Source organism: Oncorhynchus gorbuscha, linkage group LG08, assembly GCF_021184085.1.
Source record: "Oncorhynchus gorbuscha isolate QuinsamMale2020 ecotype Even-year linkage group LG08, OgorEven_v1.0, whole genome shotgun sequence".
Lineage (NCBI taxonomy): Eukaryota > Metazoa > Chordata > Actinopteri > Salmoniformes > Salmonidae > Oncorhynchus > Oncorhynchus gorbuscha.
In genome coordinates this window covers 28,183,939-28,246,232 of record NC_060180.1, presented here as the reverse complement: position 1 = coordinate 28,246,232, position 62,294 = coordinate 28,183,939, and the positions used below count along the sequence as shown (strand labels likewise).

The window sequence follows — 62,294 nt, the reverse complement described above, 5'->3', positions numbered from 1 at the left end:
TCTATATTTATTGTCAAAAATCATTTCATTTAAACTCAATGAGTCAATTAATCTGATTAACAATGAATTATTTGCTGCTCCAGATGTGCCCTTGAACAAGGCATTTAACCCTAATTTCCTCGAGGGGCGCCGTACTACTATGGTTGACCCTGTAAAACAACACAGTTCACTGCACTTATCCTGTGTATGTGACAAAAAAATGTATTTTTTTCTTCACGGAAGCTTGTCGTTACAAATGAACCAAGCTAGTGCAAAGATGATATGATTCATTATTTCATCTCCGAGTGTATCTCACCCTCAACATACACTAAATTGTAATGAGTATGTGTATGTGGGATAAGGTAAATTACACAGATGGTCATGGTAATTCAGAAGCTTTGTGGATTGTTTGCAAACTTAATATGCTTTTTGACAGTTGGTCAAAAATGTATATGCTAATGAGGTGACCAGGGCCTATTATACTCCATGTCTTCGGGCAGGAGATCAGAGGCACACAGCAGCAGCTATATTCTGATGAATTCAGCCACAAGCATTCAACAGTTGTCAATGGATCATGTAATTGACATGTCAATTAATTTGTTTAGCAGGAGTTTGTTGGCATTGCGAATGACTGAGTGGTTAACAGGTTGTGACGTTTGGAAAAACATTTAATCTAGAATCTGCTTCCTATTTCACAACAAAGCTTCCTTCACTCATGCTGCCAAACATACCCTCGTAAAACTGACCATCCTACCGATCCTTGACTTCGGCGATGTCATCTATAAAATAGCCTCCAACACTCTACTCAGCAAACTGGATGTAGTCTATCACAGTGCCATCCGTTTTGCCACCAAAGCCCCATACACTACTCACCACTTCGACCTATACGCTCTCGTTGGCTGGCCCTCGCTTCATACTTGTCGCCAAACCCACTGGCTACAGGTTATCTACAAGTCTCTGCTGGGGAAAGCCCCGGCTCGCTGGTCACCATAGCAGCACCCACTCGTAGCATGCGCACCAGCAGGTATATCTCACTGGTCACCCCCAAAGCCTCCTTTGGTCGCCTTTCCTTCCAGTTCTCTGCTGCCACTGACTGGAACGAACTGCAAAAATCACTGAAGCTGAAGATTCCCATCTGGTTAAATAAATAAACATCTTATGGAATATGGAAATACTTGAGAGCTACACAGAAACAAACATTAAAAGTGATATATCGGCATTACGCTCACATTTTCTAAGCAATTTTTTTATGTCAGTTTGAAGTAACATCATGAAACAAATCATCCCAAAGATTTTCTCAGCACCCCTATTGCGGAAGAAAGTGAACATGAGAAAAGTGCACTATTCTAATAACTCTCTTTTAATAGAAGAATGAGCATTGTGTGTCATGTATTCAATGTTAAACTGGGCAGTTTATTGTGCACAAGAAAGCACCAGCTCCTCCCTCTTCCATGCTTATGTCATCGGCCCTTTAAAGTGATCCCACCGACAGTTGATGGTTAACAAGCTCGCTAGACTGGTCCTGCCTCACTATCATCTTGCTTGACAACCTACGGCAATATTATCCCATATTGGAGTGTAGAGAGCCAGGTGATCCCAACCAGGCACCAATGCAGCGCCTCAACAACCGGTCGGAGAGTCACCTCAGTGGACAGGTGGAGTGTGAGTTGGACAGCTTGGGGAAGGGTTCCTGGGTGAACCAGGGGTACTGTGGCTCTCCTCCACCCATACCTCGGGCTATCAGCACCGTCTACAACCCTCAGCCTCTGTACCCCCAAGGCTCCTTCGACAGCATGTGCAAACTGACCACGCCGAGCCCTTTCCCAACCGAGGTCAAGCCGCAGGAGACAGGTTCCGATAATAAAAAACGCGGTGGATGCTGCTCATTTTTTAAAGGTAGGAATTGGTTCACCACTGTTGGGTTGTTGTTGAATTTTGTATTTGCTTCATTTGAATTATTTTACCTGGCAATGTCATCAAGTTGAAATGATGTACAGACTAATGCTGTGCCGGAAATATTCCCTTCCTTGGCATGTCATGGAAGGAAATGTGTACGGCCTTAAATTAGTATATCTTTTCAGAGTTCTCTGAAATTATGGGATTTTCTTCATTTATGTAGGACTGTGGGGCACGACACTGACTGAGAACACATCGGACAACCGGGAACTGTTTGTTAGGACCACTCTGAGGGAATTACTGGTCTATTTGGTGTTCCTTGTGGACATATGTCTATGTAAGTATGTCAACAATACATGTTTCTTTTTGTTCATGGCTATGTATATTGAGTGAATACACATTTCAATGTAAGGATATGACTGTATGGTAACATGATCATTTCAAGTCTGCCGCTACTGTACATGTGTCTTAAAAACGGACATTCAAACAATAATTCATTTTTTATGACTAACAGTAATTGTGTTATTTGAGGTACTTAGTAAGTGTTCGGGTACAATTCAGGAACAATAAACGTTGTTGCAGGGATTAGCTTGGCATTTTTATGATTTTCTATATAATGCTCTGTTTTGGAAGTCTGACCTGCCCTTTTTGTTGTGTCAGAGTGTGCCAGGTCATGGGTAAGCAAAGCAAACGTACGATCTGTGCCTTGTACATAGATCTAGTAACGATGCAGACTGGTTGACAATAGGCAACACAGACAGAACGTATGCCTTATCTGAGTGTAATCGGCATCTAAATGATCACTGTGCCTTTGGCAAACTGAAACCTGTGTAATGTGTTGATTTATCATCAGCTCTTTCAATCTGCTTTAGAGCCCTATTATAAAACACCCTCCCCCTCCCTTCTGGCTGAAAGGCATTGTCCAGCGGGACATTACGACTGAAAGAAACACAGACAGAGTGCTCCTGCCTTTCACTGATAAGAGCATGGGGCTTAAGCCATTGTTGCTTTGTCTGCAGCAGATTTACATTGTTTGATACGACTATTTGCGTCGCCCCAGTGTGCCATCTCTTCAACAAATGACCTGCTCTAAATCGGTGCCACTTCGACTTCTGTGACGTGATTTGACTTCTGTGATGTGATTTTCACTAAATGACAAATCTTAAATGAGACGCTCTGGCCCGCGTGTCTGTTTCAGACGTTCCTTATCTTGGACTTTTGAGAGGACAACGTGGTCTGACTGAGCCCTGAGCAAAGTCTGATATTATGAATCCATGGCTGGATATAACAATGTCGCTACATGTTGTCTTTCAGTGACATATGGCATGACCAGCTCCAATACCTACTACTACACCAAAGTCATGACAGACCTGTTTGTGCTTACGCCCAGTGGCAGCGGAGTTACGTTTCAGTCCATTAGCAGCATGGCAGACTTCTGGACGGTACGTACCCTCCCTGCTCTAACCCTGCGGAAATATTGAACTGTCTGATATCAACTTGTACCAATACAATCACTTTGATCACGAATAGCACAAATGTGACATAAGTCCATAAGTGACATCAAGATATCAGAAGATAGTAATAATAATACAACATTAAAGGAAATACTAATGCGTTGTTATAAACCAACAAAAATCATAAATGCTTCTACCTGTTCATGCTGTGGCCTACCTACCTCTATTTGAACAGTATGCCCAGGGCCCAATGCTGGACGGCCTCTACTGGACCAAATGGTACAATGACCAGTCCCTACAGAATGGGGACCACTCCTTCATCTACTATGAGAACATGCTGCTCGGGGTACCCAGGATGAGACAGATCAAGGTGATGAACAACTCCTGTAAGGTTCACAAAGACTTCCGCAACGAGATCTCCGGATGCTTTGATGTCTATAATGAGAAGAAGGAGGATGAGGTGGACTTTGGCCTTGTTAACGGAACTGCGTGAGTTCAAATGTTCTTTTCAATGCTTGTTTGTCCTGCCATGGCTGTAGTTGACTCCTATTGCACCATACACTCTTGGAAGAAAAGGTGCCATGTAGAACCTAAAAGGGTTCTTCGGTTGTCCCCATAGCAGAACCCTTTGAAGAACCCTTTTTGGTTCCAAGTGGAACCCATTTGGTTCATGGTAGAACCCTTTTGGGTTCCATGTAGAACCCTTTTCACATAGAACCCAAAAGGGTTCTACCTGAAACCAAAAAGGATTCTCCCTGGACCTAAAAAGGGTTATCCTATGGGGACAGCCGAAGAACCCTTTTGGTTCTTTGGCTGTCTCATGGCAAAGTGTTTGTATGTTTCTTTTTTCAGAACAATTTGGGTGTCAATCAAATAGACATTAAGACAACTTTGAAAAGATTGACTGTAGATCTGAAAGGCCTATGATAAAATACATTCTCTCCTCTATGTCTGCAGCTGGCAATACCACAATGAGAAAGAGATAAAGGGTTCGGCCCACTGGGGTCTGCTGACCACGTACAGCGGTGGAGGGTACTACCAGGACCTGAACAGGACCAAGGAGGAGAGTGCTGAGATCCTGATGGAGATGAATAACAACCTGTGGTTGGACCATGGCACCAGGGCCGTGTTCATCGACTTCTCCACTTACAACGCTAACATCAATCTGTTCTGTGTCATCAGGTAGGGAGAACAGACCACTTCACGCAGTAACGCCACTGTAGACTCTCTCACAAGTTCTCATGTATATTGCCTATAGAAAGTCTACACTCCTTGAACTTTTTTTCACATTTTGTTGTGTTACAAAGTGCAAAAATGTATCCACTCACTACTTACTGCAAGTCGCTCTGGATAAGAGTGGCTGCTAAATGACTCAAATGTAAATGTAAATATATTTAAAAAAAAAAAATTTCATTGATCTACACAAAATACTCCATAATGTCAAAGTGAAAATTAATACAAAATGTAAGAACTAAATATAGTAATTGCATAAGTATTCACCCCCTTTGTTGAGGCAAAATGAAATTAAAATTTGGCTTAATAAATCAAACAAGCATTGATAATGACTCACTCTGAAATAGTAGGGGTTTACATTTAAAAAAAAGTAGAACTACCCCTTCCTCTGTCCCCCATAAAAACAACATATGTCAGGTCTCACAGTCAAGTACTGAATTTGAAGTACAGATTCATTCAACTGTAAAGACCAGGAACATTTTCAAAAACCTTATGAAGAAGGGCAGGGATTGGTAACAATAACAAATCAGACATTGAATATCTCTCTAAGCACGGTCAAGTTAATACTGATGCTGTGGATGATGTATTAAACCACCCAAACACATAAGATAGTCATCCTTCTGAACTGAGCTGCAGGACAGGAGGGAAACTGCTCGGGGATCTCACCATGAGGTCAAATCAAATTGTATTGGTCACATACATGTGTTTAGCAGATGTTATTGCGGGTGTAGCGAAATGCTTGTAAATTGGTGATTTTTAAAACAGCTACAGAGTTCAATGGCTGGGTTAGGAGAAAACTGAGAATGGATCAACAACATTGTAGTGACTTGTAGTGACCTAAATGACTGAGTGAAAAGAATACAAATATACAGAATAAAAATATTCCAAAACATGCATACAGTACCCTTGGAAAGTATTCAGACACCTTTACTTTTTGCACATTTTGTTACGTTACAGACTTATTCAAAAATGTTTTAAATATATTTTTTTTTCATCAATCCACACAATAACAAAGCAAAAGCAGGTTTATAGAAATATTTGCTAATTTAAAAAACTTTAAAAACAGAAATAGCTTATTTATATAAGTATGTAAGCACCTTTGGCAGTGATTACGGAATCGAGTCTTCTTAGGTTTGACACTACAAGCTTGTCACACCTGTATTTGGGTAGTTTCTCCCATTCTTCTCTGCAGATCCTCTCAAGCTCTGTCAAGTTGGATGGGGAGGTCTCTCCAAGTCCGGGCTCTGGCTGGGCCACTCAAGGACATTCAGAGACTTTTCCAAAATCTACTCCTGCATTATATTGGCTGTTTGCTTAGGGTTGTTGTCCTGTTGGAAGGTGAACCTTCACCCCAATCTGAGGTCCTGAGCACTCTGGAGCAGGTTTTCATCAAGGATCTCTCTGTACTTTGCTCCGTTCATCTTTGCCTCGATCCTGACTAGTCTCCCAGTCCCTGCAGCTGAAAAATATCCCCACAGCATGATGCTGCCACCACCATGCTTCACACGGTAGGGATGGTGCCAGGTTTCCTCCAGACATGACACTTGGCATTCAGGCAAAAGAGTTTCCTCCTGGTTTCATCAGACCATTGTTTCTCATGGTCTGAAAGTCTTTAAGGTGCCTTTTGGTAAACTCCAAATGGGCTGTCATGTGCCTTTTACTGAGGAGTGGCTTCTGTCTGGCCACTCTATCATAAAGGCCTGATTGGTGGGGTGCTTCAGAGATGTTTGTCCTCCTGGAAGGTTCTCCCATCTCCACAGAGGAACTCTGGAGCTCTGTCAGAGTGGCCATTGTGGTTCTTGGTCACCTCCCTGACCTGCAGCTCCACCTCCTTCCCACTCTACCATAAATGCCTGATTGGTGGAGTGCTTCAGAGATGGTTGTCCTTCTGGAAGGGTCTCCCATCTCCACATAGGAACTCTGGAGCTCTGTCAGAGTGGCCATCGAGGTTCTTGGTCACCTCCCTGATTCAGAGCTTCAGAGATGGTTGTCCTTCTGGAAGGTTCTCCCATCTCCACAGAGGAACTCTGGAGCTCTGTCAGAGTGGCCATCGGGGTTCTTGGTCACCTCCCTGATTCAGAGCTTCAGAGATGGTTGTCCTTCTGGAAGGTTCTCCCATCTCCACAGAGGAACTCTGGAGCTCTGTCAGAGTGAATCAGGGAGGTGACCTAAAAACTAAGTTATGAGGTTGAAGGAATTGTCCGTAGAGCTCCGAGACAGGATTGTTTCGAGGCACAGATCTGGGGAAGAGTAGCAGAAATTTCTGCAGCATTGAAGGTCCCCAAGAACACAGTGGCCTCCAACATTCTTAAATAGAAGAAGTTTGGAACCACCCAAACTCTTCCTAGAGCTGGCCGCCCGGGGGAGATCAGGGAGGTGACCAAGAACCCTGATAAGAACCTTGGTCAGGTGTGAAAATACAGGTTTGAAAAGCTCTTATGAGACTTACCCAAGAAGACTCACAGCGGTAATCGCTGCCAAAGGTGTTTCTAACGTGTTGACTCAGGGGAGGGAATACCTATCTACTCAATGTATATTAGTGTTTCATTTTCCATTCCAAATTTTTTTTATTACATTTTTCATCCACTTTAACTTTACAGAGTATATTGTGTAGATCATTGACAAAAAAAGACAATTAAATCCATTTTAAACCCACTTTATAACACAATAAATTGTGAACAAATCCAAAGTGAGTGTAGACTTTCTATAGACACTGTATATGGTGTCCATATAAGGACTGTGTCAGGTGACTTTGGATGTCTTCCGTGGATGTCCAAATATCGACATTATACATGTATTCTTTCAAAAATGACCAGTGGTTAAAAGTGATTCCCTTTTCTGCAGGTTATTGGTTGAATTTCCGGCCACTGGTGGAGCGATACCCTCATATCAGATTAGAACGGTGAAGCTGATTCGTTACATCACCTACTGGGACTACTTCATCATTGGCTGTGAGATGGTGTTCTGCCTGTTCATCCTCTACTACATTGTGGAGGAGATCCTTGAGCTCCCGAATCCATGGGTTCTCCTACTTCAGCAGTATCTGGAACACTCTGGATGTGGTTGTCATACTGGTGAGAGGACAGGCTGAAACATCATTCTCAATCAAAGCACTCAGTAACACAAGAATCGCATCAGTCACATATCAACCAGTGGTGGCTGGTGAGCTACATAGCTGAGGAGGATGATTGATGCTGATTTACGAGTTATGATAAACCTAACCTGAACCTCACACAAATCTGTTTTTCCACAGCTTGCCATTGTCGCAATCGTCTTCAATGTTTTTCGCACCATTAAAGTGGACAAATTACTTGGTAAACTCTTAGAACAACCTGGCATTTATGCAGACTTTGAATTTCTTGCATTCTGGCAAACACAATACAACAACATGAATGCAGTGAACTTGTTCTTCGCTTGGATCAAGGTAGATTACTTCTTTCTTCCTCAGAATGTATCAATACTTGAATGCATTTCATTTCATTGTTGACAGTGCCCAAAGTTTGACTCCTTCTGTTCTTGCCTCTAGGTTTTCAAGTACATCAGTTTCAATAAGACTATGACTCAGCTGTCTTCTACTCTGGGCCGCTGTGCCAAAGACATCATGGGATTCGCCATTATGTTCTTCATCGTGTTCTTTGCATACGCTCAGCTTGGCTACTTGCTCTTTGGTACGGAGGTGAAATCCTTCAGCACCTTCGTCAAGTGCATGTAAGAGAGCACCAAAAATAGTTATTTTTCTCATAAATAAATAACAATCCAACACCCACGCAAGAAATTGGCCAGATTTTGAAAACAGTATCGATCAATTACTCTAATTGGTTTCCTTTTTCTCTGTAGCTTTACACAGTTCCGGATTATTCTTGGAGATTTTGATTATGATGCCATTGAACGTGCCAACAGAGTCCTGGGGCCAATCTATTTCGTCACCTATGTGTTCTTTGTCTTCTTTGTGCTGCTTGTAAGTTGAACTGAACAAAATACTTTCTACTAGATTTTCGAAGTGTAAACTACACCTTGCCATCTTATGTTCATGGAATTTCTTCCCTAGAACATGTTTCTGGCTATCATCAACGACACATATTCTGAGGTCAAGGAAGAGCTGTCATCCCAGAAGGATGAGCTGCAGATTACTGACATCATCAAACAGGTAAACAGGTATATATTATACCAATGTAAGATGGCATATGATACAAATCAGAATATAAAATATACACTGAGTATACAAAATACAAAAACATTAAGAACACCTGCTCTTTCCATGACAAACTGGCCAGGGTAATCCAGGTGTGATGCCTTATTGTTGTTAAATCCACTTCAATCAGTGTAGATGAAGGGGAGGAGACAGGTCAAAGAAGGATTTTTAACCCTTCAGTCAAATGAGACATGGGTTGTGTGTGTGTGCCACTCAAGAGGGTGAATGGGCAAGACAAAAAGTTTAAGTGCCTTTGAACAAGGTATGGTAATAGTGCTAGGTGCACCAGTTTGTGTCAAGAACTGCAACGCTGCTGGGTTTTTCACGCCAAACTGTTCCCCGTGTGTTTCAAGAATGGTCCACCACCCAAAGGACATCCAGCCAACTTGACACAAATGTGGAAAACGTTGCAGTCGACATGGAATGCTTTTGACACCTTGTAGAGTCCATTCCCCTACGAATTGAAGCTGTTCTGAGGGCAAAGGGGGAGATGCAACTCAACAATGTTACTAATGTTCGCTATACTCAGTGTATATGACATGTGCAAAAAAAAACATGCATACATTTTTGTGTTTCAGAGCTACATGAAGACCTTTATGAAATTGAAATTGAAAAAGGAGAAGATATCCGATGTTCAGAAAGTACTACGATCTGGCTCAAACCAACTAGAATTCAAAGACTTTAGAGAAACTCTGAAAGAGTAGGTCACTATACTCTCTGACAGAAGAAAAATCCGTAGTCATAAATCAATAGCGTTCAGATTCTAGTCCATACTCTCCTCTCGTCTTAACCCTACAGGTTGGGACATGCCGACCATGAGATATCTGAAGCTTTCTCCAAATTCGACCATGATGGAAACCAAATTCTAGACCAAGAGGAGCAAGAAAGGATGAAGAGGGAGCTGGAGGAGAAGAGGGTTAGTGGACTTGGCTAAATGAGCAATTTAACCTAACCCTTCTGCTATTCATATGATAAAAGAAATCCATTCGTGCATTTTCTCATGTCATTATCCTCAGGATGCTCTTAGTGCCGAGCTCAACAACCTTGGAAAAAACTATGGGAATGGATCTCTGGAGAAATCCACGATGGATATAGATGAGCATGGCAAGCCAAGTAACACTCTGGTGGAGCAGGAGGACTTCCAGAGGTGTGTTGAATATTTGCATTGAGTATAACGCAGGGTAATCTCGGCTCCCAGAACAAAATCAGATAGGCTATCAAGAGAGACTAAGCTCAGGAAACTGATACCATTTACAAAGATGGACACTTTGTAAAAAAATATGTCCAAACAAACATCTACGTACGTGCACCATGAATGACTCCCAATTGGCTTGTGTCATATGAGATCCACAACCTTTTTTATAATCTTATGAAACATCAAGAGCTGGTTACATACTGAGGTCGAGATGTAAACTGTACATGCATTATAGTTGTCAGACAACAATTATCTTTAAAATGAGACTCTAGAAATACACTACATGAACGGAATAATGTGGACACCTGCTCGTCAAACATCTAATTTCAAAATCATTGGCATTAATATGGAGTTGGCCTACCTCTTTGCTGCTATAACAGCCTTCACTCTTCTGGGAAGGTTTTCCACTAGATGTTGGAACATTGCTGTGGTGTCTTGCTTCCATTCAGCCACAAGAGCTCCCCAGTAAGGTCATTCTTCTGCCAATGTCTGTCTATGGAGATTGCATGGCTGTGTGCTCAATTTTATACACCTGTCAGCAACGGGTAAGGCTGAAATAGACAAATCCACTAATTTGAATGAGTGTCCACATACTTTTGTATCTATGGTGCATCAGAGGAAGTAAATATCAAACCACACATCCATGCCGTTATGTCCAGCATTACACCATTTTTATTGTGTACCATCTACTCTAATGGCAATTATTTTTCCTCTATTCCGTCAAAGGTTGGTCAGACAGGTTCTCCAACTAGATCACTCAGTAGCTGCTATCATGACCAAGATGGATATAGTCACAGAGAAACTGGAACTGCAGGAGAGCAACAGGACTAATGGGAAGGAGACAATGGGAAAACCAAGTGTGGCCAAAAACTATGTGAGAATGTTTGGAATTCAATTAAGCTTTCTGTGTTGAGCAAGTTTGATATTCAACTAAGTTTCCTGCTCGGGTATTCGATCAGGTTTTCCGTCTCGAGCATGTTTGGTATTCAATTAGGTTTTCGGTGTTGAACAATCACATTTTCGGTCTTGAACATGTTTGGTATTCAACCAGGTTGTCTGTCATGCATTTTTGGTATTTATTCAATAAAGTTTGCAAGAGTTGACCACTTGTTTACTGTACATTTCCCCAGAACGAAAAATCAGCTTCGGATGGGAATGTTATGGTATATCTGGAAAGAGGGACTAGGGCTGAGATGGCACCCTGGAGATCAACCATTCCTGCAGGAAGTGCCCCCTATGATCGTCCTGGGACAGGCTGGACAATGGCCAACAGCCACATGTGAAGCATATTTAACTGACTTAAAGGCAATGGTGAATGGCTTAACAGGTTATTAACACTTCAATTCGTGTTCAAAATTCTGCTATATAGTGTACATGTATTCCATTTTAGTCAGAGAGAGGGAGGATAAGTTAATGTAACATGGAACTTTATATATTAATTGTACTGTCCATACATTTGTGCTGGGCTTTGTGACTGATGTGTTAATCTTGTTTGTTGTCGATGCCATTTCTAAAAACAATTTTATCTTCTGAGTTTGTGTATAAGACAAAAGTTAAATGTATATGTACAATATTCTATACTATATAAGTACTCCCTCCACCTTGCACCTGACTTAATGTGCATAATTCCTAAATATACAGGAACTTCTAAATTGAGTATAAGTGCTTTAATATTGACAAGCGTCCCTTTGAACATGCAACTAAGACTATTTATCTTTTGACTACTTTATATGTGTTTAAATCTAGAATATTCTTTAAAATGAGATAGGTGTGTATATATATATAGACCTCCTGTAAATATCTAGACTCGCCTCAATTCAAAGCTGTTGCTTGTTGTATCTGTTGTACATAACTACTCAATGAAGTGTCTCTCAATGTTTCTGAATAAAGTCAGATAGTAAGATTGCTTTTCCTTCTTAATCTTTTACCCCGTGAGGGCTAATCATAACACGTTACAACCACTGTTTGACTACTTTTCAGATTACACTATAACAATGTATAGTGTAAGTCATTATAAATGCTTATGTTGATACATGAAAATGTTGACATTTATTCATGAAACTTTACTTTATATGCTTCCTTTCTTTACAATTGCTTTTCTGTTTTCCCAACTCAAATCCATCTCTCTTGCCCAATATAGTCTTTAAAGAAAATATATATTTGTTCCTTCTTCAATTCCAAAACACTTAATTACTTAATATAGCCACATCTAAATTTACAGGCATTAAGAATATAATAGAAGAACAAAACTATTCCAGTAGGTGAAGGGATCGATGTATGTGGGCCGCAAAATCTTCCAATGAAATAAAATATACCTTTCATAGAAGTAAAAATCAGAATAAGACCCTCGATATTTGAATGAGTATCGAGCTCATCAAGTGCACTTTCACCACCCTGTGAAGTTAATCATAATTGATTTAATCTGCAGCCTGAAAAAAACAGCTTGTTTTCCCGAGTCGTAGTGGGAGGACCACAAGTTACTTCGATATGATGGTTATTGTATCAATATTTGCACATAGAGGCGTTCCCACTGCCATTTCTCGCATAATAAACTGTACCGACATTCGTTCGTTGAACGAAGGAATTGTCTGTCGGCATTTCTAACATTGTAACGGCATATCCTGTTTCCATCATCCCGGTCGTGACTTTTTTCATGCGTCATGTAATTCATGCGCATGAAATGGTTGGATGGAAACCTGGTTTCTGATTCATATGCCAGTGCTTTCTACGTTCTCTTGGAGTGCAGTTGGCACCAATAATGTATATAAACCCTGGATTGCCAATGCTATGTATTGGCCAATGAGATGTTTTGAAGCCACCCGTCAGGCATATTGGCACTCCCAAAAAAGAAGCAGTCCTCCATAGGATTTAATGGAATTCTACAATATTTCAATTAAATGTTTCAAGGACATCAAAAATTGGACATCCAGAGTGCATCAAACATGATTTAGAGCTTGTTTATGGAAAAGTGCTTATTTCTGTATTTCCATGTTGCAACTTGCTGAAAACTGTCTACAGTGTTTTCATAACATCTCGAATAAACATAAATGTTTTGTTTTGAATCCAGAGTGCATCAAACGTGATTTAGAGCTTGTTTATGGAAAAGTGCTTATTTCTGTATTTCCAGGTTGCAACTTGCTGAAAACAGTCTACAGTGTTTTCATAACATCTCAAATAAACATAAATGTTTGTTTTTTTATCCAGAGTGCATCAAACATGATTTAGAGCTTGTTTATGGAAAAGTGCTTATTTCTGTATTTCCATGTTGCAACTTGTTGAAAACTGTCCACAATGTTCATTTAATCTCAAATAGACAGCACAGCAAAAATTGGACATCCAGAGTGCATCAAACATGATTTAGAGCTTGTTTATGGAAAAGTGCTTATTTCTGCATTTCAATGTTGCAACTTGCTGAAAACAGTCTACAGTGTTTTCATAACATCTCGAATAAACATAAAATGTTTTTTTTAATCCAGAGTGCATCAAACGTGATTTAGAGCTTGTTTATGGAAAAGTGCTTATTTCTGTATTTCCATGTTGCAACTTGCTGAAAACAGTCTACAGTGTTTTCATAACATCAACATTTTTTTATCCAGAGTGCATCAAACATGATTTAGAGCTTGTTTATGGAAAAGTGCTTATTTCTGCATTTCAATGTTGCAACTTGCTGAAAACAGTCTACAGTGTTTTCATAACATCTCAAATAAACATAACAAAAAATAGTTTTATCCAGAGTGCAGCAAACATGATTTAGAGCTTGTTTATGGAAAAGTGCTTATTTCTGTATTTCCATGTTGCAACTTGCTGAAAACTGTCCACAATGTTCATTTCATCTCAAATAGACAGCACAGCAAAAATTGGACATCCAGAGTGCATCAAACATGATTTAGAGCTGGTTTATGGAAAAGTGCTTATTTATGCATTTCAATGTTGCAACTTGCTGAAAACAGTCTACAGTGTTTTCATAACATCTCGAATAAACAAAATGTTTTTTTTTAATCCAGAGTGCATCAAACCTGATTTAGAACTTGTTTATGGAAAAGTGCTTATTTCTGTATTTCCATGTAGCAACTTGCTGAAAACAGTCTACAGTGTTTTCATAACATCAACATTTTTTTATCCAGAGTGCATCAAACATGGGACTCGTCTAAAGTCAGAACGTCTATGTGCCAACTTCTGTTTGTAAAATCCAAAATCTTTGGGCTACAAACTAATGTGACCCCACTTGTCACAATGTTCTCCGATTTGCCCTACGTTCCCCACAAGTGTCACAGGACTAATCTGAAGGTAACCGGAACTGAATCAAATGATAGATTATTTAACCTGGGACCTCTCGCAACCTATTCCATAATCATACACCTATACCAACGATCCGTTTGGTCAAAGAATTTTCACTTTCCACAAAAATGACGGTCAAGATATGAGTCGATGTCTCCTTGTTGCTACTGAGCTGCATATAGCATTGATGGTATAGTGGTGAGCATAGCTGCCTTCCAAGCAGTTGACCCGGGTTTGATTCCTGGGCAATGCAGAGCATGAGGAATTCATTCCTTTTAGGGGCTGGATGTCATTTCAAGTGTATTACATTTGAATCATTATCCTTGTTCGTGGGACGTCAGAATTGCTCCAACATTCTGCAGGTTATCTAAAATAATAAATGTTGTGCGACGTTGAACCAACAAGTGCATATGAAAATTGATTTGCAGTCCATCGCCTAAACCATTCAGCCACCTTGTCCTGCGCCCAAGAGGTGATAGTTGGCGTTCCGACCAGTGACCCAAGATCTACCTGTCTGAGCTTGTTAAAGGATCTGCAAAAGGGCTCATCCAGGATCTCTCGCACCCTTAGCGAGAATCATACCCCTAGACCAACGAGCCCTATATCCCCAATTTTTTGTTGTTGCTTTCTGCAGCAATGACAGTGAAGATATCGATTGACGTGTCTACGGTGCTTGGAATGATTGAACATCATGTGAGTGTTTTGTGATATACTTTTGATCATAACAGTCTTCCAAACTGTTGACCAGGCTTCAGTTCAAATCTTCTGTAGTTCATCTGCTGTGTCGTTCACATTCTGTCTTCTTCAGTCACGACAGAAAACTGGTGACGAGTGTTGACAAATGAATAAAGAGCAAAATGAGAGATCAATTCATTTTTAAAGAGAAAATGAAAAACTAAGACATCAAAAAGAATGGAACTAATTTATTTTTGAGTCAAATGACGCAAAGGTACATGAATCAAAGTAAATGCATGGAAAAAAATACCCATTCAAATTGATCAGTTTTCAACTAGAGAGATTGTGACGCATCGTATCTGTCTCAATCCTCCATAACTGCTTAATGTTACACCTCCATATCTGCAGTGGAAGATGGTGGACCTAGAGTGGTGTTTGTCAAACCATGAGACATACCTATGATCGGTCTTCTCACAAAAACGTCTCTAGCTTCAGTACAGTTTGACCTACAAATTTGTATGACCACTCTCTGGAAAGGGGTGTGTGTGTTTGTCTGTCTCTCTCTCTCTGTCTCTCTGTCGCTGTGTCTCTGACCTTCTCTTTATCCACAGCCCTCGAAAACTTGGAAGAGTGGGTTCCGGGAGCACCCACGGGGAACCCGGCCTAGAGTGCACAGAGTGTGTCTCGGCCCCGACCTCTGACTTGCATACGACTCTGGTTTCTCTTCATTACGCACAAGCCATTCGCCTTTTACTAAAGACTTCCGTGGAGAGGAACACTTACGAATTCAACATATTTTTGGAGGGGCTTTGCTTCTTGCAGAGCCCACTATCTTGTTTCAAGAGAAATTGACAGAGGTGGGCCAGGATAGAGACTTAAAGACACATTAGCGACTTTTTCCAAAAAACACCTGCCTGTCTGCCTGTCTGTCGCCGGCCGGGGAAACGGTGGGTGGGGAGGGAGGGAGGAGCCGGCTTTTGCCAACCCGCTGAGTTATGTCGAGACCCCCGGGGGCCCGGCGGTTGCAGGGTTCCATTTGTGGGTTATCGCTTCTCGGCCTTCCGGCTAAGACCAAGCTTGACACCGAGGTGTCCCACAGCTCGCCTAGCCGGAAGCCGAAGGTCGGAGGGAAGTTTTGTTGTTTTTTAAGATTTTGATTTTGTCCTTTTCCTGTAACAGAGGCTTCTTTTTTTAAGAGAGCTTTTTTCTGAATAATGGCGGAAGATATTCCAAAAAGATCGGTCCCAGGTATTGGGTTAGCAAATACGGTGAGATTTGCGTGGAGCAACAAGGAGATGGAGCCTGTCGGGAGAGAGACTTTCGGGAGGACGATTGTGATCAGTATACTGAAACTGGAGGTAAAGGACGTACTATGTTTGCAGGGTAACCCCATAGAGAAGGCCTACGATGTAACTTTTTACACAGAAGCCATGCATGATGAGATCATGAAGAAGGCGAGAGCTGTGGGAGGGAAGAGGCCCATGAGTTTCTATGACGTCAAAAGTTTGGCAAAGAACAATTTCAGGATGGTGACGGTCAATATTTATAACCCTCACGTTAAGGACGAGGATGTAAGAGCTTTCTTGGGAAGATATATGGACAGGGTCTCCTCCCCTATGCTCCTCAGGGACTCCCTGGGGTTCTGGAATGGGAAGAGAGGATTCCAGGCCCTTCTCAGGGAGGACCCGGGGGGTCTGGGTTGATACCTTCATCTTCCGCCCATGTTCTCCCTGGGGGCTGACAGGGGGACTTTGTACTACGCACGTCAATCCCCATTCTGCAGGTGCTGTATGGCCTACGGCCATGTCCTCGCCTCGTGCAGCACAAAGAAATGTAGATTTTGCAGATCTGCTGAGCACGAGGCGAAGGACTGTGACGAGCCCAAGGCGTGCCACGGGTGTGGCTCGTCAGCACACCTGTGGCGGGAGTGCCCGGCTCGTCAAGGGTCATACGCGTCTGCAGCTGGAGGGGGAGCAGGGGTGGGGGATCGGGGACGAAGAGGAAGAGGGGGTCCAGAAACAGGATCAGGCCCAGAAGGAAAGATGACAAGGAAGGAGGAGGGGGCGAAAGAGGCACAGAAAGAAGGGAAAAGGAGCGAGAAGGATGGAGCAGAAGGAGAGGGGGGGCAGAAGGCGGAAGGAGGAAACGGAGTGGAGAGGCAGAAGAAGGCGACAGAGGAGAGAGACGAGGAGGGGGACGGCGCAGCAACAAGAACAGAGGGAGAGGTGGAACAGGGAAAAGTAGTAAGGGAATGTGGGGATAGTGACATGTCAAGTGCTCGGGTGGAGGAAATGAGGGGGATGGTCGAGGAGCTGGCGGGGAAGGGGGGCGGTGTCCCTCTTTTGTCTCCTTTGCCGCCTACACAGAAGAAGAAAGCGAAGAGGAAGGGGCCCGTTATAGAAGGAAAGAAAGGGGGGAGGCAAAGAGACAGATGGGGGAAAAGGTGGTTAAGGCGGGGGAAACATCCGGGACCTTGTTGGCCTCTTTGGATTCTGGGGCGCCAGGGGAACTGGATCCACCAAGTGGGGCACTGGAGTGGGAACCTGGGGGTTCGCAGTCCATTTGTGATGACACAAAGTCCCCTTTTTACTGCCCAGCAAGCGGGGGGGACAGGAGAAATGGAGGATTTGGGTGGCCAAGGCAGGATGCAGGGCATCGGGGTGGCGAACACCTAACCTGGATCCTGGATTGGGTTGATGGAGGGAGACAGGGGGGGCGTCACAAGAGGGAAAGACATCCCTGCTGGAGGAGATGGAGCAGGGGAGCATCGGGTGAGCCTCTTTTATTTGGGTGTTTTGGGAGAAAGAGTTTTGTATTGGTTTAATTTAAAATTAATATTTCTGTTTCCTTTCTTAGTTTAAATGTTAGGGGGTTAAGGGACTATGTTAAAAGGAGGGCAGTGTTAAGTTTTTTAGATGGGGTAGGATTTGATTTTTGTTTCTTACAGGAGGTTCACCTGAGGGATGGAGGGGATGTTGAGAGGTTTAGGAGGGAGTGGGTAAAGGGAGATTCATTGTGGGGCATAGGTGGGGTGCACTCGACGGGGGTAGGGATTTTGTTCGGGAATAAGGAGGTTAAATTAGAGGGCACTTTTTTGGTAATGCAGGGTAGAGTTTTGGGGGTTGATGTCAAGTATAGGGAGATTAGATATAGGTTATTTGGGGTGTATGGGCCACAGTTGGCGGCAGACAGGAGGGAGATGGTGGACTGTCTGGCGCCCCTGTGTGTTACTAACAGGCACTTGGTGATAGGGGGTGATTTCAACATAGATTTAGGGGTAGGGGGGGATAGTAGTGCAGGCGCCATCACCGGGCTAATGGTTTGCCATGGTCTGGTTGATGGTGGCCTGCACACTGCTCCGGCAATGGTCGGTCCTACATGGCGCAACTCCAGGGGGGTTGCGCGGAGGCTCGACTACATTTTTGTATCCAGGTCTTTGGGTCAGTTGTCTGGGCGACTGTTGCCTGTGTTCTTTTCAGATCATGACGGGGTGCTCCTGCAGGTGGGGTCGCCAGTCTGCCTCTTCGGTAGGTAGGGGGTACTGGATGAGCAAGATTTTGTTAATGCAGTTACAGGGGTGTTTCGGGGGGCTTGAAGGCCTCCGGCCCATGTGTGAGGGGGTGTTAGAATGGTGGGATTTAGTAAAGGTAAGGATTAGGGCCTTTATTATAGGATATGATAAGAGGAAAAAAAGGGAGGAAAGGAGGGAGGTGGATCATATCCAAAGGTTGCTCGAACTCAAGTACGAGGCAGGCAACCTCGGTGGGTCGATTGACTGGGAGAGAACCACAGCCCTGAAGGCGCAGCTCAGGGAGCTGCAGGAGCAGAAGGCTCGAGCTTTCCTGGAGCGTGCACATAGTGGCTTTTTAGAAAATAATGAGACTTGTTCCGCTATGTTCTTTAAGTCGGTTAGGGCAAGGCAGAGTAGGAAGGTAATGCATGGATTTAGAATAGAAGATGGTAGTGTAGTAAGTAAACCAGAGGAGATGGTCAGGGTGACAACTGATCATTTCCGAGGTTTATTTAAGGAAAGGGAAATAGATGTAGAGCAGGGAAATGTGTTTTTAGAACACTTGTCCCGGCGGTTGCCGGAGGACATTAGAGACGTGATGGAGGCCCAGATCTCACTAGAAGAGGTTGAGAGCGCTCTTAGGAGGATGGGAAAAGGGAAGGTGCCTGGGATGGATGGGCTGCCGGCTGAGTTTTACCTCAAGTTTTGGGGTATACTTGGACCGGTGGTACTCGAAGTCTTGAAGGCCATCCTCGAGACGGGTGTCCCGGGGGGTTCAATGGTAGTCGGTGTGCTGTCACTTCTTTACAAGAAGGGGGACGCAACAGACCGTGGCAACTGGCGGCCATTGACCATGCTGTGTGTAGAGTACAAGTTGCTTGCAAAGGTCTTAGCGGACCGGTTGCACACAGCTCTTCCCTACGTCGCCCACGAGGATCAGACATGCGGGGTAGAGGGACGCTCAATTAGATGGAACCTTCAGTTGATCAGGGACTCCATCGCCTGGGTTGAAGATAGAGGTCTGCCTTTAATGGTAGCAGCGCTTGATCAGGCGAAAGCCTTTGATCGCGTGTGTAGATCTTTTCTATTCAGGGTATTAGGTAGATTAGGATTTGGGGAGAAGTATATAGGATGGATAAACGGTCTCTTGGGTGACGTTTTTGACCTCTCGTCTGGGGTCAGGCAGGGGTGCCCGCTCTCGGCACTCCTCTTCGTTCTGTACATGGACCCTCTGGAGGCTGCCATTAGGGCAGACACAGGGGTGGAGTGCTTGTTGATTCCTGGGAGCGGTGGGCTGCGTGTTAAGATGACGCAGTACGCCGACGACACTTCCTTGCTGCTATGCAAGGACTCGTGCCTGACAAGGTCCCTTGCCATCATTGGGGATTTCACCCGAGCGTCGGGGGCAGTTCTGAATCATGCAGTCTTCCGTTAAGTTTTTCGGAAGATGGCGCGGTAGGACGGATGTGCCCGGGGGGTTTTCTCTCTCTGTGAAGGGGCCCTGAGGATTCTTGGGGTCCATTTTGAGACCTCCGGCTCAGCGACGCTGAACTGGAACATGGGTATCGCAGTGGTACAGAGGAAGCTAGCAATGTGGAAGGCTAGGTCTTTGTCTTTCATAGGTAAGGTCCTGGTCCTAAAGGTGGATGTATTGCCATCTCTTTTGTATTTGGCATACATCTACCCATTGCCGGCTTGTCTGAGGAGGCCTCTAGTGAGGCTTGTGTTTCAGTTCATGTGGGGTGGCAGGTACGAGTGGGTCGCCAGGGCACGCATGCTCTATCCCATCGGGGAGGGAGGTACGGGGGTACCAAATCTCCCCCTCAAGCTGGACACAATTTTTGTGTCCTTTGTATTGACTGAACTGGCTCATCCGGTGATACACCCGTCCGGTTACCTCCTGCGGGTATTCTTCTCGTACCAAGCGAGAAGCGTAATGGTGTGGTCTAACACGGGTCCTCGGGCAGAACAGCTGCCGTGGCACTTTGGCCATGCGGCCAAGTGGCTGCGTGCGCACCCCGAGGTTGAAGTTGCCCGAGTAGGTTTAGATCACAGGCACCTGTACGAGGAGGTCAGGCAGGCAGGGAGTCCTGCGCCTGAAGCGGGCATCTCGGAAGTGGTCTGGGAGGGAGTGCAGGCGCGGGGCCTGGACAACAGGCTCAAGGACCTGAATTGGTTGAGCCTCCACAAGTGCGTGCTGGTACGGTCCATCATGTCCCGGCATAGCTTGGCGCGATCCCCCACCTGCCCAAGCTCTGCTTGTGGCAGGGAGGAGACTGTGTGCCATGTTTTTTTGGGACTGTGCCTTTGCCGGAGCAGTATGGGCTAGGGCACAAGTGTTGTTAGGTAAGGTAAGAGGGGATTTTGTTGTGATGTGGGCAAGGTTAGAGAGAGGTGTAGGGAAAGCGAGAGGGACTGATAGGGATAGTTTTCTGCTCTGGCTTCTCATGAGTCTCTTTAAAAGGGGGCTGTGGGAAGCCAGGCAGAACTTGGTCAAGACAGGGAGAGATTGGGGGGTGGAAGGGATAGTGAGGAGGGTGGAAGGAGATGTAAGGGGGAGGATGAAGAGGTTGGAGAGGAAGTGGGGGCAGCATGCGGCACGGGAGAGGTGGAAAGGGGGTTTAGGGCTGGTAGTGATTTAGTTTTTTGCAAGGGAATTAGATTAGGGACGGGGAGATAGGGAAAGGTATTGGTTAGGTATGACGGGGAGGGATGATGCTCCCCTGAGTTTTTTGTTTTGGTATGTGGGTACTTTGTTAATTAAAAATGCCATTATTTCAGTTTGAAAGAAAATTATGATTTTGGTTTGTATTAATGAATGGCATTGTGAGTAATAAATTATTTTTCTAAAAAAAAAAAAAAAAATCTGTTCTTAACAGTGTAATATCCGATACGTCCCCCATCGGGGGACTACATATTAAATGGATTTTTCGAACAGGGAGTCTGAAATGGGGCTTGCTCCGCCCGCTCCACGCATCGACCCGGTATTGCAGTACCTCCAGGAACGGTGCAACACTTTTCTCCCATTGTCAAGGAAAAATACTCATTCACAAAGCTATGTAAACAGCTAGCTAGCTAGTAGAAGAAGAGAAGGAAATAAACATTCAAACTGAAAAGCGAAGCGCTCTTCGATGGGGTCCCCCGTTTCCCGCCATTTTTTTTAAATAAAAAATTGGGCCAGGATTGTGTGTGTGTGTGTGTGTGTCTCTCTCTCCTTCTCTTTATCCACAGCCCTCGAAAACGATGCGTGGAGCGGACGGAGCAAGCCCCATTTCCGACTCCCTGTTCGAAAAATCCATTTAATATGTAGTCCCCCGATGGGGGACGTATCAGATATTAAACTGATAAGAACATATATTTTTTTTAAATAAAATATATTTATTTACAATCAAAACCAAACAATAATAATCCAAAATTAATTCAACTTAAACTATACAATTCCAACAAACTGCAAATAATCATCCAAAAGTTCAACTTTTCCCCTGATGCCTTCAGATGGATGAAATCATACCTTGAAGGCAGAACTCAGTGTGTCAGAGTGAGCAATGAGCTGTCGCCCACTCGTAGCTATGATGTGGGCTTGCCCCAAGGGCCAATACTGGGGCCCCTCCTGTTCAGCCTGTACATTAATGATCTGCCTTCTGTCTGTACTGGGTCTGAAGTTCAAATGTATGCAGATGATACAGTGATATATGTGCATGCAAAGAGCAAACAACAAGCTGCACAAGAACTCACTACTGTAAGGGTCCAGGTTACAAAGTGGCTCAGTGACTCGTGTTTGCATCTCAATGTGAAAAAAACTGTTTGCATGTTCTTCACAAAGAGGGCAACAGATGCTACTGAGCCAGATGTCTATGTGTCAGGGGAGAAGCTCCAGGTGGTATCCGATTTTAAGTACCTTGGCATCATACTTGATTCCAACTTCTCTTTTAAAAAGCATGTGAAAAAGGTAATTCAAATAACTAAATTCAATCTAGCTAATTTCCGATTTATACGAAATTGTTTGACTACAGAGGTAGCAAAACTGTACTTCAAATCTATGATACTCCCCCACTTAACATACTGCTTGACTAGTTGGGCCCAAGCTTGCTGTACAACATTAAAACCTATTCAGTCTGTCTACAAACAGGCTCTCAAAGTGCTTGATAGGAAGCCCAATAGCCATCATCATTGTCACATCCTTAGAAAATATGAGCTCTTGAGTTGGGAAAATCTTGTGCAATACACCGACGCATGTCTTGTATTCAAGATCCTTAATGGCCTGGCTCCCCCTCCACATTTTTGTTAAACAGAAAACCCAGACATATGGCAGCAGATCCACAAGGTCTGCCATGAGAGGTGACTGTATAGTTCCCCTAAGGAAAAGCACCTTTAGTAAATCTGCATTCTCTGTGAGAGCTTCCCATGTCTGGAATACACTGCCATCAGACACACATAACTGCACCACATATCACACTTTCACAAAATGCTTGAAGACATGGCTAAAGGTCAATCAGATTTGTGAACATGGTCCCTAGCTGTGTGTTGCCGCTTTCCATGTTGTCTGTTGTCTGTAGCTTGTGAGGTGTGGAAACACTTTGTTGCTTTTATGAATTTTGTCTTGCTGCTTTTTGTTCTATGTTGCTCTGTCTGTATGCTATGTCTTGCTTGTCCTATGTTGCTATGTCTATGGTGCTTATTGTCTATATTGTAAATGTTTTTAACAACCTGCCCAGGGACTGCAGTTGAAAATTAGCCGGCTGGCTAAAACCGGCACTTTTACTGAAACGTTGATTAATGTGCACTGTCCCTGTAAAAATAAAATAAACTAAACTAAACTAAAACTAATAAACTATAACCAAATCCAAAACAACAATCAATAATCTTCCGTAATTTCATCAAATTAACTCTCCACCATCAATAACATACAAATGGTCATTCCAAAACTGCTAAACTATATCCATATCCAAAAACCAATTACCAATAGCCTACAAAATATCCAAACCCCCTATAATAACGACAAAATCTCACCCAGTGCTCCCCTTCTCTATCCCGTCTAACTGTGACCCTACTTTATTCCCATCTCCCACCCCCCCCTGAACACAGCAACAACACCCGGCACTTGCCCCACACTCAAGTCCATCACCCCCCTCCTCCGGACTCCTAGCCGGGGACGTTATATCCCCAAATAAGAAGTCTGTCTCCCCCTCCATCATCCATTTCTGAGCAGTGCATGGGAGGTTAAGTTCAGCGAGGGGTTTAAAGGAGGATGAAGACTGAGCCCACGAGGGCCTCGCCACCCCCCCCCCCCGTTCTGCCCCCCTTCTTTCCAACCCTCCTCCTCACCAGCCTCCTTGTCCTCTTGCTCGGAGGTACACTTAGCACAGGTTCATTATGTTGAAACTCATCCACAATGCCTTCCTTCTCCTTTCCCTTTTCCCTTTCTCTCTCTACCAAATCCCTCACCATCTTTCTCAACTCCTCCACCCTTGCCCTCGTCACTTCACTGTCCCCCGGACCCTTCATGCGCCTTTGCCCTTCCGCCTCTCCTTCTGGTTCCATCTCCACAACCTCCTCCGTCTCCTTCATCTCCCCTGTTGTCTCCTCTGGACTCTCCACTCTCACCGTCTCCTCACTCTCCTCCATCACAGTCTTCTTCTTCTCCTTTTCTCCCTCTACCTCCTTCCCAACCTCTATTCCGACTTCTTCTCCTTCCATCCCGGCCACCTCTTCTTCTGTCCCGATCCCCTCTCCTTCCATCTCGTCCTCTTTTTCTGCCCCAGCTCTCTCCTTCTCTTTTTCTTCTCCTCCCTCCGACTCCTTCTGATCAGTCCTTCCGCCACTTTGTTTCGGCTCTTCTCTTCCTCCATCCTCCGCTCTCGCTCCCCCCCCCCAGCTGCAGATGAGTATGACCCCCGCCGAGCCGGGCAATCCCGCCACAGGTGCGTTTCCGAGCCACACCCGTGGCATTTCTTTGGCTCGGCACAGTCCCTCGCCTCGTGCTCACTCGAGGAGAGTGTGTGGCCTGCAGTAAGGAGGCTGACGGGCATAGCTCAACGTCCCCCTGTCAGACCCCAGGGAGAACATCGCTGGGGGATGGAGGAAGCCGTCCGAACCCCCCGGGTCCTCCCTGAGGAGTGCCTGGAAGCACCTCTTCCCCGTCCAAAACCCAAGAGAGTCCTTTAGGAGCCTTCCTGAGGAGATACTGTCCATATACCTCCTCAGGAATGTCCTCACCTCTTCTTCCTTCACATGCGGGTTGTACATCGTGACCGTCACGACTCTAAAATTGGTCTTTGCCAAGCTTGTCACTACATAATAAGACATGGGTCTTTCCTTCTCCAATTCCTTCACCTTCCGCATCGTCTCCTCATGTTGCTTTTCCGTGTAGAACGTGACATCATATGCCCCCTCTAATGGATTCTCCTGGAGGCATAAGACATCTTGTACTCCAAGCTTGAGTGTCCCCATCAGGATAGTTCTCCCAAATGTTTCCCTCCGGAACTTCTCCACTTCCTTTTCCTTCCACGCAAATCTTATCGTGTTGGCTAATCCGACCGCTGGAACCGACCTGTTCTCCATGTTCTCCACCAAAAAATCTCTCTTCAAAAATGAAGAAACTCGATGCCAAAAACCAAAACTCAAAACTTTTCCTCCCTCCTGCCTTCCTTCGACCTTCTGGCTCAGCGGGCTCTAAGACACCTCGGTGTCGAGCTTGAATCTGAGCCAAAAGGCCGAGATATTAAACTGATAAGAACAGATTTTTTTTAAATAAAATATATTTATTACTTTCAAAAACCAAAACAATATACTTCCACAATTCCATCAACTCAAATATCTACTATCAACATAATACAAATGGTCCGGCCAAAACTGCTAAACCATATCCAAATCCAAAAACCATTAACCAGTAACCTACAATATGCCCACACCTATTTTACAACAACGTCTCACCCAGTGCTCCCCTTCTCTATCCCGACCAACTGTGACCCCACCTCCACTCTTGAGGTGTCTGTCGCCGGCTGGGGAAACGGTGGGTGGGGAGGGAGGGAGGAGCCGGCTTTTGCAAGGTTCCATTTGTGGGTTATCGCTTCTCGGCCTTTTGGCTCAGATCAAGCTTGGTACCGAGGTGCCCCAAAGCCCGCTGAGTCAGAAGGTCGAAGGCCGGAGGGAGTAAAAGAGAAATCCATTTCTAATTGTTGCGGCGGGAACTTGGATTTACCGCCATTTTTCCGTGAGGAGATGGCAAATAACAGCGCTGAGTCGGTCCCCAGGACCGGACTGAAAAACACGATCAGGTTTGCTTGGAAGAAGGAAGAGGAAACAAGAATGCCAAGGGATTCGTTTGGAAGAGCCGTGCTGATGGGAGCCCTGAAGCTTAGAGTGTCCGAAGTGATGTGTCTGCAGGGAAATGCTATGGAGGAGGCATACGACGTGACCCTTCACACAGAAGGTATGTGCGATGTGGTGATGGAGAGAGCAAAAGCGGCGGCGGGGGAGAGGCCTTTGTCATCATTTGACATAACGTGCCTGGCAAAGACAAATTTTCGGACGATCAATGTACATATGTACAATCCGCATGTGGCGGGCATTGCAATAAAAGCGTTCCTGGGCCGGTATTGTGATGTAACGTCGGGGCAAAGTACATGAAGGACTCGTTGGGGTTCTGGAATGGCCGTCGCCAGTTTCAGGTATTGCTGAGGCCAGATAAGGAAGGTTTCGACGGCTTCCTCCATCCCCCGGCGGTCTTTTCACTGGGCTCAGACCGAGGGATGCTGTTCTACACCCGTCAACCCCCGTTTTGTAAGAAATGTAGGGAGTATGGGCATGTCACGGGTGCCTGCAGTGTGGGGAAATGCCGATTTTGCAAATCGGGGGAGCATGAGGCAAAGGACTTTAGGGAGCCGAAGGAATGCCACGGGTGTGGTAGTAGGATGCACCTGTTCCGGGATTGCCCGTCCCGTCGGCAGTCACATGCCGAGGCGGCGGCAGGGAGGAAGGACCCTGGGCCTAGGGAGGAGTGCCCAGAGATGGAAGAGCAGGACAGACCTTCCCCACCAACACGCCCTCCAATTACCAACATCAGGAAGGAATTGGCATCAGGGTATCCAGCAGACAGGAGGAAGGGGCCTGTTATCCAGCAGCCAGAGGTGGAGGAGGTCGGGGGCAGAATGGAGGAGCTGGGGTCCTCACTGGATGAGGTGGAAGGGCTAGGGGCCCTAGTAGAGATGGTGGAGAATCTACCGGTATTGGGATCAAGGGGAGGGGAAGAGGCCTCCACCTCCATTATGTTGCTCCCACCCGGGCAGGATAGAGAGGAGATGTCGGGCGAGGGGGCAATCATAGAGCTGGAGATGGACCCTTATGAAGGAAAGAAGAGAAGGGAGAAGGGTGAAGCGGAAGAATGAGGAGAAGAGTGGGGAAGGGAATTTGGGGGAGGGGGCGGGAAAGCGAGCAATGGGGAAACAAGGCAGTGGCACTGAAGAGCCCCCATTGGACTTGCATGACTCATCTCAGCCACTAGAGGATATTAACAGTTCAATAGAAGCTCTGTCTATGCCCCTGTGGGAAGAGGGGCTGCAAGGGGTTTCCGGGAACCTGGAAGCATGTGTCCCAAACCCAATCCCGGTGTCATGGGCAGATGACATGGGGGCAGGGGAAGCAGGGAGAGCCTAGTGGGTGGCGAACAGGGGGCCTTTCCTGAAGAGGACCTGTATTCGTCGAACGAGATGGAGCAGGGGAGCATCGGGTGAGCCTCCTGTTTTGTTTTGGGGGATTTAGGATAATACTATTTTTGTTCCCTTATGGATACAATCACTTTTGTTAGTGTAAATGTAAGGGGGTTGAGGGATAGGGTTAAAAGAAGGGCGGTTTTTAGTTATTTAGAGGGTGTGGGGTTTGATTTTTGTTTTTTACAGGAGGTTCACCTAAGGGATAGAGGGGATGTGACGGAGAAGTCCGTCACTGGCCGCGGGCAGCATTTGGTTCTTTAACGCACACACATATTCATCACTCCTCCCTGCGCCATTATAAGATAAGTTAACAATGTGGGTCGACACACAAATTAACTTCTGTCTTGGTGCATGCATTTCACACTTGTCAATGTTCATACGAGAGATACAATAATTATTATACTTATCAATGTTGTGGATGAGTGCATTGTTTGTTTGTTCTGTTCCTCTCTCTCCATCTCTGTAGCTTCCGGGTATGCTGGAAAAGGACCCGAGCTAAGGGAATTGGGTTGGCTTTATAGTGCCTGTCCCAAATGGCTCATTAATGCATATGGGCATATTGAAAGATATTGTCAGTAGTGATGTAATGTTGTAAATGTTATGTTGTGATATTGTTTAAAACCGTGTTGCAATGTATATCCTTTAGTATGTTTAGTTCATGGAAAATGTAGGTTTGTATTGTTAATTGATTAATTAATTAGGGTTAATTGTTCTGAGGGGAGGGGCTAGCCCTAACAAAAGGAGCCTCTCTTTCAGTCATGGAAAGGTTTTTTTGGATTGAGCTGTGAATGGGGCAGCATTGTTTTTAAGCTGTCCCATAAGGTAGACGTTGATGGCAATACTGTTGTTTTTTTGTTCCGGAATCACTTGTAAATAAACACCTTTGCACAGAAGAACTTTTGCGGCTCCGCCATATTTTGATAGAGGTTAGGTTATCCAGTTTAGCCTTCTGGCCTACTCTATGTGACAGGGGATGTTGTGAGGTTTAAGAGGGAGTGGGATAAGCGGGAATCAGTTTGGGGTATAGGGGGGGGTTCACTCTTCGGAGGTAGGGATTTTGTGTGGGCATAGGGAGGTTAAGGTTGAGGATTATTTTGTTGTTATGCAAGGGAGGGTTTTGGGGGTGGATGTCACATTAAGGGATTGTAGGTATAGATTAGTTGGGGTGTACGGGCCACAGGTGGCGGCAGACAGAAGGGAGATGGTGGACTGTCTGACGCCCCTGTGTGCCACAAATAGGCAGTTGGTGATAGGGGGGGATTTTAATATAGATTTAGGGATAGGGGGGATAGCAGTGCAGGCGCCCTCACCGGGCTAATGGCTTGCCATGGTCTGGTGGATGGTGGCCTGCACACTACTCCGGCAATGGTCGGTCCTACATGGCACAACTCCAGGGGGGTTCGACTACATTTTTCTATCCAGGTCTTTGGGTCAGTTGTCTGGTCGGCTGTTGTCTGTCTTCTTTTCAGATCACGACGGGGTGCTCCTGCAGGTGAGGTCTCCAGTCTGCCTCTTCGGTAGGGGGTACTGGAAATTAGATCGGGATGTGCTGGATGAGCAAGCTTTCGTTAATGCCTTTATTGGTGTGTTTCGGGGGCTTGAAGGCCTCCGGTCCATGTGCGAGGGGGTGTTAAGAGTGGTGGGACTTAGTCAAGATAAGGATTAGGGTCTTTATTATAGGATATTGTAAGAGGAGAAAAAGGGAGGAAAGGAGGGAGGTGGATCATATCCAAAGGTTGCTCGAGCTCGAGTAAGAGGCAGGCAACCTCGGCGGGTCGGTCGACTGGGAGAGATCCACTGCCCTGAAGGCGCAAGTCAGGGTGCGCATAGTGGCTTTTTAGAACATAACGAGACTTGTTCCGCTATGTTCTTTAAGTCTGTTAGGGATAGACAGAGTAGGAAAGTAATGTACGGGGTCAGGGAAGAAAATGGTAATGTAGCTAGAGAGCCGGAGGAGATGGTCAGAGTGACCACTAACCATTTCCGAGGTTTCTTTAAGGAGAGGGAAGTAGATGTAGAACAGGGAAGTGTGTTCTTAGAACACTTTTTTAGAACACAATTGCCAGAGGACATTAGAGAAGAGGTTGAGAGCGCCCTCAGGAGGATGGGAAAAGGGAAGGTACCTGGGATGGATGGGCTGCCGGCCGAGTTTTACCTCAAGTTTTGGGGGATACTCGGACCGGTAGTCCTCGAAGACTTTTAACGGCTATCCTCGAGACGGGGGTCCCGGGAGGATCAATGGCCGTCGGTGTGCTGTCACTTCTTTACAAGAAGGGGGACGCCACAGACCGTGGCAACTGGCGGCCATTGACCATGCTGTGTGTAGACTACAAGCTGCTTGCAAAGCTCCTAGCGGATTGGTTGCGCACAGCCCTTCCCTACGTCGTCCATGAGGATCAGATGTGCGGGGTAGAGGGTTGCTCTATCAGGTGGAACCTGCAGTTGGTCAGGGACTCCATCGCTTGGGTAGAAGATAGAGGGCTGCCTTTAATGGTAGCAGCGCTAGATCAGGCGAAAGCCTTTGATCGCGTGAATAGATCCTTTCTTTACAGGGTGTTAGGTAGGTTAGGATTTGGAGAGAAGTTTATAGGATGGATCCGTACTTTATATGTCGGAGCTGGGTGCCGGGTCAGCATAAACGGTCACATGGATGACGTTTTTGAGCTCTCGTCAGGGGTCAGGCAGGGGTGCCCGCTCTCGGCTCTCCTCTTCGTTCTGTACATGGAGCCTCTGGGGGCTGCCATTAGGACAGACACAGGGGTGGAGGGCTTGCTAATCCCTGGAAGCGGCGGTCTACGCGTCAAGTTGACGCAGTATGCCGACGACACTTCCTTGCTTCTTTGCAAGGACTTGTGCCTGACAAGGTCCCTTGCCATTATTGGGGACTTCGCGTCGGGAGCAGTTCTTAACCACGCTAAGTCTACCGTTAAGTTTTTTGGAAGATGGCGTGGTAGGACGGATGTATCCGGGGGGGTTCTCTCTCTGTAACGGGGCCCTGAGGATTCTCGGGGTCCATTTTGAGACCTCTGGCTCAGCGACGCTGAACTGGAACATGGGTATCGCAGTGGTACAGAGGAAGCTAGCAAATGTGGAAGGCTAGGTCTTTGTCTTTTATAGGTAAGGTCCTGGTCTTAAAGGTGGATGTATTGCCATCACTTTTGTATTTGGCATACATCTACCCATTGCCGGCTTGTCTGAGAAAGCCTCTAGTGAGGCTTGTGTTTCAGTTCATGTGGGGTGGCAGGTACGAGTGGGTCGCCAGGGCGCGCATGCTCTGTCCCATCGGGGAGGGAGGTAGGGGGGTACCACATCTCCCCCTCAAACTGGACGCCATTTTTGTTTATTTCTTGTTGACGGAGCTTGCTCATCCGGTTATACACCCGTCCGGTTACCTCCTGCGGGTGTTCTTCTCGTATCAGGCGAGAAGCGTAATGGTGTGGTCTAACGCGGGTCCTCAGGCGGAACAGCTGCCGTGGCACTTTCGCCATGTGGCCAGGTGGCTGCGTGCGCACCCCGAGGTTGAAGTTGCCCGAGTAGGTTTAGATCACAGGCACCTGTACGAGGAGGTCAGGCAGGCAGGGAGTCCTGCACCTGTAGCGGGCATCTCGTCAGTGGTCTGGGAGGGAGTGCAGGCGCGGGGCCTGGACAACAGGCTCAAGGAATTGAATTGGTTGGGCCTCCATAAGTGCTTGCCGGTACGTTCTATTATGTACCGGCATAGTTTGTCGCGATCCCCCACCTGTCCAAGATCTGCTTGTGGCAGGGAGGAGACTGTGCGCCATGCCTTCTGGGACTGTGCCTTTGCCAGACTAGTATGGGCTATGGCACGGGTGTTGCTAGGTGTGGTTAGGAGTGACTTTGTGTTGACATGGGCTAGGCTAGAGAGAGGCGTAGGGAGAGCGAGGGGAACGGATAGGGACAGGTTTCTGCTCTGGCTTCTCATGAGTCTCTTTAAAAGGGGACTGTGGGAAGCCAGGCAGAATTTAGTCAAGACAGGGAGAGATTGGGGGGTGGAAGGGATAGTGAGAAGGGTGGAAGGTGATTTGAGGGGGAGGATGAAGAGGGAGGAGAAGAAGTGGGGGCAGCATGCGGCACGGGAGAGGTGGAAGGGGGGATTAGGGCTGGGAGTGTTAAGAGTGAGATTTGTAAGGGGATAGATTAGGGAAGGGGAGATAGGAAATGGTTAGGTATTGGTTAGGTATGACGGGGAGGGACGATGCTCCCCTGAGGTTTGTTTTTGTTTGGTTGTAAATAGAATGAATGAGAATTTGTATCAATCAATAATAAATTAGATTAAATTTTTAAAAAAAAATTAAAAATCTGTTCTTATCAGTTTAATATCTGATACGTCCCCCATCGGGGGACTACATATTAAATGGATTTTTCGAACAGGGAGTCGGAAATGGGGCTTGCTCCGTCCGCTCCACGCATCGACCCGGTATTGCAGTATCTCCGGGAACGGTGCAACACTTTTCTCCCATTGTCAAGGAAAAATAGTCACTCACAAAGCTATGTAAACAGCTAGCTAGCTAGCAGAAGAAGAGAAGGAAAGAAAGGCGAAGCGCTCTTCAATGGGGTCCCCCGTTTCCCGCCATTTAACCTTTTAAAAAAAACAAAAAAACAATTGGGCCAGGATTGTGTGTGTGCTTCTCTCTCTCTCTCTCTCTCTCTCTCTCTCTCTCTCTCTCTCTCTCTCTCTGTCGCTGTGTTTCTGTGTCTGTGACCTTTTTATCCACAGCCCTCGAAAACTTGGAAGAGTGGGTTCCGGGAGCACCCGCGGGAACCCGGCATAGAGTGCACAGAGTGTGTCTCGGGCCCCGACCTCTGACTTGCATACGACTCTGGTTTCTCTTCATTACGCATAAGCCTTTCGCCTTTTACTAAAGACTTCCGTGGAGAGGAACACTTACGAGTTCAATATATTTTTGGAGGGGCTTTGCTTCTTGCAGAGCCCGCTATCTTGTTTCAAGAGAAATTGACAGAGGTGGGCCAGGATAGTGACTTAAAGACACATTAGCGACTTTTTCCAAAAAACACCTGCCTGTCTGTCGCCGGTGGGTGGGTGGGTGGGTAGGGAGGGAGGAGCCGGCTTTTGCCAACCCGCTAAGTTCTGTCGAGACCCCCGGGGGCCCGGCGGTTGCAGGGTTCCATTTGTGGGTTATCGCTTCTCGGCCTTTTGGCTCAGATCAAGCTTGGTACCGAGGTGCCCCAGAGCTCGCTGAGCCAGAAGGTCGAAGGACTGAGGGTGTTGAGAGTTTCTGGAATTTTTCCGAAAAATTTCTTAAAACATAGTTGACTACAGCCATAAAGATATGGCGGGTAGTGGGAACACCGGGTCGGTTCCGAGGGCCGGATTAAAGAACACGATAAGGTTTGCATGGAAGCAAGAAGGAGAAGTAAGGATGACGAGGGACACCTTCGCCAGGACCGTGTTGATGGGGGCGCTATCTCTGAAGGTCCCAGATGTGATGTGCCTGCAGGGGAACTCAATGGAAGAGGCGTAAGATGTAACTTTCTACACTGAAAGTAAGAGTGATGGAGTAATGGAGAAGGTAAAGGAGGCAAAGGGGAAAGACCTTTGTCCTTTTTCAACCTCGTGTACCTGGCAAGAAGGAATTTCAGAACAGTGAATATACATATGTGTAATCCACACGTGACGGATATGACGGTGGCGGCCTTTTTGAGTCGCTACTGCGATGTAACATCGGGAGCCAGGTACGTAAAGGACTCGCTAGGCTTCTGGAACGGCCGCCGCCAATTCCAGGTGCTCCTAAGGTAAGATCCGGGTGGGTTTGAGGGCTTTTTGCATCCCCCTGCGGTCTTTACAGTAGGGGCGGATAGAGGCATGCTGTTCTATGCACGTCAACCACCTTTCTGCAGGAAATGCATGGAGTACGGGCATGGAACAGCCTCATGTGGGCTGGTAAAATGCAGGCTTTGCATGTTGGAGGAACATGAGGCCAAAAATTGTACGGCACCAAAAGAATGTCACGGATGTGGTAGTAAACAGCACCTGTTTCGCGAGTGCCCGGCGAGGCAACAAACATATGCGGCAGCGGCTGCTGGGGGAAGAATGGACGGAAGAAAAGGCGTGGAGGAGAAGGGGAGGCCTGGAGAAGGGTACCTAGGTCACAGGCCAGAAGAGGCAGCAAAAAAGATGGTGAGTGGGGAACTGGAGGAGCAAGCCAGGTCCTTGACCGCCCCAAATGTCGGGGACAAAGTCGTTTTGGAGGAGAGGGCCTTGGTGGAGTTGGAGGTGGTCCCGGAGACCCAGATGTCAACGGGTACTCAATCCATCAGTAGGCCGCAGGGAGAGGTTGGTGGAGCAACGGGAGAGTTGGGCTCATCTCTCGACGAAGTGTATATAGATGAAGAGGCATTCGGGGCCCTAGTGGGGGAAATGAAGGAGCTGGTGGAGGAGCTACAAGTCCCCCAAACGGGGACGGCGGAATGGGGGTCCATCTCACCCTTACCTGCCACTCCAAAAATGAAGAGGGACGCCACCACAGACAAGCAGGCCCTGCAGGAGTCAGGGCTGTTTGTGGACTCGGGTGAGGCCCGGAGGAGAAAAAGAAGAAGATGCTTTCCTTCGAGCTGGGAGAGGGTCAGAGTGGGCTGGGAGGGGTGGGGGCTTGAGAGCGATTGGGGACAGTGCCACAGAGGTGGCCCCCCGGTCACCGCGGGTATCATCTCTCCCACTAATCCCAATGGACATATATATGGTGGCCTCTGCGCTGTGTATGCCCGATGGAGATGGGGTGTCTCAGGCTTTTTCTGGGACGCCGGGACCCCCCATCCACAACCTCAACGCCTTCCCTGCATCTTGGGCTTCTCAGAAGGGGGATGCAGTGGATGGGGAGGCCTCAGAGGAAGGGTGTCAGGAGCCCTTGTCCATGGATGTACGAGGGGTTGGGGAGATGGTCAGTAACACCGAGGTGTCTCCCCTGTCCTCACAGGGTCCATCTCTCCGGCTCTTCCAGAAGGACAAGATGGACAAGCTGTTTCTGCCAGATGGAGATGGGGTGTCTCAAGCTAGTTCTAGGACGCCGGGACCCCCCATCCCCAACCCCTTACCCGCATCTTGGGGTTCTCAGGAGGGCGGTATGGGAGGTGGGAAAGTTGGGGGGCCTCGGAGGCGGCTGGTCCAGCGTCCAATTTCGACGAGGACCTTTACCCAGAGTGAGTACTTGAACCATGCACCTGGTTGACTTTTTGTTTTAAGTTTGCAACCATGGCGGAGATTCAAATAATGACTATGAATGTTCGGGGTCTAAGGGACACTGTAAAGAGAACTGCTGTTTTTCGTTGTTTATCAAACATATGTTTTACATTTTGTTTCTTGCAGGAGGTACATTTAAGGGATGGGGGGGACGTAGAGCAGTTTAAAAAAGAGTGGGTAAAAGGGAAGTCTGTGTGGAGTGTGGGGGGTGTCCACTCATCAGGGGTTGGGATTTTGTTTGGGACACGGGAGGTGAGGGTGGAGGGCACGTACGTTGCGATGCAGTGGAGGGTTTTGGGGGTGGACATAGCGTTAGGGGATTTTAGACTTAGGATTATAGGGGTATATGGGCCACAGACGGTGCCAGAGAGAAGGGAGATGGTAGAGAGTCTGGCACCTCTGTGTGCCACAAACAGAGTTTTGGTAGTGGGAGGGGATTTTAATGTAGATTTAGGAGGGGTGGGAGATGGTAGTGTAGGGGCCATCACCGGATTTATGGCAAGCCATGGTTTTTGGTTGATGGGGCCTTAACACTACTCCGGCGCTGGCGGGTCCCACGTGGCGTAACTCCCGGGGGGTCGTGCGGAAGCTGGACTATGTATTTCTACCCAAATCCTTGGGGCTTTTGTCTGGGCGTCTGCTGCCTGTGTTTTTCTCAGATCACGACGGGGTCCTCCTTCGGGTCAAGGCGCCTGTCTTCCTTTTCGGTAGGGGGTACTGGAAGCTCGACCGGGACATCCTGGAGGAGCGGGCTTTTGTCGATGCATTCTCAGTTTTTTTTCGGGGGCTGGAGGGTCTCCGGCCTATGTGCGGAGGAGTTTTGGAATGGTGGGAGGTAGTTAAGGTAAGAATTATGGTATTTATTATTGGTTTTTGTAAGAGGAAGGGGAGAGAGGAGAGAAGGGAGGTGGAGCAGCTCCAATGTTTACTCGATCTCAAGTACGAGGTAGGCAACCTCGGTGCTTCGATGGACGTTGAGCTACCAGCCTCAAGGCTCAACTCAGGGAGGTGCATGAGCGGAAGGCCCGTGCCTTCCTGCAGCGTGCACACTGAGTTTATAGAGCAGAATGAGACTAGCTCTGCAGTGTTTTTAAAATCAGTTAGGGAAAAGCAGGTAAGACAGGTTTTTTATGGGGTGAGGGATGGACAGGGTAGGGTAGTTAGGGAGCCGGAGCAGATGGTTAGGGTGCCAACTGACCATTTCCGGGGGGGTTTCCAGGAGAGGGTAGTAGAAGAAGAACAGGGTACCGTGTTCTTAGAACGCGTGTGCCGGAGGACATTAGAAAGGCGATGGATGCCCCGATAACACTAGAGGAGGTGGAGAGTGCCCTCAAGAGGATGGGGAAAGGGAAGGTGCCTGGGATGGATGGGCTGCCAGCTGAGTTTTACCTCAAGTTTTGGGGTATGCTTGGACCGGTGGTCCTAGAAGTCCTGACGGCCGTTCTCGAGACTGGAGTCCCGGGCAGGTCAATGGCTGTAGGCGTGCTGTCCCTCCTCTACAAGAAGGGAGACACCGCCGACCTTAGTAACTGGCGGCCGTTGACCATGCTGTGCGTAGATTATAAAATACTAGCTAAGGTCATGGCAGACCGTGTGCGCACAGCCCTTCCCTACGTTGTCCATGAGGATCAAACGTGTGGGGTGGAAGGCCGTTCCATTAGGTGGAACCTCCAACTGATAAGGGACTAAGGGAATCCATCGCCTGGGTTGAGGATAGAAGTCTACCTCTGATGGTAGCGGCGCTTGATTGCGTCAGTAGGGTTTTCCTTTTCAGAGTGTTAGGTAGGTTAGGGTTTAGTGATCGTTTTATAGAGTGGATCAAGATTTTGTATGTGGGAGCGGGGTGCCGGGTGAGCATAAACAGCCATCTGGGCGACGTGTTTAGCCTCTCCTCGGTGGTTAGTCAGGGATGCCCTCTCTCGGCACTCCTTTTTGTGCTCTATATGGAGCCCCTGGCGGCTGCCATTAGGGCTGACGCAGGGGTGGAGGGCTTGCTGGTCCCTGGTAGCAGCGGTTTGCGTGTTAAGGTGACACAATACGCCGATGACACCACCTTGCTTTTGTGCAAAGACTCGTGCCTATAATTGGAGACTTTACCCGTGCGTCGGGAGCGGTCCTTAACCTCGCCAAGTCGTCTGTTAAGTATTTCGGCAGATGGCGGGGTAGGACGGACATGCCCGGAGGGCTATCTCTCTGTAATGGGGCCCTGAGGATTCTTGGGGTCCACTTTGAGACCTCCGGCTCCGCGACACTGAACTGGAACATAAGGGTTGCTGTGGTTCAGAGGAAGCTGGCAGAAGCCAGATCCTTGTCTTTCTTGGGCAAGGTTCTGATCCTGAAGGTGGATGTACTGCCTTCCCTTCTGTACTTGTCATACATCTATCCATTGCCAGCGAGCATGAGGAGGAGGCTAGTAAGGCTCGTGTTTCAGTTCATGTGGGGGGGCAGGTACAAGTATGTCGCCAGGGCTCGCATGATCTCAACCATCGGGGAGGGTGGGAGGGGAGTTCCACACTTCCCACTCAAGTTGGACTTGGTTTTTGTTTCGTTTTTGTTTAATGAGCTCGCTAATCCGGTGATTCATCCCTCCGGTTACTTCCTGCGGGTGTTCTTCTCGTACCAGGCGAGAAGCATAATGGTGTGGTCCAACATGGGTCCTCGGGCTGAACAGCTGCCGTGGCACTTCAGCCATGCGGCGAAGTGGCTGCGTGCACATCCCGAGGTTGAAGTCGCCCGAGTAGGTTTGGACCACAGACGCCTGTACGAGGAGGTCAGACGGACCGTTTGTGCGCTCCCTGTGGTGGGTACCCCTGCTGTGGTCTGGGAGACCATACAGGCGCGGGACCTAGACAATCATCTCAAGGATCTAAATTGGTTAAGTCTCCACAAGTGCCTGCCGGTACGATCCAGATTAGCTTGGCACGGTCCCCCCAGTGACCGAGACCAGCTTGTGGTGGGGAGGAGACGATACGCCACATGTACTGGGACTGTCCTTTCGCAGGAGTAGTGTGGGCCAGGGCTCAGGGTTTGCTAGGCAGAGTGAAGGGAGGTTTTGTTTTAACATGGGCGAGGGTGGAGAGAGGGGTAGGGAGAGCAGGGGGGGTAGGTAGGTAGGGACTGTTTTCTGTTGTGGTTGTTTATCAGTCTTTTTAAGAAAGCGCTCTGGGATGCCAGGCAGGGGCTGGTTAAGTCAGGGGCAGACATTGTGGTGGAGGGAATAGTGGGGGAGAGTGGAGGGAGATTTGAGGGGGAGGATAGGAAGTGGGGCCACCATGCCGCATTAGAGCGGTGGAAAGGGGGGTTGGGGCTTGTCAGGTAGGTAAGGTTTAGAAGGTAGGATGGTAGGTTGTGGGATTTGGAATGCTTATGTTTATTGATGGATTGTGATTTTTGTTGGTTTGCAGCAGCCCCCTGGAAAAGATTGGGGGCGGGCGTTGGTTGCCTATCTCTTACCAGAGAGAAAGGGTTTTCAGTGTTTTTTGGAAAAACGATGGGTTGTTTTTTGTTACAAGTTTTGTTTGGATATGGGCATGGTAAAAGAAGTGTGAAATGTTCACCCTTGAATCATCTGTTCTTATCAGTTTAATATCTGATACATCCCCCATCGGGGGACTACATATTAAATGGATTTTTCGAACAGGGAGTCGGAAATGGGGCTTGCTCCGTCCGCTCCACGCATCGACCCGGTATTGCAGTATCTCCGGAAATGGTGCAACACTTTTCTCCCATTGTCAAGGGGGAAAAATAAACAAAGCTATGTGAAAAGCTAGCAGAAGAAGAAGGAAAGAGAGGGCTTTCGGGGGCTTTCCTATGCCGGTTTGGGAAAGTGAGTCCTGGGGTACGGTACCTACAGGATCTGGTCAGGGAGGAGACAGTTCCGTGTCGGACTGAACAGGGATCCGGAAGGTGTCCATAATTTGGTACACCCACCAGCCTATTTCTCCATTGCAGCGGACCGGGGTTACCTGTTTAATTCAGACACTGCCGTAGCTTTGGTCATTTGGCCATGGGGTGCAACCTGCTGAAGTGCAGAAACTGTGGGAAACCAGGTCGAGGCGCAAGTCAGCAATGGCTGTGGGAAGCAGGGCCACTTGTTTAAAGACTGCCCAAATAGACAATGGACCTATGCGGAGGCAGCAGGTGATGGCCTCGAGGAAGGTGCTGCGGGCTCTCCTCTCCGGCCAATAGAGGAGTTCTTAATGAAATTTGAGTGGCAGCAGCGGAGGTGGCGAAAGCCCCAGGGGAAGCTGCAGTAAAGGAGGTCCGAAGGGGACTTGAATAGATGGAGCTGCTGACTGGAGCCTGGGAGGATAGTCTGCTGAGTGAAATGTCAGACGACTCGGCTACCTGAATCATTTCGTGAAAGATGAGGTCGGCTTCGGGTAGCGGGTCGACTGGATAGGTATCTTAGGACAATAGAGAGTCCGGGATGGTGTATAAGGGGAAAAGGAAGAAGAGGGTTTACAGTGCTGAACCCTGATACCGGGGGATGAACGGTCAGATGTGGGGGCTGAGACCCAGGATCCAGTTGTTTTGAAGGTTATTGCGCTGGCGGTCTCTGAAGCCTCGATGGGGGGGGGGGGGTCTGGGGATCAGGTCCAGTGGTCCTGTTTGGTTCCTGGGACAGGCACCTCGGAGGTGGACACCAATCCTGAAGAAGCTTCAATGGACTGTGCACAGGTACTGTCCGGGGGGAGACCGCTCTTCCAGTCCTGTGCAAGCATCCTAGGTCTGTGGACAGGTACCAACCTGTGTGGACTCCTTTTCCAGCCCTGCCGAACAGTTACCTGGAAGGGGTGAATGGCTTTGGGACGGGGGTGGCTCCTGTCTGAGAGAGACTACATTGAGACCCTGGGTGATTTTGCTTAGTTCCTTCCTTTGTATGGCCCTTTTTACAGTAGTAATAGTGAATGTAAGGGGATTAAGGGATATGGGGAAGAAAGGGGTGTTTCAGTACCTTTCCTGTGTCTTCTTCCATGTTCTCTTTTTACAAGAGGTTTATTTAAACTCTCTAGGCTATGTTAGCGTCCCGCATAGGCTAACATCCAGTGAAATAGCATATCGCAAAGAAACTAAATGCACAATTCGTAATAAACATTCTTGTAAATACATGTATCTAACATCATTGAAAAGATTAATATCTTCCTCTTAATCCAACCGCAGTGTCAGATTTTAAAAATGCTTTTCGGAGAAAGCAATCCTTACGATAATCTGACGACAGCGCGCCACACACACATATTACTAGCATTTTCCAACCAAGCATTAGCGACACAAAAGTCAGAAATAGCAATAAAATAATCAATTACCTTTGAAGATCTTCTTCTTTTGGCAATACAAAAGGTCCAATCTTCACAATAAATGGTTGTTTTGTTCGATTAAATCCATTTTTTTTACCTTTATTTAACCAGGCAAGTCAGTTAAGAACACATTCTTATTTTCAATGACGGCCTGGGAACAGTGGGTTAACTGCCTGTTCAGGGGCAGAACGACAGATTTGTACCTTGTCAGCTCGGGGGTTTGAACTCGCAACCTTCCGGTTACTAGTCCAACGCTCTAACCACTAGGCTACGCTGCGTAACACGACACATTTTGTAAACAGCTTTAGTCATGAATTCCATACCCTTCACCTTTCAACGAAACATTCGATGCAATTACTCATACTTGGTTTCATTGTAATCCTCTGTTTGTAAGTAACACAACCATACATGGTTCTTTTTAACGGGGCGTATTGACCGAAAGGAACTGATTTGAACACACCAAACAATGACCTCCTGTTTGCCCATGATATCACCAGTGCTTCTTTGAATGACTGTATTTCTGCCCAATCACCACTGATCGTCTTGAAATCTCGCTTGGTAGATAGCCAATGGGCTGAGGTAAACAGCCATTCACCACGGAAATTTCTACCCGAAGGAGACACTTTGTTTGCGCGAAGCAGTATTGAGTCAAGATCATTTTCTGCTATTTTATTGAAAGAATTATAGCGAGTAAATCTGGAAAATCAAAGGCAAAGTCCAGGTATACAGATCTACATGATATTATTGACGAGATTGATAGAGAAAGTGACAGAGTTATAAGAAGATGTATCGACTCCCCAGCATCGTTGAGGCCTGCAAGACCTATTTTCAGCCTGCCCAGAACGTTTCCATCGATGAGAGGATGGTAGCTTCAAAGGCCAGAATTGGCCTAAAACAATACATGCTTAAGGGACATGGGGGATGTTTCTGTTTTTTCAAGGGGGTGGACAAAGGGAGAGTCCAGATGGGGGTTGGGAGGGTGCACTCTTCTGGGGTGGGGATTTTGTTTGGTGGTTTCTTTTTCTGTCATACAGGGGAGTGTTTTAGTGGTTGATGCAGACTGGAGTGGGCACCTGCTGAACCTCGAGGTAGAATGTATATTTTTTTGTTCCTGCCAGATGTTGGCGTTACTAACCGAACTGTGGTTTTGGGCGGGGATTTCATTGACTCCTTCGAAAGCACTGGAGACTTTAGCCTACCCTATTTGGTTTTTCAGAGTCAGTGACCCCAATGGGGAGGAGGGTATGACATGGGAAATCTCAAGGGGTTCCCTTAGTCTTATAGATTTGATTTTTTTCCAACTCTATCTGTGCCAGTCTCGCAAGTCACTGTTTCTCCAGCCCAGGTAGTGTTCTCGATAGAAGTGACAATTTTTGGGAAATTATACTCCCACATTTTGGCAGATCTTTCTTTTAGGGAGGCTTTTAAATCCCATTATGAGATATTGGTTGACCTCAAGCCATTTTTTGGTTCCCTAGTCGAATGGTGGGGGTGTGTAAAGCGCAATGTGCGCACCCTGGCCATTTCGCATTCTGTCGCTACGGCCCGTACAGATAGGGAGGTTTTTCAACGGCTTCAGGGGGAGCTGATTGCCTTGGTGTCAGCTGAGAACAAGGGTGATGGGAGGGATGTGGAGAGGATGGAGGTTTTAAAAAGTAAGTTGGTGCTGTATTTTCAGGGGAAGGCTAGGGACTTTCTCTTTAGGTGTCAAAGAGACAAATTCGAGTTTAGGGAGGCTAGCAGCTCATATTTTTTAAAACAGGCTAAAGCTGACCGTGCCAAAGCAGGTATTGCTCAGCTGCAAACAGTAGGGGGGGAATGGTTTCTGACCCCAAGGGCATGGTGGAAGCAGCGTCCTCCTACAAGTAATCTTTTAGGGAGAAGGACATAGATGGTTCAACAGTACATGTCTTCTTAGGGTTTTTGAGGGAAAAGGTTCCTCCAGAGGCATCCTCTGATCTTGACCGTCCTTTCGAGCTTGCGGAGGTTGAGGCTGCTTTGTGGGTTTTACCAACCGACAAGGTTCCAGGTAGCCATCCTCGGGAGTTTTATGTTACCTTTTGGGACATTTTGGGCAGAGATTTTCGTTTGTGAAAAAAAGGAGTGTATGAGTCAGGGCTTCTGGGGTCTTGATACTGCTTTTCAAGAAAGGAGAAAGGGATAACCTGGGGAACTACAGGCCCATTACGCTATTGTGCGCAAACTACAAGGTGGCAGCCCATGTCCTAGCGGGCCGCCTAAGGAAGGGACGGTGCTCCCCTGGGTTATAATTTTGGGGTTTCGTTTGTTTTGAGTATTTTTGGTGGTTTGTTTTATTATGCTTGTGTTTTTTTGCTGAGAGTTTAATAAAACCTTTTAATCATCTGATGTCTTTGATTTTAACCATGAAATTAATGGAAATGGCATTTTTAGCAAAACAGAAAAGTAGGGGGTAATTTTAAGAAGTAAGGAGAGGGAATTAGAAGGGGAGAAGTGTTCGAGGCACTTTAAGAAAATAGTTAGAAAGGGTAGGACAATGACAGGATCAAAAACAGATAGAGAGAATACAAGAAGTAGTCGAGGATGTTTATGAGGAACTGTTTGGAGTAAAATATTTGTGTGAGGAAACCATGGGGAACAATTAACATACATTGACAGGACCTTACTCAACACAGACAACCTGACAAAGGACCTGACAATAAAGGACTGAAACATTTTAAGAGGACAGCCTCCCCTTGGAGTTTTATCTTAAATTTTGGGATGTCTTAGCCGGCAAACTTCTGTCGTTACTGACTTTGAACAACTTGACAAACTACCTGACAGTTTTAGAGTAGGGATTGAGACTCTTTTACACAAGACAAACTGGAGACCGATTACCCTGTAAACTTTTTACTAAGGTTCTAAGACTCAGAATGTCTTCTGTTTTAGGGGAGGTGATCCACCCGGGAGGGTGCACTCTTGTGCCGTTCCCAAAAGGAAGATCATGGACAGCCTGGTACTGATCAGAGATGCCATCTGTTATGCGAGAGACAGAAACACACAGCTTGTAGTCCTCTCGCCTCTGGGGCGAGACTGTACAAAGACAAAACAGAAGCCCATTTTTTCGAACCATGGGCAGACCCAGACTTAACCAGACTACCACTGACTGTTAAAATGACCTTACATAAGGGTACTGGGAGAAAGTTTGACAGGGGGGAAGGAGGAAGCGGCAAATGGAGTGGGATCATGGGGACAGTAAGACAGAAAGACGATTTTTAATCAGTTCTGTTTTTATCCCCCCACGAAGAACTCTTTTAGCACTAGAACAGATGCAGTTTTACTTCCTGTGGGGAAGCAAGTGGGAGAGGCTGAGAGGGAGGTGGTCAAGAGGCCCAGATCCAAGGGGGGGGGAAGGCTTGCCTGACCTCTACTTGTTCCTGGGCAGCCGCTACACAGCGTTACATCTGACTCAACAACAAGACCCAGGCCCTCACGCAGTTCTGGCTGGGATCTTACCTTAGAACCCTGAGGCTGATCCCAGTCGACCTGCAAGCCCCAGTCTCTTTCCTACTCCCTGCACACTATACCCAGCTCCAGAAGTTAAGACATTTTTAACTGGAAAAAGAGGCAGTAACCATTTGAGCTACACATCGTGCGCCTCTTTCTCTTTTGCAGGAGCGGCAACCAGTGTGTCCAGTGCACGGGCTTGCTAAAGGCGAGCCCCAGTGGTTTGGCGCAACGTGGCCCATCCGGCTCTTCTGAACCGTCAACGGGACTTGTCCTGGATTGTCATCCATGAGATCCTACAGGTCAGGGCCGTTATGCAGTCCCGGGGCATGGTGAGGACACCCGACCAGGCTTCGGCCAAGAGGAGTCGGTGAGGCACTTGCTCTGGGAGTGCAGAGCTGCCAGGGGCCTGTAGAAGGAAGCACTGTGGTCCTCCCACAACCTGCTGGTAGCAAAACGAGTCGTCTCCACCCCCCAGGCAGTGGCCATGGTAGCCACGGTAGACCTGGGGTGGTACAGAAGGTGGCCTCAATCCAAGGCGAAGGGTTCCCCACAACACCTAGGGCGATGCGCCTAGGGCGATGCGCATAGGGGAGGGATCTCCTCTGGCCCCCGAAGGACAGGACGGTTATTGAATTCAGAATAGCACTTTTTTAAACAAAGTTTGTTTTTAAACATGTTTTACTTTTGTTAAATCATTTGTATACAATTGAAATGGCTTTTACAGATTGGATGTCTTACAAGAAAAAATAAATGTATTCATGGTTGTTTCTATTGTTTTTAAATTAGACTAACAATTTAAATGTAATATTAAATTGCTGTTTTTATGTGTATAAATGTTGCACAAATATAAATGAGCTGTTTTAAAGAGAAATGTCACGACACTTAAATAATAGTAATATTAATAATCTGTTCTCTGTATTTTCTATGACAGTTGCTGCATTTGATCGGAGAGGCGATCATAGGCCTGAGTTATTTTGTTAAGTGTATTATTGTTGTTCTGTTTCACAATTATTTTATTTTGTCATGGGTAAGGAGGTGGTCTCGGTGGTAGACTACAGGCCTGCTGCTCCTTTTCCTTTCTTTCTTTCTTAATTTATATTTTGTTTTTCTTTTTTGCTTGTTCTGTTTTGCATTTCCCCTCTCCTGTATATAATTTTGTCTTCCCTTAGCTCCTCCCAGTGTCTTCAGTTTTGTGTTGTCTGCTAGCTGGGGTGGCCTGCTAGCCTGGTATGCGATCTCATCTGATCTTGGAAGCTAAGCAGGGTCAGTGATTGAAGACGTTTTTGCAGGAAAATTGGTTTTGTTGGAGAGGGAATTGTTCGCTGCTTTTTGGTATATATATTTTGGTTGGCAATTTGTTTGAATTTGTTAGAATTGTTTTTTTTATTACTAGTTGAGTTGATTTTTACCAGCTTATGTTGTTGGAGGAAAGGTCTCTGTATAACCGGATGGATTACAATGGCTTCTATGACCATCGCGAGGAAACTGAAAGAGTGCAGGACATGAAGTAAATAATCATGGTGCACCACCGTCGAGGGAGAAATCCTATGATAGGGCTTGTATTGTGGAGGTGGATATCACTGGGAATCGTAAACTAACGATGGAATTGCTGTGAGGGATAGAGAAGGCATGCTGAGCAGTGACAGGGTGCAGATGCAAGGGGGATCAGGAGTACGAGATAACGATGTTGCATGTCCATGGGAAGGAGTAACTGATGGATGGACTGAAAATCAAATCGTGTACGGTAATGGCGAGGGACATTTCATCGGATGAACTGGTGGCGTCCTTCATTAATTTCAGTGTATATTAGCGATGATGCTATTGTTGCCAAATTGGAAGGATGGGGTGTATCGGCGGTTTCTGATTTAGAATACATTTTGGCTGGTAACGGAGATAGTGGATGTCACAAGATTCTGCAAGGTCCGGTTCTCAGACGTGATGCACTCACTACCGTATTCTGCAAAGTTCGAGATGTTGGAGGGGGCTGAATAATTCCGTGTGATACACGACAGACAAGTTAAAGTGTGCCAAATTTGTATTCAGCCTGGCCACGTAGTCCAGAATTGCCATGATGTTTTTATGACGGCGATGCAGAATACAAGGGCATTATGCGAGAGTGCGTCGCGAAAGTGGGAAGACCTTGCAATGGGTGTGGTAAGAGAGGCATCCACTGCACGTGCATTAGGCCGACAGACGGTGATGACATGAAACAACAGAAGGTGGTGGTAGAAGAGAGTGTGACGAAGGAGAGGACGGGAGGGAGAAAAAGGAGGCCAGGATGGTGAAGGAGAATAGGGTGATGAATCTACTGTGGCAGATGGAATCGGGTCTAGCATGGAAATGAGCCGGAGGGTGGAGGAGGAGTGTCGGCCACGGATCTGTCTGAAGGTGCAGGGGGTGCTGATCATGAACGTTTTATATCTGACGCTAGTCCTAAAACTATGGAGGTGAAGGGTGAATCCTCGAAGAGTAAGGACTCTGTGCGTGAATGCTGAGCTACTAAAAGAAGACAAATATATTAATATGATTGCCGATTATATTAAACAGAGAAATGTTGAGTGGTTTTAAATGTGTTAATATTGGATTGTGGTGGGATGGTCAAAAAGAGAAGATTAGAGGGTTGAGTGTTGACGCAAGACGGACGGATTTTATTTTAAAGAGGGAGCGGATAGCTTTGAAGAAATGAATTGACATTGAGCTGGAAAATGTTGATAGGGTGGAGGGTTATGATGTGGCAGGCTTTATGAAAGCTCAGGCTGCTGTACATAACATTGAAAAGAGTGCATGTATGTGGGCAATGGGGGAGGGGCGATCAAGGCTGTAGTGAGGTTTTAGGTTTTATTGATGCTAAATTACCTGATGCTGAACAAAAAATGTATGGCAAAGATATGACGGTTAAGGAGATATTGGAGGACATCTTGGCCAATAATAAGAAAAAAAAGTCTGGGATCAGATGGGCTGAAAAGTGAGTTTATTCATCAATTTGTGGATATTTTAGCACCTGTATTGTTGGATGTGTACATGGAACAGGCACAGATAGTTCCAGAATCATTGTCCACAGGATTGTTAAATATTAGAAAACCAATGGAGCAGGGAGAAGCTGGAAAATGTGAGGCCTTTAAGGTCACGGAATACTGATAAGATTTTGGCAAGGGTTTTCGCTAACCGTGCTAATAAAGTGATGGGGAGTATCGTATCTGAGTCAAATGTACAGTGTTCCTGGGAGGGATATTATGGATATTACTTGTACAATAAGGGATGTTGTTTGACATACTGTTGAGGGAGGCATAGTGCTTAGCCTAGATTTGAACAAGAAAACTAACTTGTGAGGGATGTAATGGAGATGCATGGATGAATGTGTATAAGTGTTAATGGTGCACCTAATCAAAAACAAATCAACCAGATCACAAAACAAAATGGTACTTGTGGAGTGAGAGAGAGAGGCAGGACTGGGCACCAGGACCCTTTATCACCTAGTTGATCCCAAACCCAGGTGCAACTTGTCACCTTAACGACCCAATCAGCTCCACCTGTCCCCAATCTGCAAATATAAACACAGAGAAGGTGGCAGGGAAACTGAGGGGGGTATAACACCCACTCCTATGAAAAGCAGGAACTAACAAAGACCTGGAAACAAAACCCACAACCACACAAATACACCAATACAACTGATCAAAACGGTTCAGACACAAAATAGTATACAAACCATAAAGGTAAGAGGTCCACCGTATGCCCATGATACCAACCCAACCAAATCACCTGACCCCAACCAGCCTCAGCAACCATGGTACCTTGAAGCAACAATTTAAGAGAAAGAAATGGAGACGAAGTGACAGGAGAGCAGAAGCTAGAGCAACAGGAAGGACAAAATAAACCCTGTAAAGACCACCAACCGAAAATAAAAACAAACAACGAAGGCGTCCGAAGATCGATGAAATCGGTGCACGTTAAAGCACATCATCCACACTTTTTTACATGTCGTACATCCTAACGCCTGCAGGAGAAACACCAGCGCATAATCCTGCTTTTTAGGCAAAGCATGGTGTGCAGGAAAGTAAGTGGGTTGTGGTCAGTTGTAAACCACAATAGGGACCACACACATACCTCAATATGCTTCAATGCCCAGATTAAAGCAAGGGCCTCTTTCTCCCCCACTGAATAGTTAAACTTTCGGGAGAAATAACTAACAGGATGTTCAACACCCCCATCTGCTTGAAGCAACACTACACCTGCCCCTACGTTACTTGTATCCACATATAGGCTGAAGGCAGTTCAAATCATGGGGCAGCCAACACAGGGTCAGAACTAAGAAGCAGTTTCACATTTTCAAAAGCACTCTGACAGCAGGAAGACCAGATTAAAACAGCCCTCTCCTTCAACAGATCAGTCAGAGATGCTACAACCATGGAGAAGTTGAAGCAAAACCCCCGAAAGTACCCAACCATACCTCGGAAGCGTTGCAGCTCCTTCTTGGTGGTGGGCGGTGGAAACAGATTGATAGTGGCCACTTTAGCCTGCACCGGGAGAACACGACCCTGCCCGACCACTCTGCCGAGGTAGGTCACTGTTGCCTGGGCAAACACAGTTGGCAAAGTTCACAGCGAGACAGGCCTCAGCCAAATGTTCAAACAGAGTCCGTATCTGCACAAGATCGCGCTCCCAAGTGTCACTATAAAACAACCACATCATCTAGATAAACAGCACAGCTGTCAAGGCCAGAGGTCACCCTATTCATTAGACGCTAAAACATAGCAGGAACATTGCGTAGGCCTCAACTCCTGACCGAATAGGAGAAAAGACCCGAAGGAATAATAAAAGCAGATATTTCACGATCTCTTGATGACAAAGGCACTTCCCAGTAACCCTTCTGCAAATCAAACTTGCTGAAAAACCGGACAGTACCAACCTGGTAAACACAATCTTCCATCCGTGGGAGTGGGTAACAGTCCGGTTGTCAGTGCAAAATCTAAGATAGTATGCCATAAGTTTGTTTGAGGACAGTGCCCCACATCAACATTTTCCACAATCATAGGTTTCATTAAATATTCACTTTTGGAAAATCTTCCTCTGATTTGTCATACAAAGGGTCCCAGCTATAACATGTAGTGTCATTTTGTTAGATAAAATCCTTCTTCATATCCCAAAAAGTCGATTTAGTTGGCACCATCAATTTTATTAATCCACTTGTTCAACATGCAGAGAAAGCAATCCGAAAATCTACGACTAAACTTTGATTCAACAAGTCAAAGTACGTTTCTAGTTAGTGCTCAGGTACCCTAAAATGTCATTAAACTATAATATTTCATACGGAAAGAAGTATGTTCAATAGGAAAGCAATATTAGCAGGTGCGCGTCATCCTCATTGCACTCGCACAGATTTCCAAACTCGTGTCGTTGTACTAAAACTCATATTTATCACTCGTTATTGAAGTTACAAGCCTGAAGCCAAGAACAAAGACTGTTGACACATTGTGGAAGCCATGGGAATTCCAATATGGGAGCTGGAATTGGATATTCCCCTATGCTTTCATATCTTAATGAAAGTTTGAGTTTTATCGCGTATTATTTGAATTTGGCGCTTATGCATTTCCCGAGGCTATTGGCCACTTGAGACGCTAGCGTCTCAATATCCCTAAGAGGTTTTTAAGGGAACATTTTGGCGCTTGCCATATGGTTAGTGAGAAAGTCCATATTGCAAATGTACGGTCCCTTACTAGACATCCAAAAAAGTTTGTAAAATTTGCGGATGGCGTCGGGCCGTTCGGAAGGGCCAAAATCTTCCAGGAAGTCATCAAACGAACTCTTTCGGACATATATTGACAAAATATTCACATTTTGGTCATTTTTCCGCTGTCCCGGTAAATCCCACAAGAGGGCGAATGGAATCATATTGCAAATGTCCAAAACATCACGAATCACGACATGGCCTTATCCCCTAAACGGAAAAGACCTCGAAGACGAAACTTGGTGAGCATAGGTTTGGCATAATGGGCAGTTGGCCCCGAACAAGATGGCGTCTAGGCCTCAACGTTTTTGAGTTATGACCATTTTTCTGGGATTAAAGGTCAAAAATGAAAATAAAATAATAATTTGACCGCTTCATTTCAAATTAAGTGAACCGACAGTGTCAATAAAAAAAGAACCAGCAATTTATCTATCGTCATTCAAGAGAAATCGTACAATGTCAAATTGGTGATGTTCAAAAATAGTTTTTTTTAAAACAGTTACAAATCCAGTTACAGCGTATTCATATGAGTCTTTTTAATGTCTGCTTCGGAGCTCTGCGAGATTTCTGTGATAACACACACACACTAAACCCTCCGTAAATAAGTCAGTTCTTAACGTAAAGACTTAAAACTCAATATTCTATAATTGCCTACCCCAAGGAGGATATGTGTTCACTTTCAGCTTCCTGTGTAAACCGGAAGTGCCTTAAAGTTGTGTCATAGGTGCTGTTTCGAAGGGTTAGATCTTTTCAAAACCTCATATGTGTGATTAGGCAACCCTCATGAACTGTAAGTCAGTCATTTCTCCCAAAAGATGTCAAAGAAAAGCCATCTCACACGCACGCACGCACGCACGCACGCACGCACGCACACACACACACACACACACACACACACACACACACACACACACACACACACACACACACACACACACACACAGCAAGGATGGAGTGACAAAGTGCGGTGCTTGAAGACACACAGAGCCTGCAATGGATTTCCATATTCTAAAGGCCATGCTGAGTTCAACGAGATGCCCCGCTTGACCGTAGCTCGCTCTGAGTGCAGCGACTGTGAAAAAGTAGGCCCAAAATTACGCCTGGCCCTAAATGTAATTTGCTTTGGGTGACAGTGAGAGATCTGTGCAAGCCTAACCTTCACCATGTGGCATTAACCCTTAGCAGAAAAATCTCCTTATAGGAAAACATTGCCTGCTCCCCTAAATTCAACCTAGAGCCTATGTGGGTTAATATTGCCTTATGAACATGTCTTCAATGGCAATCCATCAGGCCACTATGAGAGTTACCTGTGTTGATTCTAAGCTTCCTGATGCAAACGGAAGTGGTTAAAATCACCCTAAAAGTGTTTTTCCATACCCAAACTGATGTTTGAAAGAAATAGTGAATTCAACCCTGTGTAAATCAGTCAGTTCTTAACGTTCTACACTTAAAACTCAGGATTCCGTAAAAGCATACTCCAATGAGGATATGCGTTTACTTTTAGCTTCCTGGTTCAACCGGAAGTGCCATAATTGGTGTCACAGGGGCTGTTTCGAAGGGTAAAAAAGTCAGATCTTTCCAAAACTTAATATGTGCGATTAGGCAACCCTCATGAAATGTAAATCAGTCATGTCTCCCATAAAATGTCCAAGAAAAACTAAATCACACACACACACAGCTTGGACGGAGGGACACAGTGGGGTGTGTCGAGACAGACAGAGCCAGCAATGGTTAACTTTGTTCGAACTATTAAAGAACCGTCAAACCGAGAGCTCAGGTTGATATTGCGTGGTGAGTTATGTGGCTCTAGAAGGTTCTCGGACCGAGAAACAGCCTCGTACATTTGCAATGACTTCAATTCATTTTTACATCACAAAAATTACGAAATCTAGAAATGTCCCAGAGCCGCAAGACTAGGTGCATTGCAACCGCCTCGGCCCATAGAGACATACCCCAACGTTTCTGTCCGATAGCTCATTCAAGGATCCCGTAGCAAGGCATGGGAAAAAGTGGATTTTCAGCACCAATTAAGGTCTTGCTCGTGCACCAAATGACCTATCGAGCCGAAACTTGGGATTCGGGGTCGCCTCAGCTAGGCCTACACATAATGTCAGGACTGGACCCGCAGCTAGAACGTAACTACGTGTTTTACGTTTTTATTGTGGTTTGAACAGACGGCGCTGTGAATTTTGGGCCAGCTCTGAAATATGTGATAGTTGGCTTCTAAACGAGTTGGAAAAAGTGGGTGTGGTGTCAGTTTATCAGTATGGTGTCAGAATGATACCTAATTGACTGATGGACGGTGACTTGCTGGTGACTTTTGTCTATTTGCAATATGTTTAAACAGTGAGGTACCATCACCAAAATAACATTCTGAAATAAACCCCAACGAGCGATGGAGAGGAACCAGAATCACTGCCCGGCCATCCCGAGTTCATCATGCCAGTCAATTTTGCATTTCTGCAGTAGTTTTGAGCATGACAAATTCGTGATGATAAACGCCCATTGAAACATATTGCAAATGCACAGCCGTGCACCTGGGGATTCAAATGGGTTACCATTACGGGGTAGCAAGGGGTCCACGATTGGATAGGGAGCACCCCCCACCGGCGTCCCTGGTCATTTTGGACATTTTTCATAAAATCAACAGTCCCACTTAAAAACAACAGTCCCACTTCTCCCTCATCATACGTGACAAATATACCATCTTGGTTGATTCATGGCTTAGCATATGTCATTTTGGCAGTATAAAGGCCTTTTGGACATGTTTCTCTGACTTTTGTGTTTGTAAACCAACTTCCATTGATCGTACATGGCAAATGGATATAATATCCTGATTTGGCACTTTCAAATCTTCCATATTGCATTTAGACATTTCTTATGGCATTTGGCCTAAAAAAGAAAGTGACTGACTTTGACTTTTGACTTCCTATGAAATCATATTGTACATGGACAAAACATATGCCTTATGCACAAGTAAAAAAAAAAATAAAAGCTGCCAGAGTCTCCCGTCTGTCCTGAGCTGCCGGAGTCTCCCGTCTGTCCTGAGCTGCCGGAGTCTCCCGTCTGTCCTGAGCTGCCGGAGTCTCCCGTCTGTCCTGAGCTGCCGGAGTCTCCCGTCTGTCCTGAGCTGCCGAAGTCTCCCGTCTGTCCTGAGCTGCCGGAGTCTCCCGTCAGTGCATCAAAGCTGGGACCGAGAGACTGAAAAACAGTTTCTGAAAAACAGCTTCTATCTCAAGGCCATCAGACTGTTAAACAGCCACCACTAACATTGAGTGGCTGCTGCCAACACACTGACACTGACTCAACTCCAGCCACTTTAATAATGGGAATTGATGGGAAATGATGTAAATATATCACTAGCCACTTTAAACAATGCTACCTTATATAATGTTACTTACCCTACATTATTCATCTCATATGCATACGTATATACTATACTCTATATCATCGACTGCATCCTTATGTAATACATGTATCACTAGCCACTTTAACTATGCCACTTTGTTTACATACTCATCTCATATGTATATACTGTACTCGATACCATCTACTGTATCTTGCCTATGCTGCTCTGTACCATCACTCATTCATATATCCTTATGTACATATTCTTTATCCCCTTACACTGTGTATAAGACAGTAGTTTTGGAATTGTTAGTTAGATTACTTGTTGGTTATTACTGCATTGTCGGAACTAGAAGCACAAGCATTTCGCTACACTCGCATTAACATCTGCTAACCATGTGTATGTGACAAATACAATTTGATTTGATTTAGCTGCCAGAGTCGCCCGTCTGTCCTGAGCTGCCGGAGTCGCCCGTCTGTCCTGAGCTGCCGGAGTCGCCCGTCTGTCCTGAGCTGCCGGAGTCGCCCGTCTGTCCTGAGCTGCCGGAGTCGCCCGTCTGTCCTGAGCTGCCGGAGTCGCCCGTCTGTCCTGAGCTGCCGGAGTCGCCCGTCTGTCCTGAGCTGCCGGAGTCGCCCGTCTGTCCTGAGCTGCCGGAGTCGCCCGTCTGTCCTGAGCTGCCGGAGTCGCCCGTCTGTCCTGAGCTGCCGGAGTCGCCCGTCTGTCCTGAGCTGCCGGAGTCGCCCGTCTGTCCTGAGCTGCCGGAGTCGCCCGTCTGTCCTGAGCTGCCGGAGTCGCCCGTCTGTCCTGAGCTGCCGGAGTCGCCCGTCTGTCCTGAGCTGCCGGAGTCGCCCGTCTGTCCTGAGCTGCCGGAGTCGCCCGTCTGTCCTGAGCTGCCGGAGTCGCCCGTCTGTCCTGAGCTGCCGGAGTCGCCCGTCTGTCCTGAGCTGCCGGAGTCGCCCGTCTGTCCTGAGCTGCCGGAGTCGCCCGTCAGCCAGGAGCTGCCGGAGCCGTCCGTCAGCCAGGAGCTGCCGGAACCATCCTTCACTCCGCCGCTGCCGGAATCTCCTGTCCATTCGGGACCCATTGCTAGGGTCCCCAGTCCGAGGTCGGCGGCGAGGGCCACCGGTTGAGGAGGCGGACAAAGACGATTGGTGGAGTGGGGTCCACGTCCCACGCCAGAGCCGCCGCCGCGGACAGACACCCACACAGACCCTCCCCTATAGGTTCAGGTTTTGCGGCCGGAGTCCGCACCTTTGCGGGGGGTACTGTCACGTTCTGACCTTAGTTCCTTTGTTATGTCTTTGTTTTAGTATGGTCAGGGCATAAGTTGGGTGAGTTTGTCTGTGTTCCGTTTTCTATGTTCTGTTTTGTGTATGGTTCTCAATCAGAGGTAGGTGTCGTTTTTCCCGCTTGTGTTTCGTGGGTGTTTATTTTCTGTGTCTGTGTTCCACACGGAACTGTTTCGGTTGGGTATTTCACGAGTCGTTTATTGTTTTGTTTCAGTGTTCGTTTGTTTAAAAAAAGAGCATGAACACGTACCATGCTGCGCATTGGTTCTCCGATCCTTACTACTCCTCCTCATCGTCGTCGTCGGAAAACAGCCGTTACAATCACCCACAACTTTTGCTGCGAGGCGTCCATTTCCTCAACAACTGATCTTGAACGTTGTAACCCTAGGCAGAACTCCTTACATCAACGGAGGTATTTTGGGTATAAAAAATAATCTTTATGGAACAAAAGGAACATTTGCTGTGTAACTGGGAGTCTCGTGAGTGAAAACATCCGAAGATTTTCAAAGGTAAACGGTTAATTTGATTGCTTTTCTGATTTTCGTGACCAAGCTTCCTGATGCTAAGTGTACATAATGCTATGCTAGGCTATCGATAAACTTACACAAACGCTTGGATTGCTTTAGCTGTAAAGCATAATTTCAAAATCTGACACGACAGGGTGATTAACAAAAGGCTAAGCTGTGTTTTGCAATGTTGCACTTGTGATTTCATGAATATTAATATCTTTTTGTAATATTTTTTTTCCAATCGCTTCTTATGAGAAACCAATTGCCTCGACGGATATATTATCGAATATATATGTTAAAAACACCTTGAGGATTGATCCTAAACAACGTTTGCCGTGTTTCTGTCGATATTATTGAGCTAATTTTGAAAAAAGTTTGGCGTTTTAGTGGTAGCATTTTCCGGTCGATTTCTCAGCCCAGCATAATGAACAAACGGGAGCTATTTCGCCTACAAAAATAATATTTTGGGAAAAAAGGAACATTTGCTATCTAACTGGGAGTCTCCTGAGTGAAAAGATCCAAAGTTCTTCAAAGGTAAATGATTTAATTTGGTTTTGTTTCTTATTTTCGTGAAAATGTTGCCTGCTGCCAGCAGAGCCTAGCATAGCATTATGCCATGATAAACTTACACAAATGCTTGTCTAGCGTTGGCTGTAACGCATATTTTGAAAATCTGAGATGACAGAGTGATTAACAAAAGGCTAAGCTTGTGTTTGAATATATTTCATTTGCGATTTTCATGAATAGGAAAGGTTTCTAGGGGTATTTATGTCCGCTGCGTTATGCTAATTTGTTTGAGGCTATAATTACGCTCCCGGATTCGGGATTGCTAGTCGCAAGAAGTTAACATCTTGTTAATTTACCCATCGTGTCTGAGTTTTAAAATGTTTTACAGCGAAAACACAACATGTTAGATCACCACCAAATCCAAAAAACACACAACCATTTTCCCCAGCCAAAGATAGTCACAAAAGCAGAATTAGAGATAAATATGCATATTTATATCCACAAATCTCGGATTACATTGGTGCCATGTTCAGAAATGCCTCCAAAATATCCGGAGTAATTACAGAGAGCTACGTCAAATAACAGAAATACTCATCATAAACTTTGACAAAAGGTACATGTTTTACATAGAATTAAAAGATACACTTGTTCTTTATGCAACCCCTGTGTCAGATTTTTAAAAAATATAAAAAATATGAAAAAAGCATACCATGCAATAATCTGGGACGCGGTCAGAAACATTTCTCCGCTATGTTGGAGTCAACAGAAATACGAAATTACATCATTAATATTCCCTTACCTTTAATGATCTTTCATCAGAATGCAGTGCCAGGAATACTAGTTCCGCAATAAATTGTTGTTTTGTTCCATAATGTCCATTACTAGTGTCCAAGTAGCTACTTTTGCTAGTACGTTTAGTTCACATGTCCAAAAGCTGGTGCTGGTCCAGGCGAACTCAGACAAAAACTTCAAAAAGTTATATTCCAGGTCGAATAAACTGGTCAAACTAAGTAGAGAATCAATCTTCAGGACGTTATTATCATATATGTCCAATAACGTTCCAACCGGAGCATTCGTTTTTGTCTACAGAGTAATGGAACGCATGGTGATATCATGAGGAATGCGCGTAACCAGGAACTTGCATTCTACTGACTCAAATAGCTGCCTTCTGGCCCCACATCACACAAGAGGCTTCATTCCACATTGTACTGACTGTTGACATCTAGTGGAAGCTGTAGGAAGTGTGAACAGATCCATATCTTACTGGGATGTGAATAGGCGAGGAGTTGAAAATCAACCAGCCCCAGAATTTCCACTTCCTGTTTGGAAGTTCGCCTGCCCTGTGAGTTCTGTTATACTCACAGACATAATTCAGACAGTTTTAGAAACTTAAGAGTGTTTTATATCCAATAGTAATAATAATATGCATATATTAGCATCTGGGACAGAGTAGGAGGCAGTTCACTCTATCCCTAAAAAGTTCACTTGTTCACAAATGGGTCTTCCAAATGGACAAATGACCCCAAGTATACTTCCAAAGTTGTGGCAAAATGGCTTTAAACCTCCCGTTCTCATTCTGTATACACCCCGTGTGCTCCGGGTCAAACTGACCCGCCTTGACTAAACCCCCAATGAGCACACGTGTGACGGTATGCATGTGTACAGCCTTTACAGATATATTTCTTACACCTGCAGTACACAGTATGTGTTTTACAGTCATTCTTTGGTGGGCGGATCTGAAACCTCTTCCTCTTACTTGCCCCAGCTGGGGAAGTGGCTGGGGGCTCCTCAGGTTGCTCATGAGATCTAGCCCTCTGAACAGCTTTCACAACTTCTGCAGATGCGTGCGTCTGTGTAGTGGAGATGCTCCCTTCTTTCGATGAATGGAGTTACAAGTACTTTTCCCAGCTGCTCCAGGAACACCCTCTTCTTGTTGCACTTAAGAGGCATCCAGCTCGGGTTGATCTCTCTCCATATCACAATGGCATTGTAGGAGGAAACATCAATGATGTTGTGGAAGATGACCAGGGGCCAGCGGGCAGTCATCCTTCTGCAGCTGTATGTTCCAATCATCTTATCTCGGTTGACCACACCTCCTGGCTTCCTGTCCTGGCGATGGCTAATTTCAGCCTCTGTGTGCAGTGTGCTCAGAAGTAACATATTCTTGTTTTTCTTTGGGAGGTAGGGTGGTGGTGCGCGTGAAGGCAAACTTTGATCAGAAGACCTCTCTTAACTTTAACACAAGCAGTGCAGGTGGGAGCTCAGGCTTGTTCTTTCTAACTGTGCCAACCATGGTGACGTTCCTCTTCAGGAGCTGCTGTCCGAGTTCATAAGAAGTGAAGAAATTGTCATGTCGCATTGCGACCCCTCAGTCCCTCTGTCTCATCAAGCACAACGCACATCCCCTGGTTCTTCTCTGGGCCTCCACTGGTCGGCTTCCTGGTGTAGACTTGCATCTTCCAAGCGTTGCTGGATTTGGCGTCGCAGGCCTACCCATAACTTGATCCCATATTTTTCTGGCTTGCTGGGCATATACTGCCGGAAAGGACAATGACCTTTGGCAAGAAGAGATTAGCATCATCGGTAATTATTAGCATTGGTGTCACACAGAAACAGTCACAGAAGTCAGTGGTGAAAATCACTTTTATTAAATATATATATATACTAACTCTGAATGGAACCAGTTGCTCATCCACTGTCACGTCAGGCCCTGGGTTGTAGAGCCAGGCCAGGCAGCCGCTCAACCCACTTTTCCCAGACCTCTCAAACGGCTGCCAGTTTGTCTGTCCCACATCTTGCAGGTCTTGACTCATGGTCATCAAATCGTAGCAGTCTTGAGTAAGTGTGAAATACTTTTAGTTGCATATTGGCACGGAAAATGGCCCTTCCACACACTGCATTCCATAGACTAGCGGCAGCCTCACATCGGGACATCTATATAGGCATGCAGGTCAGTCTCATCCATCCCTTTCCAGCTGTCTCCAGATTTGTCATGTCCAGGATGATTTTTTTCTATTTGCCGGTGTGATAAACAGGTAGAATGTTGAGGCCATGTCATGGGCATGGGAAACGGCATACGTTGTGGGTACTGGGGTCATCTACATGACCTTATGTTCTGCCATTCTTCCCTGTTTGTGATATGCTACTGAGGACCATTTGATTTTGCCGTTTTTTGACAGGAAAGTCTCTCTTTCAGCGTGAGAGATATCGTCTTCCTCTGAAGATGATGCATCAATGCTCTGGGTTGTAATTCCTCCCAATCTTCATTTTCTGACACATCCTCCACTTCCTCTTCAGAATCAGCATAGACTTGCTGTACATTTGAAAATATCATTTTCTAGAACCTGTTCAGCAGTGAAACGCACAGTAATGGCTTCAGCACCTTGGACAAGACCACATGTCCAGACATGTACCCATGACAATATTAGTACCTGTTGTTTCGTACAGCTTACACGGGTACATGAATACAGGCAACATTTCACTTTTGTAATATTGGGGTCAGTCTAGGACAAGTCATCAAATTTCAAGTTGCATAATGTCTAGGAGGTGATTGTTTTCACTGCTCTAGTTTCGGGTCAAAATGATCCAACAACAGCGGGAGGGTTAATCAACACAGTGCCGGGTCACAGTGTCGGTTCAAAATGACCCAAGGACAGTGGGAGGGTCAACACGACCCGAGGACAGCAGGAGGGTTAATGAACTGTCCACAACCAGGGAAGTTAGTCTTGGAAGGGGGGCGGTTTAAAATCCATACCCAAAACGCACACAGTCCACAACTCAGGCAATATGGAAACATTCTGTACAGGATGCAGGGGTCCTTGGTGATACGGGCCCAACACAATATATTCATGACTAAAGTAATGACAGTAGCAAAGGCACTCCAAATGCAGAATAGTGAATAATGGCATATGTTACATCAGCGTGTTTCGATACACTCAGGTATTATGATACGAGAAAGGGGAATGATGACTCAGACATTGAGTTTGTTAGTGGTAACACATGTAGAGAGCTGCAGCTCAACCCTTTTAGAGCTGCAGTTGCACAGCTTCTATGCAAGAGGCTGAAGGTGCAGTGCAAGTAGCAGTCTGTAATTCTTACAGCTGCTGGTGAGTTAGGGGCTCCTTGTAAGAATGTGAAAATAAAAGGAAATAGACGGAAATTGTTTCTTCAGAGCGATCAGTGAAGTGGTGTGTGGTACAGATGAGTATCATGGAACAATTCAAAAAGTCGTGGTGAAGCAGCTAGAAAGCAACGATGGTACATATAGGAGCATTTTGAGAATGGGTTACCGTTCAGTGTCAGAATATATAATCAAATCCAAAAGGAGTTCTCTAGCTGGTTGGGCGACTGAAGTGGAGATTCAAGCAGCAGCAGATTGTTTGGGTGTAAATATATACACATACTACACCGACCGCTGGCTTGAATACAGTTGTAACGTTTTACAGGTGTCTAACAAGGGGATTTATTTTGGAGAATCATGGGAACCATTATGAGACAGTTGTTTGTGTCAAGAGGCCTCAGGTGCAGTTTTGTTAATGCAAAGTAGATGCAAGTGGGAACAGTGTTACACCACAAGCATTCAAGTCTTCAGCCTCCAACTCGCCCGATTCCGAGAGAGCTTGGCGAGCAACAAGGTCCAGTGAATACAATGATTTGATGTGTGAGGATGATCCCGGATACTGGCAAGAGGACGATGAGCATGAACACGAAGAGTGGTACCACGATGAGCATGAACACAACTCTGGGTGATGACTTGGAGGATACCAGGGACCACGAAGCCGAAACTCGTCACCAATACAATTCCAAAAACAACCTTCTGGATGACGACGAGGTTTACGACGATGATGAGGTTGACGACACGATTCGTGCTGAGGAGGATGCGAGACAAAAACAGTGCAAGCTTAATTGGTCACTATTGAACAGATCATGGCTTTCATTTTTAGAATGGCTGGGTGAGCGCTGGTGGGGCTTGGTCTCTGAAGAGCAGATTAGCTCTTTCATGGATACACCTAAGATTCGCGCTGGAGATATTGTCATCGCAGCACACTTTGGTGACATGCCTGGAGGAATGGGTTCGGTTACGGTGAAGACCAACAACGCAGTCATGACATTTGGTGTGTTCATCCGTCACGACTTGATACAAGTTGATTTTTCAAATCCTATTGACATAATAGATCTTGTTTGTAAACTGGGAGAAGGGCACTTGCTGCCTAGACAGAGGAAAACAATTGACTACTTTTCTGTGACACATATAGTGGAAGAGATGTATTACATGATAAAGGTGCTGAAAGGTGCATGGTGGGGAGCTTCATACGGCAGTTCCAAAAGGTCACCTGAGCACCGCGAAGTGATACAGAATCTACGAATTAAGGAAAAACTGTACGCCGACCCAGGTGCAGCAATGCATTATATGGATAACGAGAGTTTGGGATACCTGTTCAAGATTGTGACTGCCAAGGGAAAGAGATTCAAGGTTCGGTTTGATACATTGGGGTTTACGATAGGGACAAGTGCACGCTTCTCCGAGATCACAAGTGTACTGTCCTACATCAGTATGGTTGAAAAAGTCACCTTTGCAACTCGACCCTGTTCCGTGATGCAAGCGAACCCGAGCGTCGGGGATGAAGACATGGAAGGTCCACCGCGTGTCACAGAGTCGCCAAGAAATCTGTAGATTACTACACATGGAAGTTGGTAGCATATCTAGTCACTGTTCTATCCCTGTTTCACTATGTCATTTCAAAAGTCCTTGTGTTGTAGTCATCAATATGTGAATAAAGACAAAGTATTTCTGAAACTGAATGATCATTCACATTTATTGACAGAGTACATTACAAGTGTTCACTTTGTCAATAAATCCATACCCAAACCGTAACTGTCCACAACCAGAGAAGCAGGGGCAGCATTCATTTCCAAAGAACATAAACTTTATTGAGCCCAGAAAGGAATAAAACGTGTTCTTCTCCTTTAGTCCTCACTACATTGGAACATCGTCATCCCCCTGCTCTTCCTCATCATCGGCCATGTACTTGAGAGAAAGACAAATAATCACATTAACAAGAGGTCATACACACAGGCAAAGTGTCATCACCTTATACATTTCCAGATCTACCATGTCATCTTTTTGTTCAGCTGGGGAAGAGGAGGCAATGCTGGATGAGGTTGAGGTTGTGCATGGTTGAGGACCTCCGGGGGCACCAGTGGACGCTCTTATTGTACCACAGGGTTTTCAGGTCCCTCTCTGTCAGAGGATAGTATGTAATCGCTCTCCAGAGATGTGTATTATATGCATGGGATAGAAATATCACATAGACATGGTATAACAATGCATGAAGCATGATTGAAATAGTCATTCACAATCTATTTGTTTACCTACAGAATGGCTCAGGGTTATGGTAGATACCTGTGGTGTGGAGATTAGCGTCATAACCATACAAGATTAAATATTATGATTAGCATGTTGTATAAACAAGGTGTGTGTAACATAGGATATAATCATGTGTATCCTACCGGGCTGAGCTCGCTGTTGTCAGTTTCTATACCACTCTCCTCTGACATCATTACAAGTGTGAAATGAACAATGAGTTGAGTCAAAGAGATACAGGCCTACAATTGGCTGGTAGAATGTGACACATTCACTAGGTGTCACGATCCCACTCCATCCCACGGTTAGTTTGGGTTAGGCATATGGGGTGCGGGGCATTTTTTTAAATGAATACCCAAATGCTCATGGGGCACATTTCATTTGCTATTGTCTTCTCTCTCAAACTCTCTCTGTAACTACACTTTATGCCACTGAATCAGTCTCGCAATTGTTCGATGTATTGCATTCATCACATATCCCCGGTTCGCAGAGTGAATTGGGAAAGTAGCTTGGCAAGACTGACTAAATTTCCCTCCCATTGTAAACACTAACTTCAGCCTGTCACTACAACTTGGAAATGAATGCAGATTGCTACTGCTACTCTTTAGCGAGTGTAACAACTATCCTCCTATGTGGTATTAAGAAAAACTGCGCGGTATGCCCTGCATCGTAATGACAGAGAGACAGACGTAGGGATAGATACACATACACAATAGAAGGCTCACTGAACGTGCCTATGGGTCCAAGGTCCAGGTCAGTACTGGTGGATGTACTGTGATAACGATCATCTTCTTTACTTTTAGGCTTCTCTTGTCATGATGTCTCTTGGCTTGGCTTTTCTTTCCCTTACTCTTGTCCTCTCCTCCCTGCAATTGACAGCTGATCACGATGTGTGGACGACTCGCTGCGCTGCTGCAAATTGCACGTGTCTCACAGGAAAGTCGTACAAGCTTTTCACTGTCGGGTAGACGTAGCACGCGATCATGGCTAATAGGGCGTCGAGATGGTGGTAGTGTATCAACTCCACGTACATGGGTCTGGTGAAGGGACTGTCCTGGGGTCCTATCATTACATAAACTCTATTGTGGATGACAGATCTCACGTTGAAACGGTCCAGGTTTTCCTTCTCGTGATCTGTCCGGGTCCTATTCTTTAGGAGGAGGCAGTTGTACCAAGCGGCCATTGCGTTAGTCAATTCGGTGGGATCCTAGGGTAGATGGCGGGTTACTAGGGAGGAGAGGATAGGAGGACTGCTTCGGTTATCCGAGGGGTTTGGTGAGAACGGGGAGCGAGTTGTTGTCAGAGTGACTGACTGGGCAGAGTTTGCTGCGCCGAGATAATGTTTCCCCAGCATCACTTTCTTGCCCCGTAGCACTCACTTCCGTCATCATGAAGTGCTTTGAGAGACTAGTCAAGGACCATATCACCTCCACCCTACCTGAC

General features: G+C 46.1%; 1 protein-coding gene, 2 non-coding genes and 4 pseudogenes across 3 annotated transcripts; 6 read left to right on the top strand and 1 right to left on the bottom strand.

The window, feature by feature from the left end:
- The first annotated feature begins 1,589 nt into the window (after positions 1-1,589).
- On the top strand, positions 1,590-11,754 carry pkd2l1 (polycystic kidney disease 2-like 1). The gene is given in 16 exon segments (XM_046357719.1): positions 1,590-1,830; positions 2,099-2,212; positions 3,190-3,317; positions 3,565-3,818; positions 4,287-4,511; positions 7,407-7,572; positions 7,574-7,636; positions 7,816-7,986; positions 8,089-8,270; positions 8,400-8,520; positions 8,611-8,709; positions 9,333-9,454; positions 9,553-9,670; positions 9,771-9,901; positions 10,676-10,823; positions 11,080-11,754. Coding segments are annotated over 16 exon segments (2,436 nt in total). The 3' UTR covers positions 11,233-11,754.
- Positions 11,755-15,611: 3,857 nt separating this feature from the next.
- LOC124042373 lies at positions 15,612-15,728 on the top strand. Its single transcript, XR_006840129.1, has one exon. It is a non-coding gene; the product is annotated as a U5 spliceosomal RNA (small nuclear RNA).
- A 5,522-nt stretch (positions 15,729-21,250) lies between these two features.
- LOC124042369 lies at positions 21,251-21,431 on the top strand (annotated as a pseudogene).
- Positions 21,432-21,651: 220 nt separating this feature from the next.
- Positions 21,652-21,791, bottom strand: LOC124042370 (annotated as a pseudogene).
- A 9,626-nt stretch (positions 21,792-31,417) lies between these two features.
- Positions 31,418-31,596, top strand: LOC124042367 (annotated as a pseudogene).
- Positions 31,597-31,960: 364 nt separating this feature from the next.
- LOC124042372 lies at positions 31,961-32,077 on the top strand. The gene has a single exon (XR_006840128.1). It is a non-coding gene; the product is annotated as a U5 spliceosomal RNA (small nuclear RNA).
- A 5,767-nt stretch (positions 32,078-37,844) lies between these two features.
- On the top strand, positions 37,845-38,063 carry LOC124042368 (annotated as a pseudogene).
- The last annotated feature ends 24,231 nt before the right edge of the window (positions 38,064-62,294 follow it).